General features: G+C 30.3%; 3 protein-coding genes across 4 annotated transcripts; 1 reads left to right on the forward strand and 2 right to left on the reverse strand.

The window, feature by feature from the left end:
* Positions 1-34,537: 34,537 nt before the first annotated feature.
* LOC122593875 lies at positions 34,538-36,440 on the reverse strand. The gene is made up of 2 exons (XM_043766329.1): positions 36,225-36,440; positions 34,538-35,189 (listed from the first exon to the last, which is right to left on the reverse strand). Exons 1-2 carry the CDS (start codon positions 36,320-36,322, stop codon positions 34,898-34,900), a joined length of 390 nt encoding a protein of 129 aa, XP_043622264.1. The 5' UTR covers positions 36,323-36,440; the 3' UTR covers positions 34,538-34,897.
* A 7,460-nt stretch (positions 36,441-43,900) lies between these two features.
* LOC122592689 (probable plastid-lipid-associated protein 11, chloroplastic) lies at positions 43,901-46,591 on the reverse strand. 2 transcript variants are annotated; one of them, XM_043764975.1, is made up of 4 exons: positions 46,058-46,590; positions 45,573-45,638; positions 44,493-44,595; positions 43,901-44,158 (listed from the first exon to the last, which is right to left on the reverse strand). In XM_043764975.1, the coding sequence occupies exons 1-3, from the start codon at positions 46,561-46,563 to the stop codon at positions 44,496-44,498; spliced, it is 672 nt and encodes a 223-aa protein (XP_043620910.1). In that variant the 5' UTR covers positions 46,564-46,590; the 3' UTR covers positions 43,901-44,158; positions 44,493-44,495. The 2 variants fall into 2 exon arrangements, with proteins under 2 accessions (XP_043620910.1, XP_043620911.1); XM_043764976.1 differs by lacking the exon at positions 43,901-44,158 and adding an exon at positions 44,874-44,975 and having other exon boundaries at positions 44,503-44,595; positions 46,058-46,591.
* An 11,685-nt stretch (positions 46,592-58,276) lies between these two features.
* On the forward strand, positions 58,277-59,797 carry LOC122594038 (GATA transcription factor 4). Its single transcript, XM_043766516.1, has 2 exons — positions 58,277-58,670; positions 59,047-59,797. The coding sequence occupies exons 1-2, from the start codon at positions 58,395-58,397 to the stop codon at positions 59,614-59,616; spliced, it is 846 nt and encodes a 281-aa protein (XP_043622451.1). The 5' UTR covers positions 58,277-58,394; the 3' UTR covers positions 59,617-59,797.
* The last annotated feature ends 1,151 nt before the right edge of the window (positions 59,798-60,948 follow it).

A 60,948-nucleotide genomic window follows, 5' to 3' on the forward strand; every position in this document is an offset into this window, starting at 1 on the left:
TCAACTATCGTTCAAAATTTTTGTAAAAGTTTTTGGTGATTTATTAAAAAAATTTAAACTTCAAGTTTTAAAATATTTTTTAAGAGCTCATTCTATAATTTTTTTAATTCTTTATTTTGATATATTATAATTCCTTAGCTCGAACCCCAAAATAATTTTCACTGTGATTCCTAACCATAATCGTTTATTCCTTTTGATTTCTTACTAAGCCATGGTTTGTTTGTTTCTTTCAACTATTTTGTTGGTATATTTTGTCTTTTTGTATTATTTTTTAATAAATTATAGCGCATAATTTATGTGAATTTATATACAAATAAATTCTTTTTATCAGTTACAATTTTAAAAATCTTTACCATTCAAACAATAAATGTATAAAGATAAAATAAAATACAAAATTATAGTAATAGATAGAAAAGAAATAATGCATGATAATGATTGTAACAGATTAAAATGAATTAGTGCATAAATATACATTAAAAAATATTAATTATTATTATTTTATCTTTTAAGCTTGAATCTATATTTTGTCTAAACTATAAAGTAAAATGACTAACGTTGTGTTTGACCAATTATAAAGTCAATGATGATAAAATCATTATGATCTAAGTGAAATAATTTACACCATTAATCTCTTGTATTTTAAAATATCTCCACTACCCTTTTAGATGAATCACATTTACATCAACATCCACCACTCGACAGCGCAACCATCACCATAGTTGCGATCACCACTTGTCGTTGACTCCATCAGAACTCCATCACAGTCACCACTGCCGCATCGCACAAGTATCGTGTTTTAAAAATAAAAACTCATCTAATGGTCATTGTTCTCCATTATATAATTTAAGACTCTCTTATATATAGATCATGACATCTTTACTTAAGTCAATTTTAAGCCTTCCATATTCAAGAATTATATTAATTATCTTAGTTAAACCCTTTCTTATTAACTATAATTTAAAATTTATGATTTCTTGTTATCTTTTATTATTATAATTATTATTATTATTATTATTATTATTATTATTATTATTATTATTATTATTTTAGTATATATTGTAGCACATGGTTTATGTGAATTTATATTCAAAAAAAGTTATTTTATTGGTTATTATTTTGAAAAACTTTACCGTTTGAACAATATATATAGAATGATAAAATATAATAAAATAAAATATAAATGATGCTATTAGATTGAAAAGAGATAATGCATGATAATGATAATAACATATTCAAAAGAATTAGTTTTTGTTCGTGAATATACATTAAAAATAGTTATTACTATTAGTTTATCTTTAAAGTTTGAATAGCATATTATAAATTAATGTTTGATAACAATAATAGAGCTGTAAATAATTAGCTATGTTAACAAAAAGAATAAAAAACAACTTAAAACTTTATGTTACAGTTATATGCATAACATTTAGTAGTTAAAAATAGTCATTTTTTATATTAGCCAATTAAATTATTGATAGATAAAAATCATTGTAAGAGTTCAACGCTATTATAGTTTTTTTAACGGTAAACTTAGGCTCAGCTGCATGTCTCTTCATAAACCAATTTTTGTTTATATATATAATGTAGATGTAGATGTAGATGTGTATAAATATATTAAATTTTCATAATAAGATACTTATTAATTATAAATAGGGGGATGGTTATATAAGGTTGGTACCTAAGCTTAGATGTGGAACACTTACATAAGCTTGAATTTACAGTCAGCTAAGATGAACAACCTTGGCACTAATGATTGTACAAATGTCCTAAGTTGCTTTATCTACATCTTGTTATTGGAACCAACCTTAAGATTGGATAAACATAATAAATAAAAGGTATAGAGTACCTAGTCGATCCTCAAGCGTGGGTGGTTGTCCTTGATATGAGTTGTTCTCTCTCTAATTGGCGATGAAAAAACAATCCAAAAAGTACAAGGTTCTTCATCCTTCTTCTTCGGCGGACTGCCGCCGCCATATTAAGTAAGTAAATTAATGAACGATTGGCCATATTAAAAAAATAAATTAACAGTGGTATTTTACGTTTGGAATCATCCTTGTTAACAAAATAATAAATAGTTAAAACAACAATATAACAATTTGTAAAAGAGGGAATGTCGATGTCGAATAACTCATACTAACTATTATTTATTGTATATCTCAATAATTATTAAAGGGTTATTTTGATGAATAATGTAAAATATAAGTATTAATACTGTCATTTAATAAAGATGAAATAATTAAATTCGATCTAATGGTTATAAATCAAAGATGAAATTCATCAAAGAGTTCTTATTTGTTTATGAATAAATTTAAGACTTTGTTATATATATATATATTGGTAGATGCTAGTATTAATTCCCGTATACAAACTGATTATATATATATATATATGGTATGGTTTAGTGACTATTTAATATTTTCTTTTCTCATCACTACGCAAAAAAGTAATATAATTACTTATTGGTCACTAAAAAGTAAATTTGGACTTTACGTGGTTGAGCGGCGAGCCTAGTTTACGATTGTCTTTTCTTTTTTTATTAGTCAGTCGGTATTCGACATCAGAGGGTATCTTACCGTATACTAGTGAAGTCTTTCACGTATTCTAGACTATGAGAGATATAAACCATAAGCAGTCACAGGTGATTCAAATGAAAAACTCTCACTATATGTCATTCTAAAGGGTCGAACACATTACCTAGTTTACGATTGATTTGAATGATCATAATGTTTTAAATAATTAGTTATTAAGTATAATAATGATGATAATAATAATAATAATAATAACAGGATACGGATGGTAACAAATCTTATCTTATAGTATAAAAAGATGTATTTTATTTATGGATGAGCCGAAAATCCCAAGTCCTGAGTCCCGAGTCCCGTCCCGGTACCGTCCCGATCCCGGTACCGGGTAGTGGTACCGAGTCCCAAGTGGGATCGGGACCAGTATTAGAATTTAATGGTTTTCGGGATTGGGACCGGGACGGGACCGGAAAAATCCCACGAACTACGGGATTTTCCGGTACCGTCCCGATCCCGCCTTATTTGGGACCGGGACCGGTACCACATTTTTGGGATTTTCGGGACCGGTCCCACGCCCATCCCTAATTTTAATTTCAGTTCATATTTAATTGTGATATATACTTTTTAATTGTAAAATCTATCGACCTATTTATTTATGTACAATCTAGTATAGATAAAAATAAAATTTGATGGTTTATCTTTAAGAAGATGTATGTAAATTACTTCTAAAGGGACGCGTGCTAGCATATAAAGTATATTACATGTTGTTTCAAATAAGTTTACAGTTCTATTTTAGTTTATCAGTAAATATACAATTTATTAGTGTTCGGACTCGTCTAATGGACGGGTCTTATCTCAAAATATATTAATCAAAACTAAAAAATTAGAATTCAAATATATTAAATAGATATACCAAATTAACTTGGAAATTTACTAGCAGAATAGCCACTCCATCGGTCAAAATACTCCTAAAATTTTCCGTCCATTTACCATTGACCGAGCCATGTATGATAGTGCCCTGCAAATAGCAAAAAAAAACATGGAAAAAACTGGTAAATTCTGTTAGTGTGTTTCTATGTATTTAATCCAATTTTAAAAAATAAACCCCAAACAAATTAACCATAAAATCGAATAAACATCTTTGCATACAGATCCAGGAAAATTATTCAGGATAAAAAAAGGAACTCAACCAATGACATTCCAAACGTCGATCAAATGATTTTATCGGCTAATGCAAAAAAGATAGGGAAACAAATTGTTGATAAAAAAAGGAGTCGAGCCAAAAATATTGCAAAGCCATCTCAGTTGTGTTAAATCCTAAACATAACGTGGATCAAATGGTTTTATCTAAAGGTATTTTTAAAATTGATATCATGCTTTTTCATAAGATCCGAAGTATATTTGTCATACACAAACTAAAATGATGAATCGTTCCATGCACAATGCTAAATAATCATACTAAAACATCCAACACTATCTCAATATGTAGCATTTTCCTTTGATAGAATAACAACGGCTAAAAATTTACACCATTAATGAGCTAGTTTCAAAACAGATTCAAAATAATCATAGTCGATATATTAAAATAATCATAATCTTACTCATAGCAAAATTCAACTTCTTATCTAAAAACTTATAGAGAGATATAATCATAAATCTTAAGTATACACCATTAATGAACTACTTTCAAAACGCTATCGAAATAATCAAAGTCAATATATTAAAATAATCAGAAACCTAATTATAGCAAATTTAGATTTTATATCTAAAAAGTTATAAAAAGATATAATTGTAAATCTTAAGAGTTAATATAGGTTACAAATACAAAACTTAATATATAATATTTATATTAGTTAAGTCATATATCACAACTTAATCAATACGAAAGTTAAAGAAGAAACATAGGGACATTAACTCCATATAAATATTGATTACAGTTTACTTTTTTTTTTCTTCCAACTTTAGTTAAATAAAAAATTTACATTTTCTTATATTTTAAAAGTGTAATCTATATAATTTGATATACATACCAATTTATCAAGAAAAACAATCTCGAACGTTTTGATTTTCTTCGTGTGAAACAATCCATACATATACAACACAGAGTCGTAAATGATGGTAGATCTTCAAGATAAACTAATGTGGTCATATTTTTTGTTGTTGAGGAAAAAGCATAACGAACTTCAAACTATATTAAAAGAAATAATAATTACAATAACATAAGAATTCAATGTTAAAAAATAATAATAATAATTAATTATATGCAAAGTATATATAAAGAAAAACTCTATTGTAGTTGATCGTAGCTTTTTTTTTTGTCGTGCGTGAGTTATATTATAGATTACCAATAAAATCAAAAAATGTAAATTAATTATTTTTAAATTTGGTGAAATTATAAACTGGTGATGAAAAACCAAAAAATGTAAGTTAATTGTTAGTGTAAATTGGTAATTAGAAAACCAAAAAGTATAATTAATTATTTTTAAATTGGGTTAAAGTATAAATTGATGATGAAAAATCAAAAAGTGTAAGTTAATTATTTTTAAATTGGGTTAAAGTGTAAATTGGTGATAGTAAACCAAAAAGTGTAAATTAATTATTTTCGATTGAGGTTAAAGTGTAAATTGGTGATGGGGTTAAAGTGTAAATTGGTGATGAAAAACCAAAAAATGTAAATTAATTTAGATTAATATTAAAAAATTAAATGATTTATAAGGATGGAAGATTAGGTTAAAGGGGGGAGAAATAGATGTTTCAACTGTCAAGTATACCCTCAACACTAGCTTTTAGTTATATTATAGATATATGCAAATTAGTAATCCTAACTAATCCATTGTAAAAATAGTGATGACCTTATAATTCCAATTAAAATCAAATATATCCAATGTAGACAACTTTTCTCTGTTCTAGTACCATATAGTTAGTAACATGTTATTTAGCAACTCTTAGAAACATAATCTTTATATATATTAAAATATAACTGACTTAACTTCAATTGACTAATCATAGTCTTTAGTTTCTCAAAATTAATTAAATTAACACGTGTCTAAATTAATTTACACTTTTTGGTTTTTCATCACTAATTTACACTTTAACTCAATTTAAAAACAATCAATTTTACACTTTTTTGTTTTCAATTTTACGGTTTTTTTTTAGTTATTGTAAGGTGCTAAACACGCATCCAAACACCCCTTGAAGAGTAATGTAGTTTCATAAAAGTATCAGCATATGCTTTGTTTTTTGGTGTTGTTTGTTGAGTATTTGAGTATTTGTGTTTAAAGTGTTATTTGTTGAGTATTTGTATTTTTTTGGTGTTGTTTGTTCAGCAAATGGTTTTTCATTTACCAATTTACACTTTAACTCATTTTAAATTAGTCAATTTACACTTTTTGGCTTTTAATCAATAATTTACACTTTAACTCAATTTAAAAGTAATTAATATTTTGTTGCATAATGCTTATCTAACAACAAAATATATCTAAAAGTTAAACATATTACAACATTTGGATTAATACGAATGAATATATCATTATTTTATTTTATATTATTTTTATGTAATTCAAAACTTTCATGAAATACAAATACCACAACAAAAGGTACAAGAAGTTTATTTAAATGTATTATTAAGAAAACAAATACAACAATAAGTCTTGACATGATATAGATAGATGAACAAGTTAAATTATTTCGTCAATGTTCCTGTATTGCATTTCGATCTTTTGCAACTTCCCATTATTTTTTTATATTACAGATTACAAGAATTTTAAGTACGATCAAACGACTTTTTACAAAAATCATATCCAATATTTTAATAACAAAGCAATATGAGAATCGCTCTTTTAAACGATTTTTTTTACTCTGATTCATATTTTAATGATGATTTTTATTTACAAGTTTACGAATTCTTGATTTTATATTTAATATGTTATAAACAATCCGTATATTTAATACGGGTCTAAAATCTAATTATCTATACTATATCATAAAGTGTTTAGCGTCCTCTATTTATTTTAACTAAGCGGTTGATAACCTCACAATATTCTTCTCCTTTTTTATTCACTAGCTATTTTAAAGATCTTCGATTGAAATAACTATAATATTTACTTTAAATACCTGTAATATTCTTAACGAACTTAAATTACAACATCTACCTTTAATTTTTATATAACTACATTACCACTTTTATATTAATTACTTTTACGTATATAACCACACGACCACTACAACAAAAATGTCAATTGCTCACATTTATTTCTTCGCATTTCTAAAAAGTGTAAAAACAATATGTTAATTTGTTCACATTTTAAATTGTATTAAAAAAAACTCACATTTAGAATTGTGAAAAAAGTTAAAAAAATTCATACTTTTTTCATAAGTATAAATGTATATACATAATGTTCACACTTAAAAGTGTGAGAACTAATTTGTCACACTCAAATTCCTCGCACCGAGGAAATTTGGTGTCACAAATTACTTTCATACTTTTAAGTGTGAACAATTATATATGTTTATACATTTGAAAATGTGAACTTTTGTTTCCACATATATAATTATGAAAAATTTTTATTCTTTAACTTTATTCACACTTTCAAGTTTCAATTGTGAGTTCTTTTCACACATTTATAAGTGTGAACAAATTAACAATCTTCTTAACATTTTTAAAAAATGCGAAGAAATGAGTGTTAATAAATAACATATTTGTTATAGTGCGCTATTGTTGTCACCGCCAGTCCGCCACCACCAATGCAACCACTATACTATCGCATTACATGGACATATGACTAGTCTTTATATATATACTATCGCATTACATGGACATATGACTAGTCTTTATATATGTATATACATATATATACATATATAAAGTATATATATACGTACATATGTATTAAACCGTGCATGAAAAGAAACAATGCTACTATTATAAAGTGGTGCATTATCGGTTGAGTTGAATGGATAGAAGAAAGAAGAAAGCGATTGAGTTGAATGGATAGAAGAAAGAAGAAAGCGAGCATGAGCGGTGCCCCTTGTGGGAACAAATACGATTTTATTTTCTCTTTTCAATTAATACCATAGAAGCGTGATTGAGACGTGTCATATCTCTCAATAATGCAAGAATGGTGTGTGGTTGTGCATAGTTGTTTCGTCTCCAACATCTGCCATAGTGCCATATACATCTTAATCATTATTACCCCAAAATATCATATAACTGATTTTTATAAGTTTTAACATGTTTAATATTGAATTCAGAACATTTACTAAAGTTGAAGGTGAAGAAAATTAAAGATGACAGACATGTTACCCGCACAATATGGCGGTGGTGGTGAGAAAAACAGTATAGTGGTGTCGGTAATGGTACTATTGGTGGTGGTGGTGGTGGTGGCGGTGTCAAGTGGTGTAGGTTGATGTAATTGTGACAGTAGAAATTTTTAAAAGATTACAAGTTAAAGTGTTAATTATTAAAATAAATGTTTAAAGTGTAAAATATAATTTATTAAGGGCAAAACATAAAAAATCAAAGGTAATTCAAAGGTAAAATTACCTAAAATAAAAAAAAAACTATTTCCTTTATAAAGTAGTAAATATAAAAGATAAACTATTTGTCAATAGTTAAATTAATATAAATGGTAATCAAAATCATTTTAATAAGTCGTGTATAGCTCACTTTCCTTATATTTTTTGAAAAATGTGATCAATATATTACTCGCGAGTCATTCTCCTTCAGTTCTTTGATCACATCCCAAACGATCGTTTGTCTCCTTTTAAATTAAATTACGTGAGACTCTCTTTTTTTCTACGTGGCTGAGACAATAAACAAGGGCATACTTGATGACCTAAGGCTATAAAGAGTGAGGGGGCAAATTGCCCTGACGCTGCCCCGTGCCGCCCTCTTCGCCGCCCGCTACACCGTCCCGAGGGGCGACTTTGGTCAAAAAATTGCTTGGCCGATCAATATTCATCTTCCTACACATTTCGAATTTCAACAAAAAAAAAAGTAGCCGTTAACGGCTATTTTGACTACTTCTCTTTTTTTTTTAATATTTATATATATATGCCACTTCTTATTCATTTTATACAAACTAAAACCATCTCTTCCTATATTTCTCTCTATATATTCTACACATTCTTTTATATTTTTTGCTCCAAATTCAAATGGCAATGTAAACATCTATTGGTTAAATTGTGTCTTTTCTCTATTCTATCTCTCGATCATGATGATTAACATTTTATTCACAATTTGTTAGTCATTCACTAAAATTTTTTCCCGTATCAAATACACATATAACATCTTAAAGATAAGATAATTACTAAATATATAAATGTGAATATAAATAATACAAGTAAAAATAAAATTCAAAAAATATGTTTCCAGAACATTGAATACATATATTATATTTCATCTTTTGAAATACTTTTTCATAAATAATGTTCTATATGTTGAATTTTTTTTAAGTAATTAAATAATTAAAATTTTTAAAAACTCTTTTCAAGTTAATGGCTAAAAATTGCAATAAATATAAGTTTAGTGGCTAAAAGTGTAAATTATTAATGGAAACAAAAAAGTGCAAATTAGTGAGACTTTTTCTACAAACATTAATATCTACCAATAAACTAAAACAAGATTGACATGTTTTTGAAACGACATGTGGCGTAATATTTGATCGACACGTGTCCTTTTAATTTATTTATTTTGTTAAATTAGCTTTTTTAGTTGTATATACTCAGAACTAAACTTTAACTCTTGACTTATTAATACAAAAGATATTATACCTTATTTGATTGAATGTTTTCTCATTACTTAATTGTCTCTTTTTCCCCCAATTTTTCAACTCTTATTACGTATATTAGTTATTAACATGAAGACTTCAAAATGTGAGTTTACGATCTGAAATCACAAGACTATTTGCCATCATCCACTATGCTTACAAGTTTCTGATTTTGACATGGTTCTAAAAATGTAAGGTAAATCCAAAATTCTAATTAAACATATATTATAGTCATCATTTTTTTTATTAAAGTTTAGTTTCGCTTATCGATTTACTTTGACAACAATTTATTTCATACTCACGAATCATGTATTAAACATTTTTGAAATTCTTTATAATACAATCTATATAGCTACCAGATATCTTATGGGAATTGAGACTAATAAATAATAATATAATAATATATTTGGATAATGATTATTAGAAATCTGAATTATAATTAAAATAAATAATGACATAAGCAAGATTCAGTTTGATAAAATCGAACGATGTGATTAGTTAATAAGTCATTGGTTCAACTCAGTGACGGATGAAACCCTTTACCAGGGTACGGAATGGACCACCCTCAAAACTTGTCCATTAGTGTTAAAAGAATTTCCTTTTTAAAACGCCCCTTATAGAAATAGCTGAAAGCTAAGTTGTAAACTGATGTTTAATGGAAAGGCTAAACTTGGAGGTGGTTTTGATAAAGAAGACAACATGTTTGTGAATTTTTTGTTTACAACCCTCATGATTTTTGGCTATATCAATTTTATTCTGACTTTATTATCTACGGAGTATTTGATTTCTCATCATTGCTTAAATCTTTAACTCAAATTTACCTCATTATTTATTACTTTATTAATGACAATCTAGTTTAACTAAACCTCCCAAAGTCCTTGGTTACTATTAGCTCAACTAATTATGTAATTATGTTTTCATAAAGAACTTTCGCTTGTTTCACATAAAAGTAATACAAATAATAATAGTTAAGAATTAATGTGAAAAATATAATTGTAAGACATAAATTTCTATAATCAATGATAATTTATATAACAATAACGTTCATGTTAATGAGATCACAACCATCAAAATCTTATTGAAAAAAGTAAATATGTTATCGTCTGTTAAAAAGTTTATGTAACTTGGTATGTCTACATTTTAATATAATGTTTATCCTCAAGCCGTAAGTATGTGAATTTTTTGCATAGTACAATTATCGTGTACAAGAATCGGCTAGTTAAACTATATTAATGTGTTGTTTGTCTAAAAATCATATGGGAAACATATTTTCTGTGTCGCTCAGATCATCGAAAAGCTCACGACCAACCTTGCCATTTTATTGTTGATTTGTTAAAAAAGAAATTTGTGCCCCCTATTACCCAAATTCTTGGATTCATCACAGGTTTAACTGTTTTTTAGTATATATGTCAAGATTAAATCTATCAAGATTAAGATTAAAATTAAGATTGATAAAATAATAGGTGTTCATAATCTTAAAAATGAACTTGACAATAGATCGAAATATGCATATAAGATAAGGGGGAGGGTTATATCTCCAATTATACCAATATCTTTGTTTTATATATAGAAGACAAATATTATTTTAATAGCATATTTTTTATTAACAAAATTGCACTCCAACTATTACTCTATATTTATGTTGGGCTAAAACATGCTATATCAATCTTAAGTAAGGTAAGGGTAATTATGTAAAATTCAAGGGGTATGTATGTTTATCAAATTTAAATGTTTAATTTGTAACGTTTTTTAAAATAGCAGTACCTAAGGTTAGGTGAATTCTGCAGTACAGATCATTTTTCCATTTATACTATATACTTTACTACTTCATCTATTTGCAATATATATATATATACTAGGATTGTTACCCGCGCGATGCGCAGTTGTTGACAAAACATTTAGTAAAAGTTTGATACAAACATTTTAAATTGCAATTCGTTATATATATATACATATAAGTTAATTATTAGCAGTTAGCTGTTTTTCTAAATACATAAAAAAAAAGTGAAATAAAGATGAAATATCTGATGTATTGATCGATCTAGTAACATTTATATGAGAAAATAATATTAACACTTACATAATAGGAGAAAAAATAATTTGGTTAAAGAAAGGATGTCATAATTTTTTTTATGGATGATTAAATCAAAAACTTGATAGATAAAAAAAACAACAAAGTATTATTTCATACTAATTAATGAACAGTTGAACACTATAAATCTTAATGTGTGGCCTTAAAATCCTTAACATAGAGTAACATAAAAAAACTTGTATTCATAATGAAAAAAAAGTACATAAAATATGAAAAATATATGATCACAATTTTGTATTAATGGTCGTAATCAAAATTATTCTAAAACAAAAGAGGACATCAATTTAATAAAGAACACATAAAAAGCAAAATATCAAAATTCAAAGAATAAAAATTAATGAACCTGTTTGGTATTTATACATGTAAAAAACAATTTTAAATAGATATATAGATAAATACTTTGTGAATAAATAAGAGCAAATCTTTTTAAAATATTGGAGATTTAAAAGTTTAAGTTTTGTAAAATTGATGTTGTCGAGATTTCCTACTATTAGGAATAATATTACAAAGATTATGGAATCATATTTTCATTTTAATCTCTTATAAAATGCTTACTATTTTTAATAAATTTTATATATTTTTGCATAAAGTAAGATAAATATTGTTTAAAAAGTTATGGAGATGCCACATAGGATGAATCTTACATGACAATTTTTTAGAATAACTTTAAGTTTGAAGAATGCTTTAAAAAGCTTGTTTAACTACTCTTTTTTTTTTAATATTTATATATATATATATACCACTTCTTATTCATTTTATACAAACTAAAACCATCTCTTCCTATATTTCTCTATCTATATATATATATATATATAATAATAATAATAATAATAATAATAATAATAATAATAATAATAATAATAATAAAAGTTAGTTATACAGGATCGATAGTGATTCTCTGTATATAAAGAGCATCTGATTTGCTTTCAAAATTTCTTTATACATACAAGAGTTATTAAAGTGAGTTTTATATTATCTATATATTTAGACATATCAGAGGGTATGGACTATGGAGTGGCATATTAGGAGATAACCTGATATGGAGTGGCGTAATATTAGAACGATACGTGTCCCCTTAGTCTACAATTAAAATATATATTATTTTATATAATTAAAATATATATTGTTTTATTAATTTTGTAATTATAATCCATGTGAAAATTTTACCTGATTGATCTTACCAATTAAATAATAATGCTTAAAACAGTATAAAATATAATCTAATAAATCAAAAAGAAATATTTTACTAACTTAATTATTATTACGTACGAGCATAATATCCGCGCAATGCGGTGACGATGGTAGTGACAGTGATGTGGTTGCATTGAAAGATGGTGCGGCGGCATCGACGTTGGTGACGACAGATACATCAAGTGACGTAGGTATTTGATATAAAAATATTTGATTTAAAAGAGTAGTAGATATCTTTTAGATGATAATGAAATGATTGTGTAAGTTTCATTAAGGGTAAAATGGTACTTTCGCATGTCCCAAAAATGTAAACTTTTCAACATGGGAGTATAAATTTTATATAGAAGTATAGAAATATAAAAATATTGATAAACAAGTCGTAGTTATATATTATGATATAGACCTATCTTATTTAAAGTTATATATATATATATATATTACCCTATAAATATATATATATATATATATACCAAAAAACTAAAACGGGATTGAAGCTTTTATTAATCGATACATGGCGTTGTATTAAATCAACATGTATCCCTTTAATCATATTAATTAAAAAAAACCTATTAATTAAATATATAAATAATTATCTTATAACTTCTCCTAATTCCTAATTCTAATATAACTTCTCCTATATTTTATCAAAGGACGTCGACCTATAACCTTATAAATACATTTATTTATTTATATTTATATATGCTCCATTCAACTAAGTTTTTTTTTTTATCAAAGTTTAATTCGAGGTACGTTTTTTTCAATTAATTCTTGGTATTTTAATTATTTGATTGATTCTAATTTTCATATTTTATTTGCTATAAACCTCTAAGTGGATCTACTTTTTTTTTTTTTAATGTTATCAAAAAGTAACCATTGTTGCAAAACATAAACTGACGCATTTTTTTTTGTTACATGTAACCTTACAAAGATTAGAAAACTGTATGTTTGGTAGCTTAACAACAAAAATTCATGTGGATATATACAGTATAAATAAATGCAAAATTTAAGTATAGTAGTTATTCAGGTCTTTTATTTTATATTTTACTATTATTTTTATCGTTTTTATAAACAGAAATATGTTTCATATGAAAAAAAAAATCAACAAATAAAAATTCCTTAAAACTTTGTTCAATTGACTCTTATATTGTACATAACAAAATTTATTTCAAATAATATGAATTATAAATACAAATAATTATGAGTTAATCCGTGTACTAGTGAACATATATACAATGCAAACTTTATCCAAGAAAATACGATAAGTGAAGTAGCTTTGGTCTATGTATAACTTAATTTTTTTTTTTTTATTATTATTATTTTTAACAGGTATAACTTAATTAATCTTCCCCGTACACGTATAAAAGAGGTCCACATGAACGTAACGGAACCAGTGGTTGATTGTGACCACTCGTGAATGGAGACCGGTTTTGAACTTGCTACTACTTGGCAGTTGGCACTTGCAATGGATATAGTCATATGGACATATAGTTCACAACTTCACATGCAACCCTTTCTTCTATTTATGACAGCGCAATTTATAATTTTTAAAAGCTATTAGAAACACGATTGAACAAATCAATACAAACTCAGCGGAGTGTGTATATATATATATATATATGTACAGAGACTAGTGAATATAAGGTTGTCCGACAGATAAGTTTAGGTGTGAAACCCTTCACATATTAATATTTTAAAATTTGTTTGTTTAATAAATAAATATTTGGATCCCCACGAATTTTATGGTTAAAAAACTAATATTTAATTGTTCCACACCTAAATTTAAGTACCTAACAGCCTTATATTACCATCCATATATATATGGTGAAGTAAAGATGATGATGCTATTATATTCAAGTTGGGTGAAATTTTTATCACATGTTAAATTTTTAATCCACAAAATCAATCGAAGAACAAGAACCAATATATACTCCCAAGGATGAGGATCCTTTAAAGTTGGGTATAACTTTATTGGTAAAGTTATAAGCATCTTAACCCTTGGATTAAAATCAAGAGTCAAGATTCAAAGATCACTTTTGAATCTTGACCCTTGATTTTAATTTAAGGGTTAGGATCACCAACTTTACCAATAAAGTTATAAATAACTTTAAAGGATCCTCATCCTACTCCCTTATAAAAGGAATTAGCTTTAAGTAATTGAGAACATAAAAGGTCTAAAATGCCCCTCAACTTAATACATCTTTCTATACCCACATCTACAGTTGGACTAAACCACCCTTACGAAAACTTTACACCCCCACGTCTATCTCCCAAATCTATCTCTATTACACACAAAAAAACCCTAGCTTTCTCAGGCGACCGTTTTTCTCCAAGCCGCAGCAACGCGCGGACACAATACTAGTTATAGGTAAATAAAAACCTCCCCCATTTTAATAACACTGCCACACGGTTGTTATAAATGTATGAACATTTAATAAATTTGAAACTCTTTCTTTCTTACATATATACTGTATTTTCTGTCGGTCTATTTTTTTGTTTCTACATTAATTCATGTCATTTTGAAATACAAAAGTACTATAGGTTATCTAGTATATTAGTATATATATTAAAAACAAACATCGATTTGCGTGTAAAGAATAGTAATGGGTCATTTTTAATTTCTTTGGGCCCGTTTTTATATTCTTAACGGGCCATTTTCATTTAATTTGGGTCTGTTTTTAGTTTTTTAATTTTAGGCTTGATTAACGGGCCAATTTTATTTTCTCTGGTCCGCCTTTAGTTTTGGGCCTTATGTTTTGATCTTTGTTTTACAAAAATGACTTATTTTAATTAAACATTATCATTTTTTAAAGTTTGTTACATTTATAAGATTATTTCATCTTATTACACGTGAATTATTACGTTATAACAGTATTAGGTACACTTCAAATATATACACGTAATCATCTCTGACTATTAATTTGTAATACTTATTAGTTTTTAATTTTATTTCCGTTGATGCTTTATACCGTCAAATCTCTTTGATTAATAATAGATTATTAATTAAAAGATTAATATCAACTCAGTTATTCAAACTATATAATATTTTTGAAAATATGTTATAAATTTTACCTCATATGAAATAAAATAAATATAATGTCTTCTAGGACAACGTCCGAATGATATATCTCGTTCTAACAATATATTTAAAAGCTCAAAATAAAAATAAAAGGGAAAGTGGAGGGTTTTGAACCTTGATCCCCTCCTAAAAGTGTATGGCCTCAACCATTGAACCAAACAATATTTTTAATTCAAAATAGATAATTGTAAAATTTATCTTAATAACGAAGAAAGAGACAAAAAATCATTATTCATAGCCACCATTAATGATATTACAATACAATATTATACAATAACAGATGGCATGAGTTTGATAAACCCAGAAATTAACCACACGTGGCACACCTTAAAGTGGATCTAGAAACTTAAAGAATGAAAAAAAAAACTATGATAGGCTTTTCATTGCACACGGCTTTCCCTCTGTATACATCTAAAACTAAGATTCTTCATTAGGCAAAAAAAGATTGAATACTCAGTTGATTTAATGCTTACTACATACCACATCAACATTTTAGAATAGAAATAAATAATTTTTTTAGCTCTTTATTAAATCACATTATTATGTAAGCTTTTAATCATTTTAATTTTTCGTTATAATAGGTCGAAAACTATGATATTTTTTAGGATAGGTTTTACCTTTCTGTTTTTACCAAAAGTATGTGTTTCAAAGTGTGTCCACAACTACACAAGTTTTGTTTCCGTTTGGTTTCATTTTTTACATTATAACTTACCACAACTTTTCAGCTTATTTAGCGTTGTTATTATACATTTAACATGACCACATATTTTAAAGCTACCTGGGTATAATTTGGTTTATTTGCAAAGCGTTTATAAGCAACCTGGGTTGATTAGCTAGTTATTATAATAACTACTTCAACAATGTCTCGTTTATGATCATTTTATTTATTCGTTTACAACTGTATTAATTTTGGATTAGGTTAGGTACCCCTCAAGTTCCTCCAACTTGATTAGTCAATTTTGAGGAATCTCAAGCCTTGGATTAAGATCAAGATTCAATGATTATCTTTAAATCACGACCTTTGATTTTAATCGAACAGTTGAGATCTCTCTAATTTGACCCCTCGAGTTAGAAGGGAATCCTAATCTATTAATCTAAAGGCTTTTTAAGGATAGTTTTTAGTGTTGTGAAGCTTGTGATTAAATACAGTATTTTATATGACAGTTGATAGTTAGTTGATACTATTTATTATGTTGTGTGTTAATAAGCTATCTTTGGCTGAGGCTTCAATTCCTAACATGAGGGTCATGCGATTTAGGGTCGAAAACCTTTGTGCTCTCCGACCCATTCTTTAGAGCCGGGACGGATTTAACGTAAGCATTCTTTATCAATTTTATAAACAGAACCTCATATCATTGGAATTAAGTCTGATCGATATACAGTTGGCCAGCTCCTCGGTCTCTTTTGTTTTCTTGTTAAATAAAATTTGCTGAATAAGTTACCCATTTTCTAGTTTAATTTAAAACTAGAAAGGTATATACATGATATGGCGGTGGTGGTAGTGGCATGCGGCGGTAGCAACGGTAGTGATGGTGACGGTGTTAGTGGCGATGTAATGGTCACGGCGGCGGTGGTGGTGATGGTGACGGCAACAGAGACAAATCATATAGGTTATTGATGTAATGTGCTTTTAATTGTAGCTTAAAGTTGAATAAAAAATCAAATTTGTTTAATGAGAATATAATATATTGATACTTATTTGGTCATCTAGATATAGTACAAATGTACAATAATGGAGGTTGTGTCACTTGTGTTTGTGTGGATAGGAATAAGAATCGGAAGCTTATCTCTCCCTATCTATACTATTACTAGTTTTAATACCCGTACGATATATGGTAACCATATAGATTATATTATAAATAAATACGAATATGCCTAATACATAATTCTTTAGTATGAAATAAATTGTGCTTAAAGTAAATCGATGAACGAAGTTAAATTATAATAAACATTATTGATAAATATATGTTTAGTTACAATTTTGGATTTACCTTAAATTTTTATAACCACATCAAAATCAGAACTTGTAAGTATAGTGGATGACGACAAATAGCCTTGTGATTTCGGATCGTAAACTAAAAATTTCGAAGTATTTATTTTAATAACTTATTATAGTTAATATAAGTAATGTGAGTTGAAGAATTGAGAAATGAAAAGATACAATTTACTAATGAGAAAACGATGAATCGAATAAGGTTATAACATCTTTTGTATTATCAAGCCAAGAGTTAGAGTTTAGTTCTAAGTTTAATAAGAAATTTGAATTTATATACAACTAAAAAAGCTAATTTATTTAACAAAATAAATAAATTAAAAGGACACGTGTCGATCAATGATTACGCCACGTGTCGTTTCAAGAACATGACAATCCTGTTTTAGTTTATTGATAGATATAAAACATTTTCCCCTTTTTAAAAATCTCAATTCATGATTTGAAGTACCTAAAATAACCTCTTCTTTATCAGTAATTTAAATATCCTTAGCTAATATACCTATAATACCCTTAATGTTGGAATAAACAGGATTCAATTCGAATGATAAAACATCCTCAATCGTCCTGTGGAACCTGTAAGAGCATAAAACATAATTGCTAGTGATTTCGGGTTCCCATAACAAGGTGATTGACTAATAATGGGATGAGTAATTCGGCTGGAACATGATAAACGAATTTTGAGAGGAGAGACACACGAAAATTAGGCTATTATGTGTGTAGAGATTAACCTTAACTTAGGGTTAATGACTCTCTATTTATAAGGAGAGTATTTACACATTCAACCCCTTTGGTGTTTAATGTGTGCACCATTAGTCCTCTTAGTTTACAATCACCTAATGGGAAACAACGTCTCTAAGAGTAAATAAGCCCATTATATATTTACTAGACATAGGGATTTCAGTTATCGTCAATTATCATATCAGGAATGATACATAATCAGTGACGGTCACACTAACGTAGTTCCAACACTTAAATCCCAACCACTCATTTTCTTCTCTCTCTTCAAATCTCAACCACTCATTTTTTATCTCTCCTGCATAAATTATTTTATTCATCTAATTCATTCAAAATCTTTTATCTCAAAAACTGTATATCGATAAATTATAAAAATTGTATGGGTGTTCATGCTCTTTTATTAGAGATGTCATTTGATATACTTTCGAGAAATTTTTAAATGCGAGGGCGAAGCCCGTACGAATAAAGCATTTGTCTATTACACCCTATGACTTATCACCTCTTATGACCTATTACCCATATCATCTCACCGTCACAATGCACAAGCACTTTCCCTCAACACTACAAAGGGAATCCCACGTTGCGGGGAACGTAAGGGTCATCCCCTCCGCTTTCACCTCCCACTTTAGACATCTTTTTTCTAACCGTTTATTGATATTTTTCACCTATCTCTTTTTAAATCATCCTTGGAACATATGTATTTTAGACATCTTTTTTCTAACCATTTATTGATATTTTTCACTTTATCTCATTTTTAAATCATCCTTGGAACATATGTATATACTTGGAGAGAAGAAAAAACTTATAGTAATCGTAACATTTCATTCTTTTACATCTTTTTCCAATTTCCAAAGTATTTGACCGCTTAGAACATCTCTAACGTATTATCAAAACATTATAATTGTGTAAATCATGGTGTAAACCTTCATCAAAAGACCTATGCATAATATATATATAGGTAATACTTTGAACGGGCTTGTTTCTTTAATAATAACGAGAGCAAGTACCCGCGCGTTGCGGTGGTGAGATGGTGGGGTGATACCTAGGTCATAGAGTATGATATGTTATAGGAGTTGATATGTCATAGAGTATGATAGTCAAATGTCTTAGCCGTACGGGCTCCGCCCTCGGATTTAAAAATTTGTCGAAAGTATATCGAATGACATCTCTAATGAAAGAGCATGAAATTTTAAGAACACCCATACAATTTTTATAATTTATCGATGTACGGTTTTTGAGATAAAAGATTTTGAATGAATTGAGGGAATAAATGATTTATGGAAAAAAGAGAAAAAAGATGATTGGTTGAGATTTGAGGAGAGAGAAAGGATATTATAGTTATTTTAGATAAATATAGTATAGATAGGAGGGGCATTTTGGGAAAATACTTAAAATCAATATTGAAAATTTCAAGTTCAATGTTGAAAATCTAGGAAAAATCTGCTTTATAATATAGTATAGATAATAATAATAATACCCTAACCGATTAGGGTCCGTTCTTTTTTTTTAGTCATTAAGTGTTAAATGTATAAGGTAGTTGATTGTACACCAAACCGAGATTAGGATTAGAAAAGGGGATGATGGGTGTTTTTAGTTGTTTTTTGGTGATTCTCCGAAGGTAAAGTTTGGATCTCTTTACGCCAATCAATTATGGTTTGATTGTTAGCCGATTGAGATCGTGCTATTATGTTTTGGATGTGCTCTGATCTGTTTGATAGGGTTTATGAATGATAATGCTGGGCAGACGAGGAGTTGTGTGATCTCCCTTTCGAAGGTCTTTTTCTCCTCCTTTTATAGGGGGAGATCGGCTTGGAGAAAAAGCCAAGATCTAGGGTTTTGATGATAAAGGTCAGGAGTATAATTTCATTAATTATTGGCTGCAAGTGATAAGATAAAATCCTGAAATTATAGGAGAACAATTCTTATCATTTTCACCTTACTGCGGAAGCCTTCGTTACGAACAACCTTCGTATCGTAATATGCAACTACTTCCTCCTCGTACAGCAGGAGGGATATGTCATCAGTGGTTGTATGTATTAAGTAAAAAATAAGTAATTAACAGTTATATTTGTTTATTTAATAAAAAATGAACATGAAACTTGACTTAATACATTCTTAATTATTAAGTCGAATAATTAAAAAAAAAAGGGACCAAATGTAACTCTCAAAACTTAATAAACAAAAAACTACACGATAAATACATAAATTATATATCTATTGAGTCATGGAACTAAGTCCATACTTGAGCAACAAAAGATCAATAAAATAAATCGGCCCATGAACTAGGTTGGGAACATATATGCATAATACATATGTTGTATGTCTACGCGACTACGTACGTTGTTCCTTTTATAGAAACATACAATAAAATATGATTACCAATACAGCGAATAGAAGCCAAAGGAAAGAGAGGCCTTTGGAAACAATAGGGGACCATTTTTGCAGTTGTATTTTCAGAAACAAAGGATTTAATCTGGATAATCCCATGTTATCTAAGGGGGAGGGGGTGGGACTCGGCAAACAAGTTTCCGATCCGGCGGCGACGGGCGATAACACCAACGCCGGTAGTTCTCCGAAGGAGAGAGGGGGTAGAAATCGGGGAACTTCAGTGAGAACAGAGAGAGAGAGTGCAGTTCGTACGTGTAGGGCCTCTAAGGTTCTTTTTCTTTTATTTCCTTCTTATTTATATATTTTTTTATTTATTTATATATGTATGTGTGTGTTTTTTTGAAGGTTTATATATAGGGGATGGGTGTATAAGACTGTTAGGTACCTAAGCTCAGATGTGAAACACTCACATATTTATTTTTTAATCCATAAAATTCATGGGGGCTAAGCATTTATTCATTAAAACAAGAAATATTAAAAAATTTGTTTGTGATGGGTTCCAAATCTAAGCTTAGGTGCCGGACAGTCTTATTTTCCTTACACACATATATATATATATTAAAGAGAGAGAGAGAGGGGGGGGGGAGAATCAAATAAGAACAGTCATAAAATAAGGGCACGACGAGAATACTTAAAAACAATATTTTGATGCATTAAAAGTCCTTAAAACTAACATAGTATATAACTAATTATCATTATTTAAGTGTTTAACAACACATTAATTGTTGAAGAAGACGAGATTTGTTGTGTTTTTTCTTTTTGCTTCTTTTTTTTTTTAATTTTATTATTTATTATAAGTTATTATTCGTAGATACATAAAAATATAGGGACTAAAGCCATATATATATATATATACATAAAAATATTTTGTTTAAAATTAATAAAGTAAATTACACTTTTCGTACTTGAAGTTGACACGTTTTTCACTTTTGATCCCTAAACTTTAAAATTACAAATTTGACCCTAAAGTTGGTCAATTTTTTCAATAATTGTCCTTTGGCCTTACAGCGTTAAAAAACTGGCCGTTAACGTACGCACGTGCTAGACACGTGAGGGCACTAATGTCATTTCACCTTTACACTGAGGGATGAAAAGTGAAAAAATAGTTACTTGAGGGACGAAAAATGAAAATCATACAAATAAATTTATTCTTCCATTCTTTCTTTTCCAATCATCTTCTCCGATCATTTTTACCGATGATACCTAATAAAAACTCAACTTTGAATCCAAATCTAAACCATAAACAAAATCATTTACTCAAATTTATGACATTCAAAACACAACCAATCAAACAAATTATAGTTCAAACATGTTAGTCATCTTTTTTTTTCTTTTCTAAATTTTGATTTTAATTGAAAGGGGGACGGCGGATGGTGGTGATTCTAGGTGGCGGTGTTGGTGGTGAATGTAGACGGCGGTGGTTTGAGGTGACTATAGACGGCGGTGTTTTGTGGTAATTGTAGGCAGCGGTGGCTGGTGGTGATTGTAGGCGGTGGTGGCTGGTGTTGATTGTAGTGGCAGTGGCTGGTGTTGATTGTAGTGGCTGGTGGTAAATATAGGCGGCGGTGGCCGGAGGTGGCGGTTGGTGGCAGTGGCTCGTGGTAGTTATAGACGGCGATGACTGGTGTTGGTTACAGACGGTGATGGCTGGTAGCGGCGACTGTTGTTGGTAGTTATTAGGTGGTGGTGATTGGAGAGGCTTGGGGGTAAAGGGGAAATAAATGTCTGGTCGGAAAATTCTATCTAAAAAGATGATCAAAAAAGAAAGAATAGAAGAATAAATTTATTTGTATGATTTTCATTTTTCGTCCCTCAAGTAGATATTTTTTACTTTCCGTCCCTCAAGTAGCTATTTTTTCATTTTTCGTCCCTCGGTGTAAGGTGAAATGACATTAGTGCCCTCACGTGTCTAGCACGTGGGTACGTTAACGACCATTTTTTAACGCCGTAAGGCCAAATGACGATTATTGAAAAAATTGGCCAACTTTAGAGTCAAAATTGTAATTTTTAAAGTTTAGGGATCAAAAGTGAAAAACGTGTCAACTTCATGGGCGAAAAGTGTAATTTACTCAAATTTATTTTATATAGTTTTCGATTTTATATAGTTTTTAAAAATACTTAGTATTAAAAATAAATTAAATAAATATGATGAGGTGGAGATTTGAGGAATATTGGGGAAGTTTGGGAAAATTTAAGGTGAAAAGTTCTTATTGGTTAGTGATGCGATCAAAAGGTGGTAAAGTTTGGGGAAGTGGTAAAAATACCTCTTTTTATTTGTATGAGGCGTGGCACTCCAGCCATTTTCATTTTATGACTCACCCTTTTTCTTTCACTTTCTTCCATCCATCCATCAAATTTCTTCATCATCCATCTTCATATTTATCTATGAACTATCATAATTCCACACCAACTCAATCAAAGTTTTTATGTGATAATAATATGTTCTTCTTATCTTCTTTTCAATTAAATTTGGGGTTAAATATGAGTGTGCTTCATTCCCTTAATCAAAGAATCCTTCAAATAATAATAATATCAAAGTATTTTAACAATAAAGAAAATTTGAGAATTTGGTGGTGTATGTGAGGGTGAGTGTTGAAACATTCAAGGAAGAAGAAGTGGAACACTTTGTGATATTCTCATTTCCAACTTACATTCTTGTATATTTCTCTTTTGAGGTATGTTTAATCTTGATTATTTGGTTATATAATAACTAAGGTTCTTGAGGTAGTAAGAATTGGGGGTTTTCTTGAAAATGAGTTATTTGCTTAAAATCAAGCTAGGGTTCATGGAAATTGATAAAATTGGGGATTTTCATGTGAGTTGGCTATGTGTAATGCTTTTCTAAATTCTTGCTTGTAATGGAACATATTGATATGTGATTGCATGAATCTTTTGATGAAAGTTTATTAGTCATTTTTAAGGTCAAAGCAAGAAAATGAAGATTTTGAGTAGTAATGTAGTTGACCATATTGAAGTGATTATGAAAAGATGAAAATAATGATTTTAGAGTAACTTGTTGCATGGTCATATTGATGAGTTAATGAAATGGTAATTTTCGTATTCAAATGAGTTATGGCCATGTTGTTGTAAAAGTAAATTGAGATTTTGAAAGATGCCAACTTTAAAGAATGATGAGAATGTGAATTATGTAAAAGTTGGGTTGGGCATCGAGATGCTAGTAAAGTTAGTAATGTATGGCTTGATAGCCTTGGTATGAAGTAATTGAGCTTGATGACCTTATATGTGTAAATTGTGAATTATTGCTAGGTGGAAAGCAATATGATTGTTAGATGGTCATCATGGATTTGGTTGTCGCGAAGGAGGTGAGTGCTCTTGCATACGATTATATGTACGTTGGGTCGATTACCATATGATGGTGTATTCCGTATATGGTAATCAATTTGGCATTAGGGCCTAATTTGAGGCCGGGGCCTAAGAACCCCATAGTTGAATTGAGATGAGGCCTAAGAACCTCTTGAGATAAGGCCTAAGAACCTTTGAGGCCTAAGAACCTCTTGAGTATGTTGTTAGCGTATATAGATCCATGTATGTTTTGTTAGCGCAAAGGTGAGTATGCAAGTGATGGTATGACGATGCCATTGGCTACATGTGACAGTCCTTTGTGTTTCTGCCCTCCTTCGTGTGTATAAGCGTATGCAATGGTATTCACTAAGCTTTGGCTTATTCTTATAGTTGTTACCCTTTTTATAGGTTGTCCCAGATGTGGAAACAAAGACGAGTATATGAAGTTCGAAGCTAATTATGGATTTGAATGTTTTAGCTAAATGCGGAAATTGGTAATATTGATAGGACCCGTAGAGACCCCTTTGAACTAGTGACTCTCGGTACAAAGATTTTATTTTGTGATTTCTTGGTTACATATGGTGTATTTCAGAATTTGGTAAAATTGTTCTTTTGTAAGTTAAAGGTCAAAATGTTGTTTTGGATCATTGGACAAAACAGGTAAATGAACCCATTTTATGTTAAAATGTACATTTTAGCAAATGGAAGTTTTGAAAAGTTTGATTTAATAATAATGTCTTATTTGAGTCATGAAGTCTTGAATTGAAATGATTTGTATGGCGTCATGGTGTAAATGATGTATTTTGTCAAGTTGGATAAAGGCGGGTAAATGACCCGTTTGGTTGTTTTAATGTAAATTTCAATGGTTAAAGTTTCGAATGTATCAATTATGTTGTAATATGTGATTTTACACTTCTTGATGTTTTGGTTTAAGAATTTGAAGCATGGAATGTGAATATGTGGATTTTAGGGTCAAAATGGGTTTGTGCAGAAGTATGTGGAGTATTAGTCTGTTATAAAAAAAAAATTGTCGTTTTCTTGATTCGAGTCTTGGGGCATTACACTATGGCAGTGGCCAAGGGTGGAGCCCATCAGTCCACGGCGGAGCCATAGTGGCTAAGGGCGGAGCCCGTTAGGTAGATCACCCATCACCGGTCACCCCGTATGACCTATCACCCTCTATGACCTATCACACTATGACCTATCACCCTCAATGACCTATCACCCCCACCAACTTTGGTTTATGGATATCCTTAAGGGCAAAGCCCGCTCCGAATCATAATTTTTGACAACCACCACAAGCCACCATCATCGCCGGAAAGTTAACTTACACATGTGTAAGTTTAAGGCTGGCATAACAGGTCACACGAAACCTGTTAAGACACGAACCTGTTCAGGTCAAACATGAACACGACCTGTTAACTAATTGTGTCATTTTTTTCAAACACGAACACGACACGAAAATTAACAGGTGCACCTGTTAAGACCTGTTAAGGAACCTGTTAACATGTACATGTATATTATAAACTTTTGACTAATATTGAAGAAAAAAAACCTTAAGGATACAAAAATTCTTACAAATTCCAACTATTATATAGCGACAATAATCCTTACACTACAAAAGTTCATAAACATCTTACCTTATAAAAATCATATATCAAATCATAATATCAATTCTTGGTATTTTATATATATGTATAATCTTAACATGTCTTAACAGGTTCTAACAGGTCCGGATCTGTTAAGACACGAATCTTAACAGGTCCGGACCTGTTAAGACACGAAACATGTTAAGGTCATATACGAAACCTGTTAAGAACAGGTCGTGTCGTGTTAACAGGTTCCGTGTCAAAATTGTCAGCCTTATGTAAGTTGTACTTACACATGTGTAAGTCTCGTCGAAGATGATCGCCGTCAGCGGAGGATCATGGTGGTGGCCGGAGATGACGATGGTGGTCGGAGTTAACTTACACATGTGTAAGTTACATGGACTTTTTTTGGACTCAAATTAGCCATACTCAATTTATCTCACCCATATATATATATATATATATATATTATATGGGGGAATGGAATATGGGGCTGTTAGACACCTAAGTTGGGTGAAAAACCACTCACATACCTTTTTTTAAATCATAAAAATCATTGGGGGACAAACATTTATTCAAAATATTAAAATATTGGTATGTGAAGGGTTTTACACCCAAGTTGGGTGCATAACAACCCCATAATTACTTTTCTCTTTATATATGTATATACATAAGGAAAAGTGAGTGTGGGGTTGTCACACACCCAAGTTGGGTGAAAAACCTCTCACATGTTAATATTTTAATATTATTAAATAAATGATTGGCCCCTTGATTTTTATGCAATAAAAAATCAAGATGTGAAGAGTTTTTCACCTAAGTTTGGTGTGGGACAACCCCACCTTCACTTATATATATATATATATGGGGAAGTGAAGGTGGGGTTGTCCCATAATATATATATATATGCATATATTGAGACTTTTTTATTTTGAGAAACCATTTTATTTAAAAAATCATGAAAACTTTTAGATTATATATTGGATCATATTTTTTTTTGTTCATTAACATGTGAAATGATATAAAATGTATGTTGTAGAATAAACTTTTTTAAGAAAACTTCAAATTAGCCTTTTATAAACTTGTGAATGGATTTGTTCACGTTTTCGTTCATATGCGAACAAACGACTATATATAAGGTTTTGAAAAAAAAATTATTACGCAATATTTATTTTTATAACGTTTCACTTGTGAATCAACAAAAAAAAAACACGTGATCCAATACATAGTTTAAAAGTTCTCATTATTTTTACAAAAGAAACGAGTTTTGAAAATAAGGGTCATTTACATCTTGGTTAGAAATTATTTTACAATTTTTATGAAAAACTTAATTAATTACTCGTATTAAGCAATACGTATATATTTAGCTTTTATTTTGACTTTTCATACATTATTTTACTGATTGATTGAGGATATTGGAATGAAGAAACTATTTAACAAGAATGTGAATGCATACGTAGTTTTTATATTCATTTTGGATACATTATGTTCATATAAAAACCTTCTCATGATATTAAACCCTTCTCATTAGAAAAAGTTATACGTAACTAAACATACTTTTAATACCTACGATTGGTCTTGGTGAAAAAGTGACCATCGGGTTAGGAATTTTCCTTCTACATAATCCTTTTGTTAGATAATAATAATAGATTATTATTATGGGTATTCAAGATCCAACTCTTTTATAAAATAAAAGTTTGAATTCATTTATTTCATGTTTCCATTTCTATTATTTATTTGCATAAGTTCAACTTATATTTTTACAAACTGCTATCATATTAACTTTTTAGATTTTTTTTTTCCAAACTCTTTTTGATCCATAATAATATAATTAATATATGCGAAAAATGAGTATGTGAATATTAGATATACAACCCATTACATAATAAATTTTTTTTAATCCTATTGTATAATAGATAAAGATTAGATTTTAAATTTTCTATGGATCAAAATATTAGAATGTGAGAGATTTCATATCCAAGCTTAAATATTTAACAACTACATATTCACTCTCCTCTTAATAATATATATATGTAAAGATGTGAATATAAGGTTGTCTGACGACTAAGCTCAGTTGTAAAAAACTCACATATTAATTTTTTAATATATTTATAAAATACATTAAGGTCAAATGATTTATTCATTAAAAAGATTAAAAACTTAGTACTACGTATATGAAAAGTTCCACATGGGTAACTTTATATTAATTTTTCCTTATATATACATATTCCAACATTATCTCTCTATCTCTATCTCTCATTTTTTTTTATCTTTTTCCATAAAATTCATGAATGAACAACTTTTAACGTCACTTACATCAATACCTTCTCCACAACTTGATCGAACTTAAGAGATGAAAATAGGTTGTCGATCAGGCCCCACGACATAATGTATCAACTAAAAGGCTGACTCAAGTTGGTCCATCAATAATGTGGTCCATAATTGCATTTTGTTTTTTTTAATAATAGAATAAATGATATATCTTTCTTTTTTTTTTTAACATTGGAATGGTCAGAGTCTGTTTGTCCCACTTATTGACACCTACGTTCTTTGGGCAAGATATCATACATATTTTCAGGGAACCACAGAGGAAGGAAAACCTCCTATTAATCCACCAAACGCCACAACAATTAGTATGAGTATACCTAAATTATATATAATGGGAGGACTGGGATACCACTGAGTTTTGCCTCAATGATATATCTTTTTAAATTTTGTTTTTGATTTTTTTACCAAATCACATATATGAAAATTTAATGTATATAATGAGTGAAATTAGAGAATTTAAATGCTTGGCCTTCCAGCACAAGTAAAATTATAGATATTTGTTCGTAATTTTTTTTTTTTTTGTCATATTTCTAAATTATATATTTGTCTGTGTTAAATCAATCATAAAATGATTGATACACTTAGAATATAGATAGAGAATTTTTTTTTTTTAATGTTTTAGATGTTTGATATATGTATTATAAGTTTTAGCATTCCTAATCCTTATCATTTATCATGTAATGTGTTATCATCTTATTACTAGGCTTATTTTTAAACATACTAATTAGGTCTATTGATCAATTTTTTCTTTTATGAGATTTTGTAATTATATCGCCCCTAATTTATTAACCACACAATACAATTTATACAATAGGCCATACAAATATATAATGTATGGTAGGGGAAGGTTTATTAAAAGACTAGATTTTAGACCCGTGTTTAACACTGGACACGAGGCTTATGAAATTATTAATATTACATTTTCATACATTTAACTCATATGTAATATTAGATATACATATTGGTTATTAGCTGACACATACTAATGAAATTGGTTGTCATAATCATCTCACAGTGCACATGCTATTATAGATTTTATGTTATAAAAATATTTTGTAATCAGACATACACTTGTATATGCATACTAGTCCTCAGACCCGTCCAATTGACGGTTAATCGCAAAATATATTAATCAAAACTAAAAAAATAAATAAATTAGAATTCAAGTATATTAAATAGATCCCGAATAAAATTAAAATACCTAAAAATTAAACATAAAACGATTCATCTAGTTAACTCATTTTTTTCAACTTTAGTTAAATAAAAAATTTGTAATTCGTTATATCTAAACTTAAGACACACACGAACAACAATTTTAGATTATAATTACGAAAACTAAAGAAGGGAATATATGAAAATTAACTACATATAAATATTGAATCTAATTAACCCCTTTTTTATTCAACTTTAATTAAATAAAAAATTTGTAGTTTGTTATATCTAAACTTAAGACAAACACAAACAACAGTTTTAAATTATAATTTCGAAATTAAGAAAAATATATAATTCGAAAAGTACATATCAATTCATCAACAAAAACTATCTCGAGCGTTTTGATTTTATTTAGGTTGTTCCACTCCGAAACAGTCCATACATGCACAACACGGAGTCGAAGAAAACATGATGAACCTATAATGAAAAATAAACTAAATTAGTAGAGATAATAATAACAATAACATAAGAATTCAATATTAAATAATAATAATGATGATGATTAAATATGAACAAATTATATTAATAATGATTATAATTTTTTTTTTATTAAAATTTTTTTTTAAAAAAGTAAAGGATTAATGAGCAAAGAGTTTTAGGCTAAAAGAAGAGATATATGATTGTAAAGTGTACCCTAACCTACTCCTTTAGTTATATTATTATAGAAGATTATAAATAGATTATATTTTAATATAAACTCTCCGTAATACGTTGAGAAAAATCTATGGCATGTGGTCTAAGTTTCTGGCCCTTTTAAAACGCACGTGTCAAAGTAAATCTTCCATTAAATTAGCGTAATATTATAATAAATAAATATACATACATAGATCGGCTTTTTTTAACTTAAAAAAATATAAGATTAATTAAAAAATAGAGAATTAATCAGATGAGAGAATTAGACTCAAAGAGGAGAATTAGGGATGCCAAATGTACCTCAACCCTCTCTTTTAGTTAGATTATAAATAGATAATTTGTAAAAGATAATTAAAAATTAAAAAATAAACATAATTTCCTATACTTGACATTTAACGATATATCTTTGATAATGTTGCAGGTTCATAACACAAATAAATTTATTTTCATTGATTTGTCCAATGATATATGTTTTTGGTTTGTAAATTATGCTAACATGTGCAAATGAATTTTTGATAATGGATAGGGGAAACACTAATCAAAAGTTGCATTTTTATTTATTGCAAAGTCATTGATCTGTGTTCAAATGAACATAATTTAAAATTATCATAAGCTATAGGTAGAAATATGACAAATGGTGGTGTCTTTCATAAAGTAAAATTTAGTGTTGGATTTGGATAGGAATTTGTAGTTTTTATTGTGATTGAATTTTTTAGAGTTCATATTGAGTATTTTTTTATATTAAATTTTAAATATCTATTTTAATTTGTAGTTGATATTTATATAAATTATTAATATTATACATTTGAATGGTAATTGATTTATCTTAGATACACGTGGACAAAAATTCTTAATACTTTTAATAACCTAATGTTTATCTAAGGATAGAAGTATCTATATCTATAAATATATTTATTAATATACGAGTAATAAAAGTCAAGAAAAGTCAAAATTAAAAATTTGAGTAAATTAAGAGTTGTGATTGGTTAATAAGTTATTAGAAAAACTGTGTTTTAGTATAATAAAAGATATGATACGGTTATTAACTATTATCTCTTATATAGTTTTTACTTTTTAAGTATTTTTTTTAGGTTAAGTAGAAATTTCTCATGCAAATACTATCTTATTTGTTAATTAACAACAGACTCTAAACATTTAAATCTGAATTAATTTGTTTAATATATATTTATTTAGACACCCACTAGTTAGTAGTTAAGTACTACTTACTACATAAATAAGAAAATAAACAAGGCTGAAAAAGTTTAGGGCCAAGATATTGCCCCGATACTGGTTTGATAGTAATCCTACGAGGCCCAGTTCAGCAATACGTAGTCCAAGCAGTTCCAAGTTAGGCCCATTAGTTAATTTGAAAGTTGAAACCCGGTTACTAATTTAGTCATATACTCATATCTAAAATCCTAAATCATACTAATATTTTGTTTTGAGGAAAAAAAAACAAAAAACAAAACTGATCGGCTTTTTGCTTAAATCTTTATATTCTTGGACAATTTGTTTACTTACTTCGTTATGGACTTATGGTATTTAGCAAGTTTAAGGTTGTGATTACACAAAAGAATGAATTACTATTATTATTATTTTTTTTGAAGGTGTGAATTAATTAAAATGTATAGTATTCATGTTTTTGACTTATAAAACTAATTGATTTAGCATATACAGCCTCATTTTGTTTTAGTGCAAGAAAATGTATTATAATCAGTTGTCAACTATATGCAGTGATAAATATATCACCCAAACTATAATATATTTTTATTCATTTAATCTGTATCAAAGGTATCTTTTTTGTACATGATATCAAATGGCTTAGATTTGGTGGGTATCGAAGTGAAAATTGACCAGAAAGCACTAAATCAAATAATGGGAATCATCAAACAAACAATCATTTTGTCAGTTTGGTGCATATGTATAGATATAAATAAATGAAGAAACAAAACGAATTACACAGGATGGGAATCGTTTGCTAGCTACTTGAGTTTGAATATAATTTAATAATGACTTTATTTTTCTTTTTACGTCTACGAAAACTTATGCGACCTAGCTAGCTAGCTAGAATAACATTTTTTTATGGTATAGGACAATATATAGCTGGCCGAATTTAACACGACGGTGAGATCGATATAAGTTCTATGATCAGCCGAACTGGTCTGGTCGTGAAGCTCAGAATATTGTAAGCATATACCATTAAGGGGTCGTGCAAACTTACTACTCACTGGAATCACAATAAGTGCGACATAGTACCAACACACATAGTTACAAATAATATAATAATTAAAATGCTACTATATATTTTGCTCTCAGTCTTGAGCATTAGCCCAATGGTTGAAATATCATCATCTTATTCATGAGGTTTTGAGTTCAAGCCTTGGGGAGGACATAAGGAAGTCGATCCTCTTATGAGGGCTTGACTTGGGTATACCCATATTCAAGTCTGAGGGGGCATGGTTTACCCCTATTGATCGTCGTGCCTTCAGGCGGATTAGTAGGGGTCCCCCCATCGGGTATTTGAAATAGGCATTTCTACTTCGAGGGAGCTCTATTGCGCGGACCCGGTTAAAACAACGTATGCTAGACCTTCCGTTGTCGAATCTCGACACGAAGTTTGCAGTGAAATTTACCTTTCAAATATATATATATATATATATATATTTTGCTCTCAAGAACTAATATAGTACCGTAATAACTTTTATCGAGAGATAATACGGTTCTTCGATCTACACGTCGGCTTTGAAGATAGAAAAATATGCACACTTTATCGACTGCTTTAAAGTGGGATTATGAATGTAAAATAATCGGTTTGCCAAAGTCTAAGAAACTAGCTAAATACTCAAATCTGCGGTCTAAAGTTTGCAAGTTTTTGCTTTCATTGTATTGTAGTAGTGTTTAATTACGGCTTCTAAATGACAAGAACATGTGCAACATCTGTAAGAATAGAATATTCCTTTTTCATTGATTAACTATATTCTTCATTTTATTAAATAAATGTGCAAATTGTCCATCTCATCAAATGAACCTAAGAGTGTACATGTATTAATTTCGCCGATAGACGTCATTTGGAAAAGAGAAATGTAAGGGCTGTATTTAACGTGTATAAAAAAACTTGTACATTCTATATTAAAAGCTCGTCTCCTGATTCTCATGGTAAATGTACAGATAATTTATACACCTTAAACACATCTCTAAAAGCTGTATTTAGCAAACCTCTTTGAAAAATAGATGTAATAATTAATGCTCGTTCAACTTAAGGCGGATCTAGGATTTGGGGATTTAAGACATTAACTAATAGATAGATATTCTTTGACTAATCCTTTAGATAAGCTAGCGCGCATGTGCCCAAATGATGATTAAGAACCAGCGCGCTTTATCTACTAGCTCCGAGTACGTACTTTTAATAGATAAAAAATGTTTGTTCAATTCATAGAGTAGTTTTTAATGTTGACCAAAAAAGGGGTCTAATAAATACTTTTGTATGAACCTGCAAAATTTACCAGCCTTGGGTACACTACTACTGAACTCTTTTTGAAGGATAAAAATGCATTGAATTGATATTTAGATGATTCAACAAGCTAGGCAACCAAATGAAGGGTGTATCTCTTGCATCATATCTCCACCCACTGCAGCCCCTCTTTGATGATGAACACTAAAAGACAAAAACCCTACTTCAAACCCTACTCCTACATTAACTCCAAAGCTAGACTGCTTCCAACATTAATCACAACAAAACAAAACCAGCATAGCACGTATATATATATATATGTCTAGCTATATATCCAACTTTATTTTTCTTAATATATACACGTCTAGCTAGATATACAACTTTATTTCTCTAAATATTAAGATAACGTCTATGCACACATCCTCCAATTCGGCATAAACACTCACTATCGTAATTGATAGGCTCTTATACGGAATGTATACTTGCTTTGAGTAGAAAAGTCAAAATACCATACAAGAAGTATCAATGTATAACTTCCCGCATGGTTGGTGTTTTAACACCTACTATATACACGGGATGTATAAATGTATACTTCTCGTATGGTGGGTGTTTAATCTTTAGCGTATGATGGGTGTTTAGCCGAATGGGGTGTTTCTATGTAAAAGATAAATCGCCTATATTGATATGTATTCAACTCCAAACTTAGTAAGAGTATAAAATTAATTAGCGTAGTACAAAATTTCTAATTCTTCAGCAAGATTAAATCTCGATATACTATAAGTAAAACCAAACATATATAGAGATCATGTACGTAGACCAAAATCAAGCTGATATGATGTTAATAACTAGCTAGCTATAGTATTATATCATGGTGCTAAATTAACAAGTATATATGCTTGTATATATTATTGATCATGCACTATATATTTTTCCTACATAAAGACCTGTTAAAAGTATGTTTAAAACACGCAGTGTCAAGAAAATAAATCTAGATTATATGTACTTCAATTCTAGGCGAAGTGTAGTTGAAGGCCGGGTTTAATATTGATTGATAATTAGAAAATCTGAACAAAAAAGAATGTTGATTTCTAACGACATTTCCATATCCCTAGCTAGTAACTTAGTCAAATTAATTAACATATCGCACGTACATTATGATCCAACACAATATATTGCTAGCTAATTGGCAATAAGACTTTTATGAATATAAATATACGCGCATGCAATGTACGTAGTTTTTGAAGAAGGTATAGTAGAGATCGATCGGGGAACTTATTTAGTAATTAACTATTATTATTACTACTAGTATTAAACAAGTTACAAAGGTCCAAACACATACTCGTATATTACAAAAGGAAAACTAAATAGAAAGAAAAAGTAAATTAAGACTGACTTGATAGTTTTTCACCACACCAATAACCCTATACAAACACACATGCACACACACACTTTGTTCCCATTTTTACCTCAAAGTGAAACAAAGAAGTTAGCTAGCTAGCTAGTACGACACACTTGGGGAACATTAAATTCCATAAAGATCGATATCTCAGCTCGCATGCACCAAACTTTTGATCTTTACTCTTTTTTTTTTATTATTTTTTTTTTATTTTATAATTTTCCAATTCAACACATGACATCTTTGAGAAGCTTGTACCTTCGAGTAGCAGTCTTTGGGGACGGAGCTCCGTTGGAGGACGATGACTTGGCCTTTTGATCAGAAGCGTCTTCGCGATCATGTTGCTTGATCAACTTCTCGCCCGAATATTCTGTCCGGTTGGCTTTTGAGCTTGATTTCTTTGAAGAACCTGCACCGTGTTTGGTGGTGGGCGTTGTCGTACCTCGGATCACTTCAGTTTGGCACCAATCACATAGCTCCGGAGGCCCGGATGCTTCGCTATAGTAGTTGCTACAATACCTGTACAATATATAGCATATTATGATTTAATTTCGTTAAAAGAATACTCCATATAGATATATATTAAGAGTATTTGTTAAAATGATTTTGATGATCAAGCCATAATTTAAAAATCATTATATATGTATATGTAGCAAATTAACTAGCAATATTAACGTAATATTGTATGTAATGACATAGCCATTAAGGTTAATATATATATATATACATACATAAGCAAGATTGTTATATGTAAGTACAATGACGTCGTATATATCTATAAATTAATAAACATGTAACGTTAAAAAGAATTTATGTATGTTTATCACCCTTGATTAAAAATTATATAGATTTTATAATTTGAACAAGTGCGATGTGCACTTAAACCAAGAAACTAGCTAGCTAGTCATAAAGAATTTATTTAAGAGAACAAAAAGATTTGCAGGCACAACACATGGTTTTTTTTAATGTATTTAAGGTCAAGGTCAACATAAAATAGTAGTAGTACAAAACTTAATTAATTAAGGGGTGGCGGTGGTGGTGGTGGGCTGAGCCATTGGCGGTTGTTGTAATAGTAGCTAATTAGTAATTACACACATATATATCTTCTCACCTACGCAAGCCATGATGTGCATACCGGCCGGCCGGCCTCTTCTTGATTCATAACATAAAATAAAATAAAAATTAAGGTTGTTCAAGAGTTTATGTTTCAAATCGATCATAAAAGTTTCAAAAGCTATATATATATATATGTGATTTAATTTGTATCTCTCTCTCTATATATATATATATATATATGCATATTTATAAGAAGAAGTTTCAATGTTAATTTGTCATGCATAAAAACTAACCTAAAGAGAATAGCATGAATATGAAAGGAAAGTTATAAGCTAGCTATCTAGATCGAAAAAATAAGAACAATATTAATAATATATGTTTGTTTGTGTACCATGGGAAAATCTTTTCTGTTTACCCGTTTATGTGTGTGCGCGCGCACGCGTGTTGTGTTGTGTGATATATAAATAAAGAGAAAGATGATGGAGAAATTAAACGTACGAGTGTTGGAAGCGGTGGTGGCACTTGATGCATCGGAAGATCTTGTCCGGGAAACCAACATCACCACACATGCAACAAATTCTTTCAACATCCACCATTATGTATGTTAAGACTTTATTTTGTAGCTTATAATTAATTATTCCTAGAGAGAAAATTTATAAGAGATATATCGAGGTAAAGAATTGAAGGAGAAAAAGAAGATTAATGAGATGATGATGTGTGCGTGTGTGTGTATATATATATCTTAGATTGGATGTAGATGTATACGTGTGTGTATAGAAAGTGTAGGTGGGGAGAAGTGGGGTTGCACAAGTCGACCACAGGTTGCTTGCAGTCGTTTTCAGTTATGGAAGAGAGAGAGACTCAATAATATTTTGCATTAAAATGCCGAATATGTCCTTCGTTCATGGATGGAGACATGATGCAGAAAGGTCTCATACATTAAGAAAGGAGTAGTATTAACCATCAATATCTTAACAATCAAAAAAAGTTAACCATTGCATTGTCCTTGTCCCCCTTTTACATAAAAAGGATAAGAACTTGAAAATACCAACACCACACACATGGGTACGGTTTTTGTGATTGTGAAACTTTTTAACTAAAATAAGAATATAAATAGTATATGTATTTTAATAACTAGCTAGCACATTATATTATAGAATAGAAGTTCTATATATCCCTTAGTTTTAAAGGATCATGTCAAACAACTTTCTTTCCTTCGGATTTTTAGCCGGAATAGTACTATACGTTAGGATAAGTTAATTAGTTTGGTGCGATGGCATAGGATTTGCAATCCAAATTTATCTAGTTCTTATCTCTAATTTCATGTATGATTTTTGTATGTATCCTTCCTCTAATGTCTTGTTACCAAGTTTATTTTAATTAGTGGCAAACTCGAACATTACCCATAGCATAATAATATTCTTAAAAATATATAGTCTTGATTGTATCCATGTAATGTAGCAACGACTAAGTTTTAACGTTTTATATTGATTTTCAAAAACTTTTGACAATTTTAATTACGACTTTTGGGAATTTTGAATATTTCATAAGCTTCATTAATTAATTAGAAAAATAATTTATAAGATTACAATTAACACCATCAATAAAGAAAACTACGTGCTTGTAAAAACCATTATGTACGAGTAATAAATAATACATCTTGACTCTTCCAATTTGATATCTACATATATATATTCAAATGGGTTCATGATAGATTTCACTTAATTAGTTGAGGCTACAACCGAATTGGTCTTGGCAACGGGCCCGAAGAAACGGTGTATTAATTGAAAGGATCGAACAACTACTTGAAGAATTAAATGACTTAATTGTGCTGGTTTCGATATATCATGGCCCATTGATACTATTTATATATCGCAATACGGAGCTTTATTAATCTTTTTGGTCCTAGCTAGAAATTAAGTAGTAGTAGTTCTTCATTAATTGTCAAAATTACGATCGAGGATGCACATCGGTCATTACCATCACCCCTAGCTAGGCCACTGCGGAAGAACCTAATTCTCACCAAGCAGGTCATCTTCTTGGTTAGTGCTTTTTTCATCAAAGGCTTCCCGGCCATTGGATGTATAAAAATTGGATCGACACGAGATATAAATGTTGTTGATCTTCACACATGTAATGCCCGGTTTGTGGCAATAGGGTCTTGAAATTGAAAGTTGGAGTTTTTTTCCAAATTGGTGTAATGAGAAAACTTATTTACCAAATTCATATAGTTTTAAAAATATTTATCATTTTAAATATCATATTTAATTATTATTATATATGAAAAAACAAAGCCGGATGACTAATTGTTTTATCTCAATGGCTCAAGTGGGGAAAAAATTATAAGAAACAACCAAGAAGGAAGTTGGTCGAATGACCTTAATTAAGGTCACCCATAATTTTCAAATTATAGATCTTCATAACAGCTTATCGAATTATTGAAGTACACGTATACAATTTCTATAAAAACTACATGTTTTACGTAACAATTCATATCATAACACACTTACCGTTATCACTTAAACGAAGCTTTTTTATATTAGTAGAAAATATTGCTTTTAAATCTATTGTAACTCTTATATATCTTGATTTTCGATCATGGTCTTGATTACTTTTCGTATTTTTAAATTTGATGTGGCTCTGACTCTAGAAATATAGAAAAACTACCATGCAACTTGTTGTTTACTGTTCGTAGATTTTCTAACCAATGTGTCATGATATTGTTTTCCATATATATTACGTACTATTTGTAAAACAATTAGGCCAAAACTTATGTTGCTTTTATAGGCATGCTATAAAAAAATTTTAAGTTCCAATAAACAATTAAATAAGATGTTTAATTGGGTTTTATACTAAAATTGTAAATATTTTTAAAATCATACTAGTTTGGTAAATAAGTTTTCTTATTACACCAATTTGAAAAAAAACTCTTGAAAGCTACCTATATTTTTAGAAAATAAATAAAGGAAACTAGATATAGAATTGAAATGATACTTATAAATCACTTGTTTAACAATATTTTCTATAAGATTCAGTTTTTACCTTCAAATCTAGCTTTTAGATATTTTAAGGTTATAAATCTACTAATTAATTAACTTAACGACACAAACTTATGCTCGATGTGTTACTCCCAAGTCGAAACGGCTGAACACCTCTTTCTATACTGCCGATTTGTGGATTCACTTTGCCAAACTCCTGGTGAAGTTTCACAGACAATATAATATATATATGAAACATCTCATGGCCGGAGGCACACAAAAAAATGTTCTCAAATAACATGAAGACACTTTGGACAACCCGAAATGGGCGTACTATATATCTTTTCCAATTAAGACCCCCTCGCTTCGATTTGCAATCAAGAAACTACAAGGAAGTAGCTTCCTTTGGTTATCTAGTCATTCAACCCCAGAGACATGCATCGGTTCGATTTGCAATCAAGAAACTCAAAGGAACTAGCTTCCTTTGGCTATATATCTAATCGTTCAACCCCAGAGACATTTGGTTGGTCCCAATATAATGGAACTCTTTTAATCATTAATTTTCCAGAATTAAAACCCATTATGCATGAACCTTGTACTATATATAATCTGAGTATGTGTTTTACTAGCCTCTTGCTAGTCTACATATTAATAATATTTGAATGTTGAGAGAAATAAAACAAAACAAAACATGAGGGGCATGCATTAGGCGTAACTTTAAGGCACATGAATCTAGCTAGCTATTTGGGTGGTAGCTTTACAAGCATAGAATTCGGCTAAAGTTAATACAAAGAATATATATGGAAGCTTCAATCTCATGTTTTTCTTTTAGGAAACCCATTTCCGGAACATGGTATTATTCGAGATACTACTAGTACAATTGATCAATTGTCCCTCTTAATAAATAAAATAATCTACTAAGCAAATTATTAACGTTTTGACAACCAAGAAATTGTGTTGCACGCTAGGTGAAGGGTTACGGGCAAAGGCATAGTGCTTGAAGGTGTTGGTAAAGACGGGCAGTGAACCGGTCCCTTCTTCTTTTGTTATTTATTATTTATTTATTTTTACTTTGATTGAAATGTTTGGGTATATTGTAGAGTATAATGAGATATTACATTTGAAAGTGACTATGTATGTAGAAAAACCGAAAAAGAAAACAAAAGGATAGCGAGAAAGTGATGCCAACGTGTCAATATTTTTTAAAAGTGATGAGTAAAGATTTACAAATAGTTTATACACCAACGGTATCACTCTCAAGAAGGCCATAAGAAAGACATATATGCAAAGACATTTCTAAATAGTCTGAAACTAGCTAGCTACGTACCTCCTAGAAATCTTGTGTATATATATATATAGAAGAACTTGATTGCAAGAACCATCGATCATTTTCACTTTAGCCTTTATTTCCACTTGCTATCTCGTACATTTCTTTGGTTTTATTCTCATTCCCGTGTATGGTATATATATAGACGATACCAAGAACAAAATCTTCTTTATAGATATGAACTTTCACTTAAACTAGTTTTGTGACAAAAAGATTAATATACGGAGTATATATGTCATTTTGCAATGGTAGCTTAATTAGTGTGAATAGACATGTAACATTAAACCAGAAAGGGAAAATTCGATAATGAGTTTGTTATCTATAGCGCTACTTATATGTTCCACTCAACTAGTATATTTAATTGAAAATAATAGTAGCCTAAAACCTAATTGACAATCGTTCTTGGACCAACATTTATGTTCAAGACTTGCCGTTAATTAACTTTTATATGCATGTGTTTAACCATTAAACACACGCTTGAATGGAGCATAAGGAATTAAGGATTACATTAAACAAAGCATAGTAGAGATCTCGAAGTAAAAACTTAAAATTACCAAAGCTTACTCTCATACGTGGGTAATAACAACCTAAAGCAAAATAACATGTGGGCAAGGAATGGTCAACTTCATTTTGTTGTTGTCATCTCAAAGATGGGAAGAATCAATTATTAATAGTTGTGGGCTTGTGGGCTTGTGGGGTGACCTTTTAGGATCTTCATCAATCCAAGGTACAATATTGTTAGTACGTATCTTTTAACTTCAAGTGTATTGCATTATACAAATATCATTATATGGTAGCTAGTTAGCGACCCATGTACGTATAGATTTCATTATCATATTTAATGACCAAAATTAACATATATGCACTAGTAGCTCATTAACCCGAGTTCAATCCGGACTTATAAATATAAGTTTGGTAATATTAAATTACGTTTATGTTTAAGAATTATGAGAACCATACGCATAAACTCGGAATTGTATACTTTATATTTCAAATAAATATAATTAGCTTATTAACCCGCATAATATGTAAATAATTTTAAAAAATATATATTAATAAAAGATGAAAATTTAAAAGACCATGTATAAATTATTAGAGTTTTAAAAAGAAAATAAATACTTATTTTTTAATAGAAAAGTACATCATAAATATCAAAAATAAAAATGAAATAAATTTAAAGAAGGAAAGTGCTTATCTATACTACATTAAAAATAAATAAATAAGCCCCCAAAAAATTAGATAAGTATATTTAATTAATATGAGAATTAAGCTAAAAAAAAATCATAAATCAATTTAAATTTTAAATAGGATGATGTTATAAATCAAAATAATAAAAAGAAATAACTAATATAAAAAGTCTAATAATAACAAGTAAGCATTATTTAAAAAATTATGATGTCGTAAGAATTTTATTTTAATTATATAAGAGATTCTATTAATTAAAATAAAAAAGAAAATGACAATGATGTATAAGTTGAATATACACTTTTTGATTGTTCTTAATATAAATAATAAATACAAAAAAAAATACAAATGTAGGTGACAAAAATTTTTTATATTCGTTAACCTAGCTAAGATTTTGCGTTATGTTCCTTATCTAAACAATATGAAAGAGAATCGAATTCTTGAGTTAATTACTGGGGAAATGGCATAAAAGTCACTCAACTTTTACCTTCCATTCAAGGTTCTTTTATTTATATTTTTTAAATTAAGGATGTAACTTTGATATCCTTTTTCAAAAAAGGACTTTTGTAAGTTATCAAATTACCGACTGATAAACCACACATAATAATGTAACATTATACAAAACTCTTTTGTTTAAAAAGGAAAATAAAGTTGTGTTCTTAAATTAAAAAATAAAAAGAAGGGTACGAACCTTGATTAAAAAAATAGGGAAAAGTTAAGTACTCCATCTTTTTATGCCTTTTGCCCTTAATTACAAGGTGAAGTTAATAAGACTAGCCCAAAGTATGTTGATAACTCTTCGCATTAGTATAAAATGAAAACCATAAGTTTAGACTATCTTATATATTATGATTAGATTAGATTGTACAAGACTAATTAAGGTTTGGTTTGCACCTTTGCAACGATGCTAAATCTAACGTAGCTATATATAGTTTAAAGGCTGGATTGAGAAAGTGTAATCTGGATTATTCAATATTATTTTGAATTCACGAGACCATTGTTATAAATAATATAATGGATTAATGGCTCTATTTTGATTTTAGCATTACGTCATACACTTAGACACATAAAGATCGATCAACACCAATTCTTACAATATTTTCCATCCAGGTTACATGAATGCTTAGGAAAGTGAAGTTTGAACATCTATCCATCTTTTGGTAGCCTAGATGGTTCGATCATGATTATCTATATTCCCTTATAGAAATTATTTAGCCTCCTATTTTTTGAGAACGTTAAGGTTTTTTGTGACTTTACCCTTTCGCCCTTAAGTTGTTAACCATATTTACCTCATTTCACTCACGATTAAATGTAATGCAATCAATTCAAATATTCACCTCGTATTTCCAGAAACTAATTCGCGTTTTATTTACGGTATACCTAATCTCCTAAAACATCTACACTACCCTATGCATCAGTTACTTATATCACTCGATGTCGCAATTGTCACCAACAGTCGTCTCCACTACCACATCATCAGCACCTCCATTACTGCTGCTCTGTGGATACCATTCTAGTGATCACATACAACCCCATCATACGCTTTAAAGTATTCATGAGCTTAATTGACACATTTTCCGCCATGAATGAGTTCAACATCAGGGGTTATAAACAAGAAATTGTCCTTAAATTGTTGTCTAAAATAAATCAAGATTATTATGATATATATGATAGTGATGATTTATTTAATTTAAATAAAAGATATATATCACAATTGACATACGGCTTTCAATGGGTCCACAAGGTCAAGACTAATGAGATGTGAAAAGCCCATAGTACATTCTTAGGCCTTTAAAAAATAGTGGGAAATTATTAAAGTTACAAAAGCCCAAATCCAAAAATGGGACCCAGTTTCAACCACTATACAGGAAAAAGGGAAGCCAAGGAGTGTGTGATTCACTTCAACATGGGGCCACTCCCTATTTTATGATGAGGTGGTATGGGCCATAGAGTTGAGGTGTCTAAAAATCTGTATCAATCCACAAATCAAACTAATTTTCCATTTTTTAGTTTCTAAAGTAAAGATTGGTGTACAATCGTGGAATACTGTATATGGGGAAACGGTCATGATATCACCGTATACATCTTAGTAAAAAAAGACTTTTTTTAAGTAACATGAATTGGGAAAATCTGTTTACCCATTTTTAAAAGAAAGACTAGTTTTGATACATGTATGGTCTTTACGTTCAATATGCTTTTGAAATTCTTTATCGTTCAAGCGAAACAAATGCTGCTTTTATAAATAACAGATATCGGTTTCAATGTGGAAATTTGTTAGTCGTCGATACAAATTAATGTTCACTAGCGAATATTGTTTGTTGATGGTCATGTTGTTTCAACTTGAAACACAGGATTATGCTACTCAGAGTTGTTGAAGCCTAATGTAATCCTGACTGCGTAAGAGTTAGATATGTCAAGAGTAATAAGTCTAGTGAGTAGTAAAATGTAAAGAGTTTGTTAGTTTTCAACATCCAGCCTAACCTGACTGTCATGTACCAAAATCTCATCAATTTTGACATTGTTACTCGACCTGTCGATTTTCCAACCTTTAAACAAGGAGGTCATTCTCACGATGCTTTGTGATTGGCAATTCTTAAGTGTTGATTGACTAAATCATGGGTAATCAAGATTCAAGAAATAAAGAAATGGCATAAATCAATGGTCATTCTATCACAGTGTCGGTGTAACATTAAATCAATGGAAAAAGCTCCATAAAATGATACTTTATGACACAAAATCAAGTGTTATAGCCTTATAGGTATCACTACACACACACACACACACACACATATATATATACAGGCAAAATCTACCACAACTAAACTTTAGAAATGACCTTTGTATAATTGTATGGCAAACAGATTAGCACCCTATCACTGAAGTCCTCAGAAGCTTTTATGTTCATGCAGGTAAGATTGAACAGAAATCTTGATACAAACCAACTGAATGCAAGAGAAAACAATCACATGTAAATTCATTTTAAAAAAGCAATAACTAGAGATGTGGCAGTTTAGCCCTATTTACTTATGAATGGGTCGAATTGGGCATGGTAATCAAAAATACTAGCACAAAAAGAAAGGGGTCCAAAATTGCCCCAAGTATTAGCTTCGTTATTTTATTTGACACTCTCTCTTTATGTCACTGGGAACTTTTTCGACAAAAAGCAACTTGGGTCAACTCAAGACACAACTAGTTCTGTTTTGACATGTAACAAAGTAACAAAGGAGCGTGATCAACCCAACCATGTTGCCATCTCCATAAATAAGATTTTGTTACCTCTCACTCTTTCCATTCGTAAGGAGCACGATCAACAACCAAGTAGTCTCCTCGTATATCTTTAGCAATTCGAATATCACTATCCAAATAGATTGAATCAAACCTGATCCATGATACAAGAATCAGCACAGAGCTTATGAACCAAGTTATATTAAAAGGAAAACACATACTTTTAAGTCAAACAAGCTAGTCTATATATTAAAATTAAAAAAGTTGTATATGTTTTGGTTTGATAAGAGACCTGCGTTAACTACTTTGAACTTTTCATCTTATGTCTATGATGAAATCATCACCAGGAAGCTATTTGTTTGATTTCAAACAGGAAGTTATTCTTATTAGGATGGAAGGAGACATTGGAGAAAATATGTACTACTAATCAACCTTTATTCCGTCCAAGAATAAGGGGCACGATCAACAACTAGATAATCTCCTCTAATATCCTTTACGACCCGTAATTCTCCATCAAGGTACACAGACTCAAACCTACACAAAACATAATTACTTCATTTTGCATCACGAAAAGACACATAATAACCATATATCCAATTAAACACTTAGCCAGATTAATGTAATCACTTAATGATAACAAGTGGAAAAAATCCAACAGACAACACGCCATTCAGAGTTTTACATATTCAAATAGTCACTCGTAATTTTGTTAAGCTGAAAACGGTCACGGATATCAAAAGTTATTTGTTTGACAGCTAGCTCCATCGTAATTTTTGGAAACAGTCTCTCTACCTTTGGGTTGGGGTATTACTTATGCGTCTTACCTTCCACATACCTCGTGCACTCGTGGGATTGGGTATTGCTGTTATTTTTGTTAGCCCCATCATAGTGCCTCTTATCAAAATAGTTGTATAGTAAATGACCTATATGAGATATCCTATACTGAATTGTCACTGATATGTGTTTTCTAAAATTTAAACACCAGTTAGAAACTTAGACCATAAATCCATAGTTAAGCAAAGGTATAGCACCTTGTTGCTCATGGAATGCATATGTAACAGAACCAAAAACGTAAAAAAGTAGCTTTCTACCAAATGCATAGTAACTTGAAAAGGAAACCATAAAACTCACCATCCTTTGCCAAATGGTGGCAGGGGAAACTCCCAGTCTTTTCCACGTAAAACTGCACTTGTAAACCTACAATAGAAACATGTATACTGAAATACAAAAAGATTTGCAACCCACAAGAAATATGCATCGTTGATTTCTAGGTTCAAGCGGGGTGAGATGTAGACAGTCATGCCTCTACCCGAGGGTAGAGAGTACAAGCCCTATTTTGTTCGAATTAGACATCAAAAAAGTTTGATACACCAAATCAAGGTCATGAGAGTTGAAATGTTGAATAAGTATAATGACATAACAAGACAGTATATTTCTATGCATTTAAACTATACTTATCACATTTATCAGACATATATAAACCACTTCAAATTTGCTTAGTGTCCGGTCCCTAATAAAGCCTAATTGCAATGGGTCTATATTTTAATAGCCGTTTAATAAAATTAACGAAAGTAATAAAGCTGAAGCAAATGAGTACTCAAGTTTAACATATATACCTAAAATCAACACGTTGTGAAGAAGTGATTTCGATATCAGACCTAACAAAAAAAACACCATCCGGAGGGAAAGTAATCACATTGTTCAAGTTTCGTTTCTCGACATCGATAACTTGCAAAACATCTCCAGCTTTAGTACCAAAGAAACCGGCATTCTTGATGATAAAAAGTTGTTCTTTCTCGGTGGTCCAAAGCAACCGCCACGTGCCAGAGAGGGAAGCATTATTGGTGGTGATCTGATCACGGTTTAGCAGCGCGATTGTGTCGATAGCATCGGTTATCTGCAAAAGCTTTTGAGGGTCAGATTGTGTGGAGATGCCTCTGTTTTGATTGGAAATTAGATCAAGGAGGTTGGATTTAGCTGAGGATAGAGACTGTGATTGTGATGATAGAGAGGAACGGGTGGTTCCGGGTCGGACTCGGGTTGGGGTTACATGGGGTCTGGAGGTTTGGATAAAAAAGTTGTTGTTAGAAATGGCGGGAAGGGGTGATGATGTTGCAGCCATGGGTGGGAATGGAGAGATGTAGATGATGATTGTATGGTTGTTGGGGTTCTTATATTTTCTTTAATTTTTTTATTTTTATTATATTATTTTATTATTGGTATATATATATATACTAGTAAATTGTCCCTCGCGTTGCTTCGGGACAAGATTTTCAGACGATAAAGTGTTGAATATAAACATGATAAAGTCATCAACAAACATAACTTGTAATTGTTGCTATATACATAAGTAAAGAAAATAAAACATATAAAAACAGTATGAATAGTAAGATTTATTAAAGAAAAAACACACACACACACACAAAATAACTATGTTATTGCAATGACGGTGATGTAATAAAGTGTCATACTTTAAATGTTAAATTAATGTAAAGTGTAACAATGATTTAAATTATTATAGTTTAAAGGTAAAACTGCAAATGTGTAAAAGTTGTTTGATAGAATTATGAGAACCCAAAAGTTTTGTATCAAAAGTTTATAAACGAAAACTTTGATATGGGACAAAAGTTTGACATAAAAACTTTAGGGGTGCAAATGAAAAAAGACCAAAGTGATGATAAAGCCTTAAAATTGAAAATGTTAAAAGTTAAAAAGGGTTGTACATTATGCTTCAAGAGTTGTATATTGCATATTGGTTTTTAGAATATATATATATATTATTTTTTTTTCTTTTTCCTGTACATTTTGGTTCGTATCAAATGTTTTAAATGGGTTAATATTATGATAAATGAAATTGGTATCATTTTTTTTATTAATCTTTTAAAGTTATGCATTTGTCACTTGTATAATATGCTATAAATCTTATACAGTTTGATAAAACTATCAAAATGTTTTGTACAAAATATCAATTCCTTTTGTATTGCATATATTAATTAATGTTTATCTATGTTAATTAATATCAAAACCTGATAAATTGTTGGTCATCAAAATTGGTATAGTGCTCCTCAATGATGAAGGTGTTTTAGTAATCAACATCTTGAATCCCAAATGAGGGAAATGAAGTCTAATCCTACGAGTGTGGAAAGTAAATCTTGAATCCCAAATGATGGAGATGAAGTCTAATCCTATGAGTATGGAAAGTAAATTGAATTGAGAAGCAGAAAATAAAATATTAATGTTATTATGTTAATATTATTTCTTTAAATTTTTTTTTTTTAACGGCTCAATGTTAATATATTAAATCATAGTGAAAAGGGAAATGATATTGCTACAACACAGTTTGACAATCTACAACAATATCAGTATTATGGAGTTGTACCATGTGCAATAAAATTTGTATCTTTGTTAGAGATTACAAATTTATGTTGTAGAAATATCACCCCTAGCGAAAATTATGTACTAGATAGGATCAATTTAACAACTCCAATCACATAAGTGCTAGCATAGTTTTGACTTTGTGACTTTGGAATATGAATGATTCCATTTTGTTACAAGTATATGCCTATAAGTCGGAAACATATTAATCAATGGTTTATTCAAAAGAGATATATATTCAAAAGGGAATAAACCATTGATTAATTAACTATGGAATTGTTATACTTAAGTACTGGATTGTTGTTAAGTTTATACTAATGTAGCTTGATAAGAAACTTAGGCCCATTTATTTATTTAATGGTTAGGTAAGATTAAGTGGTTGAATAGATAAATGATATTAGCATTGATTAAATAATACATAAATAATTGAATCGTTTGTTTTTATTAAGTTCAAAGGTAAAACATCTTAGGCCTTTCCCAACTGTCCAAATTCTCAACATTTTATCAACTATCATAGCGTCAGCGTGGTTGTTCAATAAAGAGAATTATGATTTCTCACCAAAATATGGTAGAAAACGGATGACATTTTATTTCATGTTGCTTTTTTTTGTTTTTTTATGTGTGAAATATATGAGAAATAGGTATATTTGATAGTGATATTTTTTGGAACATGAAATAATAAAATAATGTATCGTTAATGTGTTCATGAGAAAAAAAAAATATATAGTTGGGTAAGCCCTTACATGACGAATGGGTTAAATGTTGTTTTTGCTAAGTCCATTAAATTGCAGGTAAATCGGGCCTTAGACTTTGTATGCTTTTAACATATTGATATTTGATATCATGCTAGTTAGAGCTGGCAATTTCCGACACAGACCTGTTAGTACGACACGACACGACCTGTTTTTTTTGTGTTTCGTGTTTGGCCTTAACGTGTTTCGTGTCTTAACAGGTCCGGATCTGTTAAAACACGAATAATTATCGTGTCTTAACAGGTTCGGACCTGTTAAGACACGATATGACACAATAAGACAAGTAGTATATATATGGGCATGTTAAAGACACGTTAAAGACCTGTTAAAGACACGTTAAATACATGTTAAAGACACGTAAAGGACACGTTAAGACACGATGAGACACGTTAAGACACGAGAAGATACGTTATCAGGTCCCTTAACAGGTCCCTTATCGTGTAACTTTTAACAAGTCTCTTAACAGGTCCCTTATCGTGTAACCTGTTAAAAATCGTGTCGTGTTCGTGTTTGGAAAAACTGACACGATTAGTTATCGTGTCGTGTTCGTGTTTAACCCTATCGTGTTCGTGTCTTATCGTGTTCGTGTCGTGTCAGACACGATATGCCAGCTCTAATGCTAGTGATATTACAAGTGTCCCTTTAATCTCTTTTGCTTTGTCATTAATGTTTATCTACTTAGTTTCATATGAAACGGTTTAGAAAAAATTATTTGAATTTAAGTCATATATACATATCAAATTTAAACCTTTTTGTTGTAGTCTTTTTTTCATACATATTATCTGTACATAATTACATACAGTTGTATTGTAGATGTCCTCAATCATACATCCAAAACTATTGCTTCAGTAAAAAAAACTTCCATGATCTATATTTCTTATTAAAAAAAACACACCCATTTTCCTTTCTTAAAAGAAAAAAATAAAACTCAAATGATGATTTAAAATGCAAATTTTACCCCCAATAAATTTTTTTAAATATATTTTTATTGCTTACAATGTAAAATATCCTTAACAAAATAACATATAACATATATTCCTCAACTCCTAAATTAAAAACATTATCATCCCCCCTTACATTAATTACAATTACATAAATAATCTACATTACCTGTCGCCTCCGTTGTCACCACCAGTTTCCACCAGCACCAATCACAATTGGCACTATCATACCGCCGTCATCATCGTTGTCGTATTATATGGAAACCCATATAGCAGTCAATTACAGAAATATAAAAATGATTGCTTTTTTCCTATTAACTACCTTGAAAATCCTAAAATAAATTCACTAAATCCATCGACAAACTTTCAATTATCTATACTATATTATAAAGCAGATCTCCTATGTTTACATTTTAAGTTTCAATATTTACTTTCCCAAAATGCCCATATTTCAATTCTATATTTACCTAGCACTCTTTCTCTCTCTCCTCAAATCTCAACCAATCATTTATTTTCTCTCTCCTCCATAAATCATTTAATCCTCCAGTTCATTCAAAATCTTTTATCTCAAAAACCGTACACCAATAAATTATAAAAATTATATGGGTGTTCTTAAAATTTCATACTCTTTCATTAGAGAAGTCATTCGATATACTTTCGACGAATTTTTAAATCCGAGGGCGGAGTCCGTACGGCTAAGGCATTTGGCTATCACACTCTATGACCTATCACCCTCATCATCTCACCACCGCAACGCGCAGGTACTGCTCTCGTTACTATAGTTACTTCCAGCATTGGCTTTCCAAATATATACCGGTGTACATATCAATCCCAATTTCAGCAACTATCATTTCAACAACAATTTCAAAATTTCCATCCACTTCATCGCCAACTCCAAATAATAGGTAAGTTCTTGAATCATCTTTGGCAACGACCAAAACTTGGAGAAAGAATTAACTTACTGAAGTAAAACAAATACGACTACAAAAGCGTCTAGTGAAATAACCACCATAATCTAATATGTAGTGAAAACGTAAAACTCTCTTTGATTAACTATAACAAACAGTAAGAAATGCTAGTATGTATTTGTTTACATTCAATTTTATTTCTGTCAATAAAAATTTGATTGGTTAAGAAAACTAGAAAAGTTGTTAGTTTTATTCTTTTTGAACAAAATATTGCTCAACATATGGGCACACGTGCATTGGTTGACTATAAATTGAATGGTTTCATGTGCCTCGTTTTCATAATACTAAATTCCCCTTGTGCAAATTAATTATATCTTGTAAATGTGCACCCTCAGTCACTTAGTCACACGTTAATTAGTTGAAATAAACACTTAAATAATTTTGATTTTTTAATACACGAGTCGTTTCCTTAATTATTTTATTTTAATGAATATCAAACGTATCGCATTTTATTAGGGAGTTGTTTCTTAAGTGTGATTGGACAAGACTCCAGTTGATAGTAGTATCAAAATGGATGATCTTTTGGGATATATGTATCTCGGTTGTGTTGTATAAAATCGAATAAAAAAACAATCCGATTAAGAAAACGCTTATATTTTTTTTTTATCCCTTTACAACTTTACATGCAAGTCGAGAAACAAATAACTAATTGCCATTCGAAAAAAAAATAAATAAATAAAAATGATTAGAGTATTTTATTGGGATTAATAATACTTAAAAACTATAATCTATCAGAAAAGCTGTAGTTAACGAGTGGTCACATGAAAATGCACGTGATTAGTTTTTGTTTGTGCATTGGGATCATCATCCCCTATCTTTCACTCGTCACGTGATTCAATAGTGTCGGTCACGTGATTTTTCATTTTTTTTAAACTTAAAAGGACGTGACATCCGATGTATGTTTTCGAGCTTCAACGTCTTTAAGAAATACAAAATTGATATAATAGTAAATACAGATTTCATAATCAAGCTTAACACCACTGGGTGACCACTCTCGTATGTGAATACAAAGTGAGTTGTTACACACTATATATCTTTATTTTACTGAATTGTTTTTTATCTTGCGATTTGATGAATGGTTGTAATTTGTCATTTCATGATTTTCATCTTATGTGTACATATTAGATTTTTATCTCGCGAAAACGCGGGTAAGTTTAAAATTGTTAATTAAATAACTTCTATCACTTTTAGACTGATACAATTAGTTGATATAATCTCAAAGATACAAATAGAAAACAGAAGATAACTCTAGAAGCCTATGTCTTCGAAGAAAACCACTGAAAAATAGTTCCGCGTATAGTGCGTTAAGGAGTTGCTGCAAATCAGCTTCAGCTGCAACAATAGAAACAGTTCCAAGTATAGGATTAAGGATCCCAAACATGATTTTAAAATAGAATTGTATAAGATGTTGAAACTATGATATTAGTTGCATACGATCAACCCTTGGTCTCATGAGCTCCAAACTTATAACTTAAACACTACCCCTACCAATAAGAGTAAGAAGAAAAGGACATAGTTTAAGAATGAACCTGATAGAAATACATATGATAGATACACTGGGTATATATACAGGTTGAATACCTTCCCATACACTTGCATCATACCATATTGTCAAGAAAAATTGAAGGATTTAGTCACATTATATTTAATAAAATGAGTATATTATCAAATGACTTGATGTTTCAAAGTTTATAGGATCTATATCCTTTAATAGATTAGAAGTGTTTCGCGCAGACGCAAACTTACCTAACTCATTTTAAAAAATTGGTTATATATGTTTCAACATATCTAACCCAGCCTACCCCAACCCGCCAATCCCGTTATGACCTGGACCCATGTTCGCCCATTACATGACCCATCCATTTCTCCATCTTTACTAAAGCAAAAATACCTTCATTCTTCTGTATCAAGCCGTAAACTGATCAAAGTTAGTTTACTTGCAATGGCATATACAACCTGGTCAAATTCTTGAGTCTTAAAAATTCAATTAATTACCAGGCTTGGCATTAATAAATGTAATCATTATTCTGTAATCTTTTAAAACCATGAATCATTATTATGTAACCATTTCAAACTCCCAACTGTGATCCCAAACTTACTTTAAATACCTCATCAAGTGAGACATCATTATAGGCTAAGTTCACGACTTGATAATATAATGTAACAAATAATTTTAGTACCAGCCTTCTTTGTCCAGTAGCTATTGTTTCTAGAGAAAAATGATGACTATAAATACGGATTTCTTCATGAAAGACCAGTTTAAGTAATCATTTTAATCATAAACACGGGTGTAAAAGAAAACCATGTATTAAAATATCACACACACACATCCGTAGAAAACCTTTTTTAACCAAAACATTCTTTTTCTTGATTTAAAAACATCAAAGGTCCAATATGACTTGACTTAAGTCAAACCTGCACTATCAAACCCATTTCCATCAAAAATATCATTACGCCCATTTCTTGAAGAATATAGTTTTTTATCAACCTCAAATCACAGCTTTCTTTCGGGGGCACATCAAGATTTTCGGTGCTTATGAATGCAACCTCTCAAAACCCCATACAAATTTAGTATACAATAATGAAATTGATAAGTGGTCACTTACTTGCAAATTGAGAGCTTCACCACCATTGAAAAGATTATAGTCTTTCTTGGGCGTTCTCATGTAACACCTTAATTAAACGACTAATGAGAATCGACACCAAGAACCAGACCTAACTGCATTGCCAATTTTATAACATCACTTTGAACACATATGCCTTCTCGGAATGAATTGGGTATTATATACATAGTTCAACCAGACATTATAGAAATGCCATAACAGCTGCCTGGAATGAGAGGTTATTAAGCTATCGTATAAGTTAATAGTTGTGTTAAAAAGATGAGCAAAAGAAGGTTGGGCGGTTTACATAATTTGTCACTTATGGGTCAACATGGCTTGTTTTCATCGGTAGAACCTAGCATCTCCGTCACCAGAAGTTGACACTCCTCTGGACTGCCATAGCCCATAAGTCAATCATTTCACGATAATATTGGAAGAGAACTTCTGAAGACTCATCTTCACTATTTGTCCTGCAAGCAAGCAGATAACAGCTAATCGCTCGTGTGGTTTACCATGTTGCAAGACATGCCAATCAAGCAAAAAACTATGAGCATTGAGCAAAGTCTGAAGTTGCTTTTAGTATTTACTTGAATCACATAGTTACCATATTGGTTTTGTGCAAGATTACAAACTGAGTTCATGATTTCATCCATTACAAATGTGTATTTGAATCATTATGGTACTCCAAAAAGCCTCTGTCAATATCAATTACGGTTTATGCATTTCCAATTTAAGCATAAGAATATATAACTTATCAAGTTTTTATTTTACCTGTATGACCCAGCAGCCATAAGGATGTGATGAAAGGGAACAACTTCTCCAAAAAAGGAGGAAACCATAAGTTGGATCCGATCTTGAGGCGCATATTCAATACACTTCTAGATAACGTTATTGCCATTCAAATCACGAACACATGTCATGACTGGACCATCAAGCTCACTTATTATTGCAACTGAAGGTTGCAACTCGAATATGAGGCATCTGAACGTTTACCAATACTATACCACAATCGACTTCTACATTTTCATCCTGCAGCTAAATCTATCACACAACTTCCATATGATACAAAAACACACGAAACCGTATCATAAGGTTCTGTCACTGCTGCTACTGTAAGACGTTTTGAGTATAATACATAGTGGTCTAGTTGAATCATATACCCATTTATATACAAATCACTACTTGCAAATTACAGACTCTAAATCATGAACATAATAAAAAAAAGTTATGTTCTTATTAATGAATCATCTTTTATGAATAACATGAAATCCTAGTCCCACCCATCCACCACCAGTCATTCAAGTTATAAACAAATATATCGGTACAAACACATAAGCTCATTATCATCATCCATACTTTTTCTCCAATTCGGTCATCTCAATCTCCTGGCAATCATCATCATCAAAAATATATAATGAAGAAAAAAAAGGTGATTTCGAATCAAATACCTTAATAAACCTTATTTCCAATTTTAAGCCTAAAAAATTTATACATTCAACACAACCATCTTCTATGTTTAAATATAATCGAGTGTACACACTGACACACTGAAAATAAACCCCATATCAAAATATCAAAAATTTTATACAAAATTTTTTTCAAAAAAAACCCATATCAACATATCATGGAAACCTAGATCAGATTTATAGAAACATAAAAAGTTACCATGTTGATGCCCTCCTCTTCTCTTCTTCCTTCAGATTTTCACCTACATAAAGATTTATGGATAATGTAACAAAAAACCATTTATTCTATGCTAAAAAATTTCTAATTAAAAGCTTGAACACATGTTATCCACTAAAATACATATGGTAGTCACATTCACACAGATTTAATGATAATGTCAAGGACATACCCAAAATGTTGGCAATGCACATAACCTCCTCCCTATACTTATACTTTCCACTGCATCACTACTACAAAAACCAAGATTCGTATATATAATTAGTGTATATAAAGATTCATATATATATATAGTTTTCAGTAACAGATCTTGAATATATATATATATATATATGATGGTGACCCAACTCAATCAAAGTATGTAAAAACATAATAATGTATTATCAAACAAACACAGACACTAATCACAAATCATTATCATCAACCAAGAAATTTATCAATAAAATTCAAGATAAAACTAAGAGAAGGCTATATGAAACTTACATTAAACACAAAAAATGTAACTTTCCAAAGATTTCTAAACTCAAAATATCACAAACACGAACAAACACTTCATTCCATTATACAACTGTCCATCGTCATCTTATGTTTCTTCTTCCTAATCTAAGACAAAAATAAACAAATCAGATTATAGATGTAATTCGTATAGATAAGAAAAGGAGATGAAAAAAAGAAAGTAGAGTGTGTGTTTAGATTTGAGATCTAAATTATATTTACTCTTTCTCTCTCCAGTCTCACTCTCACTCTCTTCTCTAATAAATATATGTATACTCTCTCTCTCCAGTCTTACTTTATTCCTTCCCATTTTCAAAACTCAAAAGACCCGCCCAATTTCAAAACTCAAAAGACCCTCCCCACACATACCAAATACACCATAAAATACACACCACTTGACATCATAGTTCCAATGTGGCAAGCCTATATGCTCGACAACACAACTTTATGATGTCACTTTGGTGGTCTCCTTTAGTATGAAAAGGGAGATATCATGTATGTGTGTATCCACATAATAATTATTTTAGGTTATATTTTATTACCACGGATCAATAATCAAACTAATTAAGCTTAAGGTACAAAGTACATAACTAAAACAAAAGGTTAACTTTTTTTGAACAGTAATGATTTTTATTAGTAATAAAACTACTAGCAAGAGGCTAACAATACAAGATGATACAAGAGTCGTACCAACACAAAAACATAATCAAGAAATACGTGGTCGATTACACCAATAATCATTCTGGTTATAATCCGCCTTATTAGGTCTATTTAAAATCCACAAAAACAAAAGGCTAACTAACTAGTAAAAGGTAACTTTTTTAAAAATCCCAACTGTTTACACCTGGCTCACTTAGATTAGTATAACTTTTATACTTTATCATACTTCTAATGATTAAACGTTGTATGATAAACCTGGAAACCCTTGCATTTTACAAGTAGTATATACGGAGTATACAGGGTGTTTGGTATTGCGATTAAAAAAAAATTTTGCATTTTCAAAATAGATTATACGTTTTGATGAAGCATACATTTACATGTTTATTCAAAACTGTATTTTCATAGCAAATAATCATTTTTTTATACTAACATTTTTTATAGATTATTTGCGTTTACAAGCGTAATAATCAAATAATCACTATAAAACATAAACAAGACGTACATACATACGTACTCTTAATTAACGAGAAGGGTACCCGGGCAATGCAGCGGCAGAGCGGCGCCGACGGGGGATGGTGGCGTTAACGGTGTGGTTATTAATGTAATTGATGTAAAAAGATAGCATAATTAATGAAAAAGGGCACTCGTGAAAATAGAATATTATGATATGATATTTTTTTGCAAAGTGAAACACAAACTTATTAGGGTAATTCTAGAGTATAACAATACTTATTTAATATGACTAACTATAATTTTAAGGGTAAAAGTGATATTTCAAAGACGGAATGTTTAATGGCAAAAAATAATATTTTTTTTCTTTTATAAAGTATTATAGATATATATAGATTAGTTAGAATAAAAAGAAAAAAAAATGTTCCTAATTAATGTCCTATTATATATAATACAGTATAACCTTCGATGCACAAAGTCAACACAAAAATGGGGGTGCTAGACTTCTATTTCTTGATTCTTGACAGCCTGGAAGATTAAATGACTATGCATGAGTGAGAAAGAGCTAGGTAGGGGGTTCAGACTTCAAAAACTGCATGGTTCAAAGGTGTAATTGAGATGGTTTTAAAAGTTATTCAAAAATTATATATCAAAGCAATATTTATCGTACAACAATTTGTAAATGGTAACTCTAACCAAAAGAAGGTGATAGAAGTCATATACTCATAAAAACTTTCAACTACCCCCTAATCATGCATTGATTATTGTTTTAGTTACCAATATTTTATTATCACTACCTAGGCCATTCGATACAAATTTCTCTCTATATATATTTCGCAGTCTTTCAAAATTTTCCCGTCAAGTCATTCATCTTTTATCCGCCATCTTTCATCATCCATCTCCCTCATTTTTTCAGTACTCTTAAAAAAGAAAAGAAAATATGAGAGAGACGCAAGCTAGACCGGCCACAAGCAAAAATGCATGCAAGATGAACATCGATCAATCACCGGTCATATTCCATAAAGATTTGGGGCATATTAAGTCTATAGCAATTATATGTGTCATATATATAGTATACAATCTACTATATTGTGATGCTACTTACGTATTTGTGTATATGCAAATGTTGAAAAATAAATTAATACAGTACATCATAAACGCTAATCTTCATAAATTAATAAAAATATGTATATATATAAGTTGTATATGTTGCGTGCATTCAATCGGCCATTCAAATATATTATAACATTCATTTTAAGAGTAAGTCATTTTCATGTATATGATGAAGCAAGTAAATTTCCTAGCCTCCTAGGTAAATCAGATTATTTATTAGGCTTACTATAGAGTATACACAATGATATGATGTATAAATAACACTACACGAATTGAACTGCAATATCAATGTATTATGATGTTGTTGTGTCTCTCTATTTTTTATGTTTATAAGTTTTTCAACCAAACCCTGAAATAAAGGTCTATATTTGTAGATCAAACATCGCCTTTAATGAAAGGTGTTATAACCAAACAAACCATTTGATTTGACGACTATGATGCTAGGTCCTAGAACTGGGAATTTTATTCATAACATAAAATAAAATATTGTTTGGGGAAAATGAGTTAAAGCTAGCCATACTTTTTAGTTCTATCAATAACTTTTGTGTGGTAATAATAACAATGTGAGTGCAGTTGTTAAAAAGGGAAAATAGTATAACAAAAATAAAAAAGAAGCAGCAAACGAGAGGCCTCACATTGCATGGTCACTCTACCCACGTTCAATTGCCCCCCTTCACAGTCACACACACACACACACTTTGAAATTACTCGTAAAGAAAAAGCTAACGTACTACACAGTAGTATATTACCCCCCCTCGAGGTCTATCTATTCCTCCTCTCACTCACCTTCAATTTCATTCCTCACCCCCACTCTCTCCTCTTTCTCTCACACAAACAAAATTTTACCCTCTCTTCAATTCTTTCCTCCACTATATACTGTGTCCCATATATATATATATAAACGGGAAAGGTGATGGATATATACGGAATGTCGTCGTCGTCATCATCCGGGCAAGATTTCTCCGCCGTTGACGAACTCCTTGACTTTTCCATCCACGACTTCCCCCCTACCACCACCACCAACAATGACGTCATCCTTCACCAACATTCCTCATCCACCGCCCCCATTCACATCAACACCATTGATCATAATCATCATCATAATAATAACAATAATAATCATAATGTTCCTACAACCTATAACCACCACCACCAATCCACTGACTTCACTGATCACCTCTGTCTCCCTGTAAGTCATCTGTAATGACGGCTTAATTTTTTGCTCATTTCTGTTTCACAAACTCACCTAATTATTTACCTCATTAAATTCTCTCCCTACTCATTTTACTTTAATTTTTTACTCACAAAAATTAATTGATTTATTATTATTTCTAACTAACATTGTATTATACATATACATCTGTATCTATATAATTAAATGACAACTAATATATTGTTACAGTAATTGATTTTATTCTCACTTACCTCGATTATTATTATTATTGACGGTGAATTTTTGTTACCGATTATATATGTGTATATACTGTATTATATATCTATGATTAAGAAGCTAGGAGAAAAATTGTAACTAAATTCTGTCACGCATTTTTGTAATGTGTTACCAGAATGAAGACGTGGCGGAGCTAGAATGGCTATCAAACTTCGTTCATGATTCCTTCAGTAATTTTCCGGCAAATAATATCTCCGGAACAATTAACTACCGTACACCGGAAAACACATCATCCTTTCACGGCAACAGATCTAGAACCAAACGAACCAAAGCACCTACAAACTCCACTACCTGGACATCAACCGCCCCTCCGATTAAGCTAGAAACCTACTCATCGTCTCCGACGTCATCTTCTTCTGAAACGACGTCGGATAACGGCGTGGTCCGGCGATGCACTCACTGCTCATCTGAGAAGACTCCACAGTGGAGAACAGGTCCGTTAGGTCCAAAAACGCTTTGTAATGCTTGTGGTGTTAGGTATAAGTCAGGGCGGTTAGTGCCGGAATACCGACCGGCGGCGAGTCCGACGTTTGTCCTGACTCAGCATTCTAACTCTCACCGGAAAGTAATGGAGCTTCGACGACAAAAGGAGATGATGATCGGCCAGCCACAACAGTCAACGTCGTCGGAATATCAAATGTACCACCAGCACCGCCATAACCGTAATAATTATGAGGTTTGCTGACGTCATTTAGAACACGTGTCGGTATCTTACCGGCATTTGATTGCTACGGTATTTGTTTTGTTTTGTTGAATTTTTTTAATCATATAAACTCGGATAATTTGATTAGAAGAATACGAGTAGCTGTGAGAAAGATTAATGTATTGAATTTTGTCAATTAAAATGGGAATGGGGATAAATTGAATAATACTGTATACTCGTAATTATTATTAATTGAATAAAAATAATTGGGGGGAGAATGGAATATAATACTGTAGAATTTGTGATGGGGCGGGGTTCGTACTTGAAATAAATGTTCAACTACTACTAGGCAGAGGCAGAGGCAGGGCAGGCCGCAGGGGAGTCATATGACTTAAACACGTGATAGGCTGCAGGCAGAGCCTCTCTCTGTAACAACATGCTTCTGATGCTGCATCATCCGTATATCTATACATGATCTTGATGATACTAGTAGTAAAACCCGGCGTTCTTACCGGTTCATCAATTATTTTGCTATTGATACGAGAGATGATATAGATATCAAATTCTTTGATTTATATTTTAAGAAAACGCGTAACTCACTTTTATGGCTCGCAATTAAGATTGTAGATTAAATTGTAGATTATGATAATTATATCAAAGTTGATGTACTCATATTATTTCTCTCTGTCAGTGAAATTAAATTTATTTGTTATGTGCATTCTAAATGCAAGAGTTGATCATAGTTACTAATGATAATAGTTGTAGTAGTAGTGACAGTTAAACTACAAGCATATGTGGGAAAAAATATGTCACATGACAGTCATTGAGAGAAAGTTGTTGCCAGTATCGGTATTACATGATAGAGATAAATATTTGAGAATGTAATGAACTATATACGAAAGTTTATGTTGTATAATTAACTACTAAGATGTTTATTTTATGTAATAAACTTTTAAATCTTGGTTATTAAATGTAGCGGGGTATATGTGCAACCATATAAGCTGTCACTTGTAAGTTTTTTATTGATCAAATATATCCAATAACCTAGAATTAAAAATTCATTACATACAAGATACAATAAACATTCAAATAGTTCACTACATAACATAAATATTTGTGCATAGTTCATTACATTCTCAAGTCTTTAGTACATTGTAAAAGGGAACTCCCGAATACTTTTTACTTTTTATCTCGCTTTGATATATAACATGATCACTAAAAAACAATTTTAAATTAATCCATTCTTTCATTTCATTGGCATATATCCCGATAGCCGTATGGGTATGAACCACTTCCAAGTCACTACAGCACTCAAAGAGAAAAAAAAAAAGATTCAACATTGAAATTGGACGACACCCATCACGTACTCAAAGA

The sequence above is a fragment of the Erigeron canadensis genome, chromosome 3 (assembly GCF_010389155.1).
Source record: "Erigeron canadensis isolate Cc75 chromosome 3, C_canadensis_v1, whole genome shotgun sequence".
Lineage (NCBI taxonomy): Eukaryota > Viridiplantae > Streptophyta > Magnoliopsida > Asterales > Asteraceae > Erigeron > Erigeron canadensis.

Excerpts from the sequence above, each read along its gene's own strand:
- LOC122593875 (XM_043766329.1), bottom strand. The coding sequence starts at position 36,322 with ATGGTGGATGTTGAAAGAATTTGTTGCATGTGTGGTGATGTTGGTTTC. Across the intron at positions 35,190-36,224 it reads CACCACCGCTTCCAACACTC|GTATTGTAGCAACTACTATA; the intron begins GTACGTTTAATT and ends TATATTGTACAG.
- LOC122592689 (XM_043764975.1), bottom strand. The coding sequence starts at position 46,563 with ATGGCTGCAACATCATCACCCCTTCCCGCCATTTCTAACAACAACTTT. Across the intron at positions 45,639-46,057 it reads TCACAACGTGTTGATTTTAG|GTTTACAAGTGCAGTTTTAC; the intron begins GTATATATGTTA and ends TTTCTATTGTAG. Across the intron at positions 44,596-45,572 it reads CCACCATTTGGCAAAGGATG|GTTTGATTCAATCTATTTGG; the intron begins GTGAGTTTTATG and ends ATCATGGATCAG.
- LOC122594038 (XM_043766516.1), top strand. The coding sequence starts at position 58,395 with ATGGATATATACGGAATGTCGTCGTCGTCATCATCCGGGCAAGATTTC. Across the intron at positions 58,671-59,046 it reads CTGATCACCTCTGTCTCCCT|AATGAAGACGTGGCGGAGCT; the intron begins GTAAGTCATCTG and ends ATGTGTTACCAG.